The 72,089-nt window shown below is 43.1% G+C and overlaps 1 protein-coding gene across 1 annotated transcript; it reads left to right on the top strand.

The window, feature by feature from the left end:
- The first annotated feature begins 41,506 nt into the window (after positions 1-41,506).
- SLC34A2 (solute carrier family 34 member 2) lies at positions 41,507-55,565 on the top strand. The gene is made up of 12 exons (XM_068542264.1): positions 41,507-41,618; positions 41,726-41,860; positions 42,914-43,042; positions 44,524-44,667; positions 45,885-45,996; positions 48,732-48,927; positions 49,690-49,785; positions 50,216-50,336; positions 51,499-51,666; positions 53,052-53,168; positions 53,273-53,397; positions 54,960-55,565. The coding sequence occupies exons 1-12, from the start codon at positions 41,507-41,509 to the stop codon at positions 55,563-55,565; spliced, it is 2,061 nt and encodes a 686-aa protein (XP_068398365.1).
- Positions 55,566-72,089: the final 16,524 nt, after the last annotated feature.

The following is a 72,089-nucleotide window of genomic DNA, read 5'->3' as shown; positions in this document are numbered from 1 at the left end:
TATTGCCTTTCACCTCCTCTCTGCTCCCCCCAAGATGTAAACTCCTTGATAGCAGGAACTTTCTTTCCCTCATTCTCCCCAACATGTAGAACAGTGCCTGGCATGCAGTCGGTGCTTAATAAATGAGTGGAAGCAGGGCCTCCCTTCACAGGTTTCAAATCTGCAGAGGGAATGGTTTCCATCCTCCAGGAGCTTTGAGTATTTAAGGGCTGGAGGACACAGTAGCAGAAGGAGGACATGTGATTAAGTATTAGCTGAGTCATTCAAAGGAAAAGAGCGTCCCCGAGTAGGCTGAGTCCTGAAGGAAAATGCGATTTCCAGAGGCAAAGTTAAGGACACTCCAAGGGCATTCCCCACATGTGGAAGATGGAGGCGGGAACAGCTGCACACAGGAGTCTGCCCTTGGCTTGACTTTCAGAGTTTGCATAAAGTCACCAAATGCCTGGGTGATTAAATCTCTACTGGAGTAGCAGGTAGCCACAGAAAGCTCTAGAGCAATATACCTGAGAACTATTTTGGGGAAAGTCACTGGGGATGGCAGGGAGAATTATCGGTCTGCTGCAATACTGATGCTCCTGTGAGGACTGGGAGAAAGGAAAACGCAGGGAACACTCAGAGGGAAGAATCACTAGGGTTTTGGGGCAGTTTGGATCTTTGTGGCAAAGGGGAAATAAATAGCCAACCAATTACCTAATTCTATTTATTCGCAATAGAATCAATTGGAATTGATCAATAGATCAGGCAGCTGCAGAAATCAATAGGCTAGGGAAAGCCAATAGAGAGACCAATAGAATTAGGTAATTGGTTGGATTTTCTGGTAAAGAAGAGGGCCCCTGAAAGGTGACAGCGTCTGGGTTGCAGGGTAGAGAGGGATCTCTGTGGGAGGGACTGGTTTGGGAGGGTCTCTGATAAAATGGTTTTGCAGACTGTTGCATATGGGGTGCTGGTGGGATGTCCAGGTGATGCTTCAGGGCAGCCTTAGGACCCATGGGGCTGGGAAAAGAGATGTACAAGTCACTCCTTCCACAGGAAGAGATTCTTAAACTTTTGGGGTCAAGGACCCTGTGGATATGAAAAAAGATTGGATCCAGTCCCTAGAAAAACGCACAGATCCACATACTCTGGAAAAACTTGCATTCAAGTTCAACTCAGTTGTCAAATGAGTGTTTTTTGTTTGTTTATCTTTTGTGTGCCCTGGAGATTGGTTTTTGTGTATGGAAAGGATTATTCTGAAAAGATTTCAGTCTTTATTTTTATTTTATTTATTTATTTTTAATAAATTTATTCATTTATTTTTGGCTGCATTGAGTCTTCGTTGCTGCACGTGGGCTTTCTCTAGTTGCGGCGAGCGGGGGCTACTCTTTGTTGTGGTACATGGGCTTCTCGCTGTGGTGGCTTCTCTTGTTGCGGAGCATGGGCTCTAGGGCGTGTGGGCTTCCGTAGTGGCACACGGGCTCAGTAGTTGTGGCTCACAGGCTCTAGAATGCAGGCTCAGTAGTTGTGGTGCACGGGCTTAGTTGCTCCGTGGCATGTGGTATCTTCCCGGACCGGGGATCGAACCCGTGTCCCCTGCATTGGCAGGCAGATTCTCAACCACTGCATCACCAGGGAAGCCCGATTTCAGTTTTCAAAATCTCATTTTAAATTTGTTCAAGTTTCAAATTTTGAAAACTCTTCTTTTTGCTCATCTTAAATTCAGTTTATAAATATCTTTTTACTATTTATAAATCTACCAAAGTTTAAACAACTAATTTTAAAATCACTTTATTTACATTTTAAACTTCATTTATACTTTCAATATGTTTGGTTTCTTTAAGTTATTGCAATTGTCAAATATAACAAACCTTCCAAGATATTTACCTCATTTGTATAAATCTAACAAATTAAACCTTAAAGTGATGGATTTTAAGTACTCTTAAGTGTTCCAATATGATTTACAAACTGAATAAAATTTCAGTTTTAGGGACTTCCTTGGTGGCACAGTGGATAAATTCTGCACTCCCAATGCAAGGGGCCCGGATTTGATCCCTGGTCAGGGAATTAGATCCCACATGCCTGCCACAACTAAGAATTCGAATGCCACAACTAAGGAGCCCACGTGCTGCAACTAAGGAGCCCACCTGCTTCAACTGAGACCAGGTGCAATCAAAATAAATGAATAAATATTTTTAAAAATTATTTTTAAAAAAATTCAATTTAAATTCACAAGTCTAAATCAATTATGCAATTACCTATTTTAAATGAAAATCTCTGGGTTAACCTATTGTAAATACTAATATGCTAAATTGTATGTAACACTTCAAGATATTAAAAGAACAGATACGTACAGATTATTTCTAAATTTATCACAAAAATGTTGCTATTCTAGGTTTGATTTACTTTGCAGCTCTTCTTAATTCTAAACCTCTCCCAGGGTTAATTTTGTTTACCCATCAAGGGAAAAAAATTCATGTTACTCCAGTCCTGAGCTTTTTTTCATAGTCATTATCTTAAGGTCTCCAACAATCTAGAAGGAGTAATCCCAAGAATCTGTGTCTCCACCCATGTTGCTACATTTTAAGATTACATTTTTTTAAAAATCAGATTTGATTTCCTGAACTTCAGTTTTTTGTTCTCAGGATACTTAAATATCTTTTCTGTTTAACCACGAAGAAGACCTTGAACTTGATGGAATTCTTTCTTCTTTTATGTGGTCCACTCTGGTGGCACCCCACAGCTCACAGGTAGTACCAGAATGTCGGGTGGGATCCTCCAAGGCTCTGCTGAGTCCACAACAATCTTGGGCCACTCCCGTGACAGCAGCAAGGCTGTTAAGAGGCCCACGGACCCCAACTTAAGACCCCCAAGTGGGATTAACATTGAATTTAGAGAAAGAAGAGAAGAGAACTTGTTCAAAGGGGGTGAACGAGTCGTGGGGGGCAGGGGTCAACCATCAGAGGCAACACAAATTGAGCCAGAACAGTGCAATGTCATAGAAGCCACAGCCTCAAGAAAGGAGCATTTATCAGAAATGTCAATACAACTAGAAAGGTTGAGATGGATGAGGACTTAAGAACAGAAATCACTTGGATTATCAGAGCTTGGTTTCCAAAACTGACCATTAGCTGAAGCTTCTCTGGTCCTGGGCACAAAGGTCAGCAGCCTTGCAGGAGGATGTTTGGATATATTAGAATGCCTGGGTCCCCCATACTATATTATAGTCCAAGAGGCAGCCTGTATGTTTCCACACAGGCTCCACATTGTCATGTCAGGCATTTCAAATTTCTGTCAAACTCCCTTAATCTGTTATCCTGGGTTCTGGAAGAAGAAATCGATCGTTTGACCTTCCTTCAGGTCACTTTCCTATGTCTCTCTTTTTTTTAAAATAAATTTATTTATTTATTTACTTATTTTTGGCTGCATTGGGTCTTCGTTGCCACGCATGGGCTTTCTCTAGTTGCGGCGAGCGGGGGCTACTCTTCATTGCGGTGTGCGGGCTTCTCATTGCAGTGGCTTCTCTTGTTGCCGAGCGCGGTCTCTAGGCACTCGGGCTTCAGTAGTTGCAGCATGTGGGCTCAGTAGTTGTGGCTCGCGGGCTCTAGAGTGCAGGCTCAGTAGTTGTGGCACACGGGCTTTGTTGCTCCGGGGCACGTGGGATCTTCCTGGACCAGGGATCGAACCCCTGTCCCCTGCATTGGCAGGCGGATTCTTAACCACTACACCACCAGGGAAGTCCCTCCTATGTCTCTTGAAGAGAGCAATTAATTAATCTTTACACTGTGAGCCTCCTAAACAGGAGTAGAGACCAGTGCCACATAGTAGACGGAACAGAGAATTAGGGCATAAATGCAGAGTGGCAGTCTCCATTCATTTTGAAGAAAACAGAAACACTCTAGCTTGGGATTTGTCAACCTTGGCACTAATGACATTTGTGGCTGGATCATTCTTCGTGCGGGGCTGTGCAGTGCAGGCTGTTTAGCAGCAAACCTAGACTCTACCCACTCTGTGCCAGTAACATCCCCTCTTCCAGCTGTGTTTAGTGGGGGAGCTGGCATGAGTGGGGCTGTTGAACCCTGAGGTGGGAGCTGGGTGGAGTAGATTTAGAGAGGCTGAAGGTTAGGCTACATCTTGGCTTACCTGTGTAATGCCTAATATCTTCCTCTTTCTCAGGCGGCAGCAGTTTCCAGCTCTTTCCAATTGCATCCTTCCCTTTATGAAGACAGCTGTGGGGTCCCAGGGACCTAGAACCACAGTGTACTTGGTTTCCTTAAGTCCTGGGTGAACAGAGCTGGTCTCTGGGTCGGTGGAGGAGGGTGGGGTGTCAGGGGACCCCATGCTTGGCAGATAGTGATGAAGGAAGTCAGAGTGATCCAACAAGGAGGAAGTAGAGCAAAGGGGAGAGTCCCTGTGCCTAGAATAACAGTGGTGTTCTCGTCTGTCACTGAGCTTCTCACTGGGGGACAACTGTTCAAGAGCTTGTGTCCCATTGGAGCAGTAGTTAATCTGGGTTTGAATTCTGATTGGACCAGAAACTAACTTTGTAACTTTGGGCAAAATATGGAAGCCTCTCTGAGCCCAAGCTCTTCATCTGTAAGATGGAGATTAAATGACTGGACTGCTTAGGTTATGAAAGTTAAATGATGAGTCTTATGGTTTGTCACAAACTTTAGAGATGAAAAGCAATAGGTTTTGGTATCCTGGGTTCCTGTGCTTTGCCATTACTAGCTGTGTGATTTTAGGTACTCTGCAAAATGTGGATGGGATCAAGTTTATAAGTCAATTATGAAGATTAAATGAGATAAATCCAAACCCTGGGCCATCACACGTTACTCCACTCTTGGCAAATATGGTGATTTCAAGAGCCTCGGGGATATGCTATTTACTCAGCAGAAGCTCCAGCTCCACCTCCCCCAGGCAAAGTGTGGGCAGGGCCTTGTGTGAATTGGAGCCTTGGGGATGCCCCTGGCATTGCCTCCAGAATTACATGACCTCCTTACCTCCTTCCCCCACCCCACTTGCTCTTGGAGATTTAGGATAGGAGGGGAGGGTAGTCCTCCTTAGGGTGTTCAGGGCCACCCCATCCTTAGGGAAGCACTCACAAGACCCTATTAACGCGGGAGAGAACCACCTAGTTCCCCATACACAACTCTCTTTTTGCAAGATGCAGGACAGTCTGGAGAGGGAGGAGGAGCTCTCAGCAAGACTGGGAAGAGGCATCTGCTAGTTGTGGCCTCAACAATTTTCAAAGAAAATTTAATGACAAAGAAGAACACTCACAACATAATAAAGGGAAAAATAAGAAAATCAAAGCTTCTGTAGAGCGTGATAACTGTTCTACTAACATCTCTGTAGGCCATCTCATTTCCATGCCAATGGTGCCCAAGTAACCACATTTACATTTGTTTAATGAGGAAGGTCTCAAAGATCTTAAAGATCCCAACTCTAACATTCTCTGAGTTTTAAAGTTTAGCCCCTGCCCCTCCCTTGGTAGCCTGTTGAAGGATTCTGGTTTTGTCAGCACAGTGGCATTTTTTGTTAGATTAGCTTTGTTTTGCATGTAAGCTTTCTTTGCATGAATATTTTAGGGCAGGGCAAGCTCTAGCCATTGCGCCTGTAGCCCCACTACTCCCTATCATCCTGCAGCGGCCACTCCTACATTGACCTGCTTGGAATGGAGCCATTTGAATATCATTCCTTTCAAAAAAATTCATCAGATTCCTACTGGGTATTAGGAATTTACTAGACCCAGTGAACAAGATAAACCCTCCCTCATGGAACTTATGGTCTATAGACAATGGAAAAAGTAAAAAATATACAACAATGTTATGTGGTGATGAGCATGAAGAAAAGGAAAACAAGACAAAATAATGGGTTAAATAGCCCCCAAGTGGTCAGGGAAGGTTTTTCAGAGGAGATCATATTTGAGCAGAGATCTGAGTGAAGCAAGGAAGCAAGTTGTACAATACCCGTGCCATGCAGGAAGAGGGATCAGCAAGGTCAGTGGCCCTGGGATAGGAACATATCCAAGTTTACAAAACAGCAGGAGGGCTGATGTGGCTGGAGTGAAGGAAATGAGGTTAGACCAGCCATATGTGGAGGGCCTGGGAAGACTTTATTATTTATTTTATTTTTTTTTAACATCTTTATTAGAGTATAATTGCTTTACAATGGTGTGTCAGTTTCTGCTTTATAACAAAGTGAATCAGTTATACATATACATATGTCCCCATATCTCTTCCCTCTTGCGTCTCCCTCCCTCCCACCCTCCCTATCCCACCCCTCTAGGTGGTCACAAAGCACCGAGCTGATCTCCCTGTGCTATGCAGCTGCTTCCCACAAGCTATCTATTTTACATTTGGTAGTGTATATATGTCCATGTCACTCTCTCACTTTGTCCCAGCTTAACCTTCCCCCTCCGTGTGTCCTCAAGTCCATTCTCTAGTAGGTCTGCATCTTTATTCCCGTCTTGCCCCTAGGTTCTTCTGACCTTTTTTTTTTTTCTTAGATTCCATATATATGTGTTAGCATATGGTGTTTGTTTTTCTCTTTCTGACTTACTTCACTCTGGATGACAGTCTCTAGGTCCATCCACCTCGCTACAAATAACTGAGTTTCGTTCCTTTTAATGGCTGAGTAATATTCCATTGTATATATGTGCCACATCTTCTTTACCCATTCATCTGCTGATGGACACTTAGGTTGCTTTCATGTCCTGGCTATTGTAAATAGAGCTGCAATGAACATTGTGGTACATGTATCTTTTTGAATTATGGTTTTCTCAGGGTATATGCCCAGTAGTGGAATTGCTGGGTCGTATGCTAGTTCTATTTTTAGTTTTTTAAGGAACTTCCATACTGTTCTCCATAGTGGCTGTATCAGTGTACATTCCCACCAACGGTGCAAGAGGGTTCCCTTTTCTCCACACCCTCTCCAGCATTTATTGTTTGTAGATTTTTTTGATGATGGCCATTCTGACCGGTATGAGATGATATCTCATTGTAGTTTTGATTTGCATTTCTCTAATGATTAATGATGTTGAGCATTCTTTCATGTGTTTGTTGGCAATCTGTATATCTTCTCTGGAGAAATGTCTATTTAGGTCTTCTGCCCATTTTTGGATTAGGTTGTTCGTTTTTTTGTTATTGAGCTGCATGAGTTGCTTGTAAATCTTGGAGATTAATCCTTTGTCAGTTGCTTCATTTGCAAATATTTTCTCCCATTCTGATGGTTGTCTTTTGGTCTTGTTTATGGTTTCCTTTGCTGTGCAAAAGCTTTTAAGTTTCATTAGGTCCCATTTGTTTATTTTTGTTTTTATTTCCATTTCTCTAGGAGCTGGGTCAAAAAGAATCTTGCTGTGATTTATGTCATAGAGTGTTCTGCCTATGTTTTCCTCTAAGAGTTTGATAGTGTCTGGCCTTACACTTAGGTCTTTAATCCATTTTGAGTTTATTTTTGTGCATGGTGTCAGGGAGTGTTCTAATTTCATACTTTTACATGTATCTGTCCAATTTTCCCAGCACCACTTATTGAAGAGTCTGTCTTTTCTCCACTGTATATGCTTGCCTCCTTTATCAAAGATAAGGCGACCATATGTGCGTGGGTTTATCTCTGGGCTTTCTATCCTGTTCCATTGATCTATATTTCTGTTTTTGTGCCAGTACCATACTGTCTTGATTACTGTAGCTTTGTAGTATAGTATAAAGTCAGTGAGTCTGATTCTTCCAGCTCCTTTTTTCTTTCTCAACATTGCTTTGGCTATTTGGGGTCTTTTGTGTTTCCATACAAATTGTGAAATTTTTTGTTCTATTTCTGCAAAAAATGCCAGTGGTAGTTTGGTAAGGATTGCATTGAATCTGTAGATTGCTTTGGGTAGTAGAGTCATTTTCACAATGTTGATTCTTCCAATCCAAGAACATGGTATATCTTTCCATCTATTTGTACCATCTTTGATTTCTTTCATCAGTGTCTTATAATTTTCTGCATGCAGGTCTTTTGTCTCCTTAGGTAGGTTTATTCCTAGATATTTTATTCTTTTTGTTGCAGTGGTAAATGGGGGTGTTTTCTTAATTTCACTTTCAGATTTTTCATCATTAGTGTATAAGAATGCAAGAGATTTCTGTGCATCAATTTTGTATCCTGCTACTTTACCAAATTCATTGATTAGCTCTAGTAGTTTTCTGGTAGCATCTTTAGGATTCTCTATGTATAGTATCATGTCATCTGCAAACAGTACAGCTTTACTTCTTCTTTCCAATTTGGATTACTTTTATATCTTTTTCTTCTCTGATTGCTGTGGCTAAAACTTCCAAAACTATGTTGAATAATAGTGGTGAGAGTGGGCAACCTTGTCTTGTTCCTGATCTTAGTGGAAATGATTTCAGTTTTTCACCATTGAGGACGATGTTGGCTATGGGTTTGTCATATATGGCCTTTATTATGTTGAGGAAAGTTCCCTCTATGCCTACTTTCTGGAGGGTTTTTATCATAAATGGGTGTTGAATTTTGTCAAAAGCTTTCTCTGCATCTATTGAGATGATCATATGGTTTTTCTCCTTCAGTCTGTTAATATGGTGTATCATGTTGATTGATTTGCATATATTGAAGAATCCTTGCATTCCTGGGATCAACCCCGCTTGATCATAATGTATGATCCTTTTAATGTGCTGTTGGATTCTGTTTGCTAGTATTTTGTTGAGGATTTTTGCATCTATGTTCATCAGTGATATTGGCCTGTAGTTTTCTTTCTTTCTGGGAAGACTTTAGATTGTGTTGTAAGTGGGATGGGGAGACACGGGAAGGCTCGAGTAGGAAAGGACAAGATCTAGTTCATGTCAAATATTTCTTTGGCTGCTATATTGGAGAATAGACTGTAGAGGGATTGGAGCAGACCCAGAAAGCCCATTAAGACACTAGAAATAATCCAGTGAGAAAAGAAGATGGGCAGGCTAGCATGGTAACAGAGATGGTTAGAAGTGATTGCTTGGAGGTTTTCATTTTTTTTTTAATTTATTGTGCTGTATGAGTTCTTTATATATTTTGGGTATTATCCCCCTTATTGGACATGTCATTTGCCAATATCTTCTCCCATTCAGTGGATTGCCTTTTCATTTTATTGATGGTTTCCTTGCTGTGCAAAAAGCTTTTTAGTTTGATGTAGTCCAATTTGTTTATTTTTGCTTTTGTTGCCCTTGCCTGAGGAGACAGATCCAAAAAGATACAGCTAAGACCAGTGTCAAAGAGCTTACTGCCTATGTTGTCTTCTAAAGTTCTTATGGTTTCAGGTCTTAACATTTAAGTCTTTAATCCATTTTGAGTTTCTTTTTGTGTATGGTGTAAGAAGGTGGTCTAATTTCATTCTTTACATGTGACTGTCTAGTTTTCCCAGCATCATTTATTGAAGAGACTGTTTTTTTCCCCATTGTATATTCTTGGCTCCTTTGTCATAGATTAATTGACCATATAAGTGTAGCTTCACTTCTGGGCTCTCTATTCTGTTCCATTGATCTATGTGTCTATTTTTATGCCAGTACTATGATGTTTTGATTACTGTAACTTTGTAGTATAGTTTGGAATCAGGGGGTGTAATGGTTCCAGCTTTGTTATTCTTTTTCAAAATTGCTTTTGCTATTTGGGGTCTTTTGTGGTTACATACAAATTTTAGAATTATTTGATCTAGTTCTCTGGAAAATGCCATGGGTATTTTTATAGAGATTACTTTGAATCTGTAGATTATTTTGGGTAGTATAAACATTTTAACATGAGTATGGACTATCTTTTCATTTATTTGTGTTGTCTTCAATTTCTTTCATCAATGTCTTACAGTTTTTTTTTTTAATTAGTATTTATTAATTAATTAATTTATTTTTGGCTGTGTTGGGTCTTCGTTTCTGTGCGAGGGCTTTCTCTAGTTGCGGCGAGCGGGGGCCACTCTTCATCGCGGTGCGCGGGCCTCTCACTGTCGCGGCCTCTCTTGTTGCGGAGCACAGGCTCCAGACGCGCAGGCTCGGTAGTTGTGGCTCACGGGCCCAGCCGCTCCGCGGCATGTGGGATCTTCCCGGTACAGGGCTCGAACCCGTGTCCCCTGCATTGGCAGGCAGATTCTCAACCACTGCGCCACCAGGGAAGCCCTTACAGTTTTAAGAGTACAGGTCTTTTACTCCTTGGTTAAATTTATTCCTAGGTATTTTATTCTTTTTGATGCAATTGTAAATGCTATTGTTTTCTTAATTTCTCTTTCTGATAGTTTATTATCTGTGTATAGAAATGCAACATATTTCTGTATATTAATTTTAATTTAATTTAATTTTGGAGTATAGTTGATTAACAATGTTGTGTTAGTTTCAGATGTACAGCAAGGTGTGTATATTAATTTTGTATCCTGCAACTTTACTGAATTCACTTATTAGGTCTAATAGTTTTTTGGTGGAGTCTTTAGGGTTTTCTATATATAGTATCATATCATCTGCTAATAGTGATAGTTTTGCTTCTTCCCTTCCAATTTGAATGTCTTTTATTTATTTTTCTTGTTTGATTGCTGTAGCTAGGACTTCCAATACTATGTTGCATAAAAGTGGTGAGCTGGGCATCCTTGTATTGTTCCTGATCTCAGAAGAAAAGCTTCCAACTTTTCACCATTGAGTATGATGTTACCTGTGGGTTTGTCATAAATGGCCTTTATTATGTTGAGGTGTGTTCCCTCTATACTGACTTTATTGAAAGTTTTCATCATCAGTGGATGTTGAACTTTGTCAAATGCTTTTTCTGCATATATTGAGATGATAATATGATTTTTATCCTTTGTTTTGTTAATGTGATGTATCATGTTGATTTGTGAATATTGAATCATCCTTACACCCCTGGAATAAATCCCATGTGATCATGGTGTATAATCCTTTTAATGTGTTGTTGAATTCAGTTTGCTAATATTTTGTTGAGGATTTTTGCATCTATTTTTATCAGGGATATTGGCATGCAATTTTCTTTCTTTTTCTTTTTCTTTTTGTGGTGTCTGTCTAATTTTGGTATCAGGGTAATGCTGGCCTCATAGAATGAGTTTGGAAACATTCCTTCCTCTTCAGTTTTTAAAAATAATTTGGGAAAGATAGGTATTACATCGTTTTAAATTTTATTCTCTAAAGTTTTTGATCTGAGCAATTGAGTGACCCATTACTGAGATGAGGAAGCCTGGGGGAGTCAGGAGTGGAGTTTAGGTCAGGTCAAGTTTGAAAGCCTTGCGAGATATGCCTATAATGGGGACTGTTGAGAGGCAGTTGGAAATTCATGTCTGAAGCTCAGGTAGGTCCAGGGGGGAGATAATGTATCTGGGAGTTGTCAGCATAGAGATGGCATTTAAAGGCATTTAATGACAAGGGCATGACCCATGACCTAACGGTGGTCCTGACCAGCATTTTTAAGAAAAGAAAATAGATAATAAAAAATTTCACAGTTTGTTGTACATAGTAAGGTTGGTCATTGTTTTGTGAAATATTTTATTTCAGTTGTGTTTGTGTACATGCACAAACTGAGTCAGGATATAAAATGTATTTCTTACTGTGAGTCATGGTCAAAAGTTTGAAGGTCATTGATCTAAGGGCTGAGTGGAAGAGAACTGAGGACTGATCCCTGGGACACTTTGACATGTAAAGGTCAGGAAAGGACTCCAACAAGCAACTCACGAGAAGGAATGACTGGTCATGATGTAGGAGGAACATTAAGAAAGAAGCTAAGCAATCAAACATTCGAGTCAGAGACAGGGATCATGTGTCTCAAAAATGCTATCACAAGGTTAAGATGACCAAGCACTAAACATGGGATTAGCAACATGGAAGGTGATAGTGATCTTTTTTTTTTTTTAAATAAATAAATTTATTTATTTATTTATTTTTGGCTGCGTTGGGTCTTCGTTGCTGCACACGGGCTTTCTCTAGTTGCGGTGAGTGGGGGCTCCTCTTCGTTGTGGTGCACGGGCTTCTCATTGCGGTGGCTTCTCTTGTTGCGGAGCACGGGCTCTAGGTGCGCGGGCTTCAGTAGTTGCGGCATGTGGACTCAGTAGTTGTGGCTCGCGGGCTCTAGAGCACAGGCTCAGTAGTTGTGACGCACGGGGCTTAGTTGCTCTGCGGCATGTGGGATCTTCCCGGATCAGGGATTGAACCCGTGTCCCCTGCATTGGCAGGCGGATTCTTAACCACTGTGCCACCAGGGAAGCCCAGTGATGGTGATCTTGATAAAGCTCTTTTAGTGGCATACTGGGGGCCAAAGCCTCGTTAGAATGGGTTCAAGAGAGAATGGGATGGAAGAAAGAAGTAAAGACAGAATGTGGATGACTCAAGGAGTTTTGCTAAAAGAAGAGCAAGAGAAATGGGACGGTAGCTAAGAGGGGGATGTGAGGTCAAGGAGGAGGATGGTTTCGAAAGATGGCAGAAAACCCAGCAAGTTGTATGCCAGTGAGAAAGATTCCCACGTGTGTGCCAATGGGAAAAATCCCCACTGAGGAAAGAACTAAATGAGGCAGGTGGGGGTGGGCACACTTTCAGGAAAGTTGTCCTGGAGCAGGTGACGGGGGAGAGGATCTAGTAAAGGGTTGTCTGGGATAGGAGCCAGGAGAGCTCAGCCATGGACAAAGAGGGAGTGCAGAGTATATGGGTACAGATTCAGGGAGATGAGTTAATTTGGTGGAGGCACAGGAAGGTCTGCTCTGAGGGCTTCCATTTTCTCATCAAGATTAAAAACAGTATCATCAGCTGAGGGTGAGGTAGGGGATTAGGGATCCCTGCTCACTTGCTCAACAGAAAATGAGAAAGCCCTCTGGTGGTCTGCAGCCTGCCACTGGAACGCTGCCCACATTCCTCCCCCGACCTGTGGCTGAACGCTTAGATGTCCATGTGATGGCTTTAGCTCTGGTCTCACTTGGGGCTTAGTATCTGCTTTCCTACTAAAATCTCTCCCTAGGGCCCTGAATCTGCCACTTACACTCATCCGTGGTAAATAGTGAGGTCACCAAAAAGGGTGATTGTGGTTACAAACAGAATGAAGCCAGATCTGTGGAATGAGCCTGGCATGCCGGAGGTTTGTGGACCTCCAACACAGGCCCTAGTCCTGCCTCCCTTTTTTGTATGAATTGGGAAAAGGTGCCCTCAATCTGGTGGCACACAGCCCAAGGCAAAAAAGAAAAACAAACAAACAAACAAAAAACCCTCTGTGTGTAGGAAAATAAAAAAACTGGAAGGAAATGTACCCAAACTGTCATAGTGACTATTCATTGATAGTAACTTCCCTCCTTTTTTGGAAATTTCACAATTTTCACGCAACCGTAGGTTCCTTTTGTAATAGAAATCTTCAATAAATGTGTGTGTGTTTTTTCTTCTTTTTTTCTGAATGTGAGGACTGATTCAGGTTTTCAAACTGCAACTTGGAAATCCCAGGGGTTTCACAGAGCTCCCTCCCAAATGCACCCCTGTCCCCCCCTACCCCCCAGGTTATTAAGGCTGGAAGGGAGATTGGGAGGAGGAAAGAGCATGGGAGGCTGGGGGATCAGATCATGCAGTTCTGCTTTTATCTCTTTTATCTGTTTGCACAGAAAAAAAAAAAAAATCACTGGAATGGTTGATTTCTAAGGTTTGTTCCAACTTAAACATTCTGTGCTTCTGTGTTAGCTGTAAATTGTTGAGATGATTGCAGCACTGCAATTTTATCTGAACAAAGGTTTCCATGGAGTTATACACAGGATGGTGCCTTAAATTCCTGGGAGAGAGGAAAGTGCTTTGACAGGTTCCCTGTGAGAGGACTCAGTAGGTACCACAGTGCATGGATCAGAAGGGGTTACTTTGGAAGTTTCTGGAAAGAATTGAAATTTGGCCGGATTACCATTAAGGGCAGGGACTACGTGACTTGTGCAGTGACCCCAAATTAGAAGAGGCTCACTTCCTGAAACAAGATGAGACTAGATTTTGTTTGCTCCACTGTGGCTGCCTACAGCTTTTTTCTGAGTTACATTCAAGGGTCCCACCTCCAGCAGATCAGAAAGGATGAAATAACAGCCAATGGTAGCAGTTAAAAACGGCAAACCTCCTTGCCCTTTCTCAGGGGTTATAAAGCCTCTAGCAAGGGAGGGAAAAGATCTCAATTTTACTGAGTTCCTATAAGGACAAAGAGGCTTTATTATTCCTGGTAACTAGCAGCTGTTCCCAGGATAAAATCCTCTGGGATTTCCCGGTGCAAACATGGACACATCACAGGGGCAAGGAGCCCCTCCTCACCTTCTGCATTCTGTGATGGGAGAGAGCCAGAGGGGCAACCACTAATCGTCATCAGCAGTGGGAAGGCACTGGTGTTTTGGAGAGTCAGGGCAGGAATGTGATGTCTGCGATCAGGTGGGCTCTTGGGGGCCTTCCTTCCTGAGATGAGCCAGGTTCTGATAAAAGGGGAACTGGCACAGAGACAGGCCATGATATTGATGGCATAGGGCTGTCCTCTCTGTCATTCATTCATTCCACAAATGTCAATTTAGTTCTACTCTGAGCCAGGCACCCCTCCAGGTTTGGGGGGCACAGCAATGAGTAAGAGAAAAATATCTGCCTTCGTGCAGTGTATATTCTACTGTCATTAAGAACTTAAGTTCTAGAAAGAACTAAACAGTGACGCCAGGCAGAGGTAGTGAGCTAGCCTGCAGCTAGTATGCTGCATTTGGCCTGAGGTGTATTTTGTTTGGCTCCTCCAGTTGAGTTTTTGGAGGTTTTTGCTTTTTTTAAAATTTGAGCCAACCTCAAAAATTCTGAAATTTTAGCTGAAGGTCTTAGTTTCTGGTTTCTGAGACGTGAGAGACGTAGCAACACTGGTCCTCACTCCCAATAGCAACAATGAGCTGAAGCTGGGTAGTGGCTGCTGCTTTTAGGAGGAAATAAGTGGGTCAGTTCATTATTCTGAGACCTTCTGTTACATCTGAGCTTTTTCACTGAAGACTCACCTGGCCGTGGCACTGGCTATTGGCCAGAGTTTTGATTCGGGGAGTTGTTGCACTTCTATGGAAACTATACCCTGAGCCCCACTTTCTCATGTCTGCTTTGATTTTATTACTATTCAACAAATATTCACTGAGAACCAGATCCTATTCTAGGCACCAGGGACACAAAGACTAGTAAGGCACAGTGTTTGCCCATCCCTGGGAGAGCTTTCCAGAGGAGGTGACAAGGGGAGAAAAGAGATGAGGCTGGAGGTGTAGGCAGAGCCATGGAGGTTCTGCTACAGCAGACTTTGGGTTCTATCTTACAAGTTAGCAATTCTCCAAATTACGTGCATACCAGAATCACCTGTATGACTGTTGAGCCACATCTCTAGACTTTCCCATCAGAAAATCTGGGGTGGGGCTGAGAAGCTGCATTGCTGAAAAGGTCCCAGTGCTTCGGATGCTGCTAGTCTGGGAACCACACTTTAGGAACTACTGTTTAAATGATGAGGAGCTATTGTGAGTTCTCTGGTCTCTCCTGCCAGCTGGCCTGACTCTTGCTTTAATACCTTGGAAAGTATGAAACATCCTTGGCTGTTGGAGATGTGTCTGGTCCTGCTGTTAGACTGCTGCCCTGTGACTTAAATTCAAGTTAACCCAGTGCATGGAGCAGCCTTTCTCTTTAGAAACCACTGGCTCAGAGATTTGTGCTGCCAGAAAACCAGGTACGGATAGGCCTCCTTGCTATGGTTTTGGAGCAGGACAGAGGCCAACTCTGAGCTGGGTTGGGGCAAAGAAAAAAAAAGAAAAGAAGAGAAAAGGAAGAAGGAGAAAGGGGAAGGAGAAGGAGAAGAAGGAGGAGAAGGAGAAGAAGAAGGGGAAGAAGGGAAAGAGAAAGAAAGAAAGGAAGGAAGGAAGAAGGAAAGTAAGTCTAAGGTTAGAGAAAGAACATGTTAATTTCACAGAAAACCTCCAAGCTAGAATCTTACCAGGTGGAAGGCAATGCAGGTATCAGTAAACTTTTGGGGTCCTGGAGAGAATGGAAATGTCTGTACTTGAACATGAGCGTGAGTCCCTCCTTGAGTTTTGTACTTTAAGTGCTTCATGCTTCCCCCTGTGCCAGGCCCTGGACAGAAGCATAAGCTTTGGAGTTAGGCAAACTGGATTTTTCTTCTCCAGTGCATAAACAATTAATAATTGAGTCACTGTGAGTATGAAATGAGATAATGCATGAGGACTAGATTTGGGGCTTGGAACAAAGAGGCTCCCTACCCAGAACTAAAGATAAGAACCAAAATGGAGTCCTACTGTGTGCCAAGCTTTATATTTGGCACTGTACATGCATCAGTTAAATTAGTCTTCATGACAATCCACTGCTGTAAGCTCTATGAGCGCAGGGACTAGGCCTTCATATACAGCCTGACACATAGTAGGTGCTCCATAAAGGCTTCTTGACTGACTGCTGTGGGAGGGTCCCAGTCTCTCTGTTGGCCAGAGAGAAGTGTCAGAGGAGACCTCAAATTCCAGAGGAAAATAAAATGCAGAATAATTTGTCCCCCTAGGAGAGGTGGGAGGAGAAATTGGTTATGATAAATTAAATAGCAGTGAAACAAAAGAAGGTAGCAGGGAATTTTAAGGGAACATTTACAACTTAAAAAACGGATTCAAGGTAAAAAAAAAAAAAAAGAAAACTCAAGTTACTGAGGCCTGACTCATTAAATTGATAATTATATATTGTACCTACTGTGTGTTCAGAATGTGTGTATAGTGTGGTAAGAAGGGTTTGAGAGCAAGAGAGGCTAAGGTTTGAGATCTGGACTTTGCTTCTAGTTGTAACAGACCTTTAACAAGAAATAAATGGAATAATAGCTTTTCCCTGAGTCCCTACTATGTATTAGGCACTATGATAATACTTGATATTCATTAATTTACTAAACAACTTATAAAATATGCAAAGTTCTGCAAACTTTATTATTAGGACCTGTTAGTTATTACTCAAGCAAAGCATCCAAATCTCTTAGAAGTATTAATACTAACAATCATTACTGTGGTTGATATCCTGTGTGTCAGACATGCAAGGCACTTCACATTCACCAGTTTCATAAGGTGTGAGTCTGTTACATCTGTGACTATAACTCTCTAGGGCTTATTTGTTACTAGGCACCAGCACAGTATCTGACTATTGCAAGCACTTAATAAGTGGTGCCATTACCAATTCTGCAAGTCTTCTTGATTAATTTCACATCTTATTTGAATCTTATTGAACATCATTTTATTTGAATACTCAAAACCACCTTTGGAGTGGGTTGAGTAGACATTATCTTCCTGTTGAGAGGTGGAGTGACATTGCCCCAAATCTGAGAACTCAGGGATGGAGGCCTCAGGTCCAGCACCAATTTCTTTAAAAAGCATTTACTTTAAAAATCTCTGGTTACAAAAGGAAAATACGGTCTTGGAAACTATAGAAGGAAAGTCTTGCGCATCTAGTTTGCTTTTACCTGATGAATGCCATAGGTTTCTTTTTTTAAAATTAATTAATTAATTAATTAATTAATTAATTAATTTTTGGCTGTGTTGGGTCCTCGTTGCTGTGTGCGGGCTTTCTCTAGTTGTGGCGAGCAGGGGCTACTCTTCGTTGCGGTGCGCAGGCTTCTCATTGTGGTGGCTTCTCTTGTTGCGGAGCATGGACTCTAGGCACACAGGCTTCAGTAGTTGTGGCACGCAGGCTCAGTAGTTGTGGCACGCGGGCTCAGTACTTGTGGCTCGTGGGCTCTAGAGCACAGGCTCAGTAGTTGTGGTGCACGGGCTTAGTTGTTCCGTGGCATGTGGGATCTTCCCAGACCAGGGCTCAAACCTGTGTCTCCTGCATTGGCAGGCGGATTCTTACCCACTGCCCCACCAGGGAAGTCCCGCCATAGGTTTTTAACTAGTGTTCTTTTCCCCTTCTAGTTGGTGACTAGAAAACTAAGAGCCAAAGTTGCCTTAGCTCCAGCGAGTATAGATCTGCATTTTGTGTTAAGTTGAACCCCATGAGACTGGGGAAGATTTTTGATTTACAAAAATGGCAATTTCATATGGTTCCACTTAATCCATAGCACCTGCCTTTTTTCCTGCCTCAATCTTACTTCCCCACATTTCTCTTTGCCCCTTCTTTCTGAATCAATTTTCCTTTGTCTATTTGTAGGTTTCCTTAAATCCTTTTTGGAGCAGCATACAAATAGATAGAAAATAAACTCACTCATTCCCACTATCAGAGATAGCCACTCTGAACATTTTTGTGCATTGCTTTCCAGAATTCTTCTCTGCATATTTATACACATATTTAAGCAAAGTTGAGAACAGCCTATAGTTATGTCAGTCTGTCTTCTGTTCCTTTAACCATTCCCCATTTAAACCTGATTCTTTGAAGTCTAGTGCTTTCTCACAACTATGTAGCACATTCTTTGACATTTCCTGAATTCTGGCTGCATCGGAGGGGATAGATACCCTGTCAGTGGGCCTGGTTGAACAATTCTAAAATTATCAACACTGTCACAGGCCCTGAAGAAGCTCCTAATGGATGCAAAAGTTCTAAGTGGTTTTGTTCAGGTGTTATTTTTGGAGCCACTTTTTCAGGCTTTTATGGTACAATCCACTTTAGACCATTTTCTTGCAACCGCTGCGGCCAGGACAGCGCCAAGCTGCTTGTGTACTGCCCTCTAGGGTTGGTGCCCGAGCAGACAGGCTCAGAATGCAGCTGCCGTCTCTCCAGGCCCAGTTTGGACAGCTGCGAGTCAAACAGGCATATTTGCCATCCCCTTCTTTTCCTGTTTCAGTCACGGGCAGCTTCCTAATGCTGGGGAATTTGGGATGAACAGGGCAAGGCCAGGGGTTGGTTCTCCTATCAGTCTGAGCGCCTTGGTTTTCCCAGGCCTGGTGACTCAGAGGGCAGGGCACTGAGCCGAGGAAGAGAAATGAGAGTCTGGTTCCTGGGTGCCCATCTCTCATGGCACAGCTCTCTCCCGGGCAAGAGTGTCATTGTCTCCTCTCGGGAGCCTCTTTCTGCCACTTTCAAGAACACCAGCCCCACTGAGTGGATTAGGAAACCAGCAGGAAGAAACACCTGGGGGCCCAGAAGACAAGCCATATATGTGACTGGTGGAAAGGGCACTGGGCCAAGGTCTGAACACCTGAGAACATATTCTGGCATCAGGATGAAAATTGAATTGGCAGTCCATAGACCTGCTTTGTTTGGCCTGCCCAATTTTATTATTATTATCTTTTTTATTTTTAGTGGTAAATTTCACATGAAAAATTGGCTTCTCCAGGAAAGTCCAAAGATCTGGCAGTACCAGTGCCTGTCTCTCATGCAGCATCTGGAGCGGAGCCCCAGCCTGGGCGTTCCCTGTCCAGACTATCACAGAACACACCTGTCTTATCCCTGCCTGGGGCCTGCCCCTGGGAGTGACTCCTGTCCCACTCTGTGCTCAGGCACTTTATCTGTGTCCTTAACAGCTAAGCAGGACTGATGATGACCTCTAAAAACAGCAGCACTGTTTAAAGATAAGATGTCTTACCCCTGGTGTGTCTTCCTCCTCCAAAGGCAGGGACATTGGGTGGGAGGGGTTTGCTGGAAAGCAGGGACATTTGGGGAGGCTGCTGGATTTCTAGGAAATAAATCTTTCAAGAAGGAAACAGTGGGAGAGGACACTACTTATGGGCAAAAAAGTCTGAAAGCCTTTGTTAGCTGGTAAAGTGTGAGGTGGGTAACAGGGTGGGTGAAAGCAGGATGCATTTCAGAAGGAAGAGATAGGACAGCATCATTTCGGCACAGGCCAGGCTTCCCCTTAACATAACCTCGGGTTGGGTTGTTATATGCATGAGAATAGGAGCCCAAAGGGCTAGAGTTTGTGTTATTATAATTTATTATGCATTTCAGCAGCTTTTCAGGTAAAGCCAAGGGCATGTAACTGATAAAAATGTTCCAAATGCACTTCCAATCCTTGTCAATGCACAAGTACATGTTTGGTAGAGGTTACTGGGGATGTAGAGGGACTCCCCTGTTTTCTACCTATTGAACATAACAATATTTGTGTATGTGTATATGATGTTGAAACAGTCCAACTATCATACATTTGTGTAACTCTTTACAGTTACAAAGCCCTTTCCTTATGTTATCTTACTAAATTTTCATCATCTATGAGTTAGGTAAGGCAGGTCTAAATGTTGCCCCCGTTTAACAGGTCAATGAGTGACAGAATAAATGGATGGATGATGGATAAAAATTAAACTTTTATTTCTAATTTCAAAATTAGTATATATGGATATATATATCCATAAGAAAAAATTATTAAATCCTCAGATTATCTCTGCTAAAGCTGGTATATGTCTTGCAATCTTCTTCTCTCTGTAGCTATTCTCTGCTTTTTCAGTAGTACCCCAATGGCTCACAGTTGGCTGGATATAAAGATTTTGTTATGTATGAAAATACAGTGTCTAGACTATATTACAGCATTATAATAGATGTCGATGTGAAAAAGGTTGTGAAGTTTGAAGTCATTATACATTCATTTAAATGGTTTCCAATTATTTGTCACCGTTAAGTATTGCCTTTAGGAACATCTAAATACATAATGCTTTGGGGAAAGGTCATGAGGCCTAGGAGCTAAAGCAGAGTAGGAGACCATTTTTTAAAAATTAATTAATTAATTAATTTTTGGCTGTGCCACACAGCTTGCGGGTCCAGGGATTGAACCCATGCTCCCTGCAGTGGAAGCATGGAGTCCTAACCACTGGGCCACCAAGGGATACCTAGAAGACCATTTTTTAAATTTTTTTTATTTATTTATTTATTTATTTATTTATTTATTTATTTATTTATTTATTTTTGGCTGTGTTGGGTCTTCGTTGCTGTGCACAGGCTTTCTCTAGTTGCGGCAAGCGGGGGCTACTCTTTGTTACGGTGTGTGGGCTTTAGTAGTTGTGGCACATGGGCTCAGTAGTTGTGGTTCGCGGGCTCTAGAGCACAGGCTCAGTAGTTGTGGCGCACGGGCTTAGTTGCTCCGCAGCATGTGGGATCTTCCCGGAGCAGGGCTCGAACCCATGTCCCCTGCGTTGGCAGGCAGATTCTTAACCACTGTGACATCAGGGAAGTCCCGAAGACCATTTTTAAGCACTACTGTCACACTGTCAGCATTGTCTCCTGAGATAATACATATGCCCCCTTTTTTTTTTTCCATAGCTCCACCCACATTGGGTTCTATACCTTTCATTTTCTGAAGGGTGTAGTTACACATGATGGGAATATGAGATGCCCTAAAGACCTGTTAGGAGATCTTTCTGTGTGGGTGGGGTGCTTGGGAATCACTCACATCTCTTCCTTTGGCATCTCCAACCAGGCCTCTTGGACCCAGAATCAACGGAGAATAGAAGGGAGATGCAAGCCTTCCGGATGGCGTTCAGGCTAAAGTTCAAATGTGATCAAAGTTATATATTCTAAACTCTTTTTTTTGGCCATGCCACGTGGCTTGCGGGATCTTAGTTCCCCGACCAGGGATTGAACCCGGCCACTGGCATTGAAAGCACTGAGTCCTAACTACTGGACCAAGGAATTCCCTATTCTAAACTTTAAATCCTCTTGGTTAAAAAATGTTTAAGTCAAAAGTGAAATATTTAGGGAGCAATTTGGACCCCAATTCCAATCCCTCAGCCCAGGAAGAAGCCATCTCTTTGGAGGTCTACTGTTGAAAAAAGAAGCCATACAATAATTTGTGAAGGAAATAAAAATAGAGTGACAATGGTTGTGGACCAAGGAAATGCTCATAGAAAGAGAAAAGGTCTCTGAGACCTGAATGATAAGGTGGTGTGTCCTTGCAAAAAACTGGGAGAATGTTCCCAGCAGAGGGGATGGCAAGAGCAAAGGCCCTGGGGTAGGAATGAGTGATGGAAGCAGAAAGAAGGCCAGAATGGCAGGAAAGCCACCTCTTTCTCCACAATAGTCTCCTGGCCACCACCCAGGCTGTGAGGCTAAGAGTGTGTGTGTGTATGTGTGTGTGTTTGTGTGTGTGTGTATATATATATATACATATATAAAAATATACACACACATATATACTTGTCCAGATTGGCACCAACTTGTTAGACTTATTCCTGATATAGTACGTCCTTTTAAAATGGGAGTTTAGTCCCCAAAGTTAGCAGAAGGAAAGAAATCATAAAGATCAGATCAGAAATAAATGAAAAAGAAATGAAGGAAACGATAGCAAAGATCAATAAAACTAAAAGCTGGTTCTTTGAGAAGATAAACAAAATTGATAAACCATTAGCCAGACTCATCAAGAAAAAAAGGGAGAAGACTCAAATCAATAGAACTAGAAATGAAAATGGAGAAGTAACAACTGACACTGCAGAAATACAAAGGATCATGAGAGATTACTACAAGCAACTATATGCCAATAAAATGGACAACCTGGAAGAAAGGGACAAATTCTTAGAAATGCACAACCTTCTGAGACTGAACCAGGAAGAAATAGAAAATATGAACAGACCAATCACAAGCACTGAAATTGAAACTGTGACTAAAAATCTTCCAACAAACAAAAGCCCACGACCAGATGGCTTCACAGGCGAATTCTATCAAACATTTAGAGAAGAGCTAACACCTATCCTTCTCAAACTCTTCCAAAATATTGCAGAGGGAGGAACACTCCCAAACTCATTCTATGAGGCCACCACCACCCTGATACCAAAACCAGACAAAGATGTCACAAAGAAAGAAAACTACAGGCCAATATCACTGATGAACATAGATGCAAAAATCCTCAACAAAATACTAGCAAACAGAATCCAACAACACATTAGAAGGATCATACACCATGATCAAGTGGGGTTTATCCCAGGAATGCAAGGATTCTTCAATATATGCAAATCAATCAATGTGATACACCATATTAACAAATTGAAGGAGAAAAACCGTATGATCATCTCCATAGATGCAGAGAAAGCTTTCGACAAAATTCAACACCCATTTATGATAAAAACCCTCCAGAAAGTAGGCATAGAGGGAACTTACCTCAACATAATAAAGGCCATATATGAAAAACCCACAGCCAACATCGTTCTCAATGGTGAAAAACTGAAACCATTTCCACTAAGATCAGGAACAAGACAAAGTTACCCACTCTCACCACTATTATTCAACATAGTTTTGGAAGTTTTAGCCACAGCAATCAGAGAAGAAAAAGAAATAAGAGGAATCCAAATCGGAAAAGAAGAAGTAAAGCTGTCACTGTTTGCAGATGACATGATACTATATAGAGAGAATCCTAAAGATGCTACCAGAAAACTACTAGAGCTAATTAATGAATCTGGTAAAGTAGCAGGATACAAAATTAATGCACAGAAATCTCTTGCATTCCTATACACTAATGATGAAAAATCTGAAAGTGAAATTAAGAAAACACCCCCATTTACCATTGCAACAAAAAGAATAAAATATCTAGGAATAAACCTACCTAAGGAGACAAAAGACCTGTATGCAGAAAATTATAAGACACTGATGAAAGAAATTAAAGATGATACAAATAGGTGGAGAGATATACCATGTTCTTGGATTGGAAGAATCAACATTGTGAAAATGACTATAGTACCCAAAACAATCTACAGATTCAATGCAATCCCTATCAAACTACCGCTGGCATTTTTCGCAGAATTAGAACAAAAAATTTCACAATTTGTATGGAAACACAGAAGACCCCGAATAGTCAAAGCAATCTTGAGAAAGAAAAACAGAGCTGGAGGAATCAGGTTCCCTGACTTCATACTATACTACAAAGCTACAGTAATCAAGACAGTATGGTACTGGCACAAAAACAGAATTATATATCAATGGAACAGGATAGAAAGCCCAGAGATAAACCCACGCACATATGGTCACCTTATCTTTGATAAAGGAGGCAAGAATATACAATGGAGAAAAGACAGCCTCTTCAAAAAGTGGTGCTGGGAAAACTGGATAGCTACATGTAAAAGAATGAAATTAGAACACTCCCTAACACCATACACAAAAATAAACTCAAAATGGATTAAAGACCTAAGTGTAAGGCCAGACACTATCAAACTCTTAGAGGAAAACATAGGCAGATCACTCTATGACATAAAACGAAACAAGATCCTTTTTGACCCACCTCCTAGAGAAATGGAAATAAAAACAAAAATAAACAAATGGGACCTAATGAAACTGAAAAGCTTTTGCACAGCAAAGGAAACCATAAGCAAGATGAAAAGACAACCCTCAGAATGGAAGAAAATATTTGCAAATGAAGCAACTGACAAAGGATTGATCTCCAAAATTTATAAGCAGCGCATGCAGCTCAATATCAACAAAACAAACAACCCAATCCAAAAATGGACAGAAGACCTAAATAGACATTTCTCCAAAGAAGATATACAGATTGCCAACAAACACATGAAAGAATGCTCAACATCACCAATCATTAGAGAAATGCAAATCAAAACTACAATGAGGTATCACCTCACATCAGTCAGAATGGCCATCATCAAAAAATCTAGAAACAATAAATGCTGGAGAGGGTGTGGAGAAAAGGGAACACTCTTGCACTGTTGGTGAGAATGTACATTGATACAGCCACTATGGAGAACAGTATGGAGGTTCCTTAAAAAACTAAAAATAGAACTACCATATGACCCAGCAGTCACACTACTGGGCATACACCCTGAGAAAACCATAATTCAAAAAGAGTCATGGGGCTTCCCTGGTGGCGCAGTGGTTGAGGGTCTGCCTGCCAATGCAGGGGACACGGGTTCGAGCCCTGGTCTGGGAGGATCCCGCATGCCGCGGAGCCGCTGGGCCCATGAGCCACAATTGCTGAGCCTGCGCGTCTGGAGCCTGTGCTCCACGGCAAGGGGGGCCGCGATGGTGGGAGGCCCGTGCACCGTGATGAAGAGTGGCCCCCGCTTGCCACGGCTGGAGAAAGCCCTCGCACAGAAACGAAGACCCAACACAGCCATAAATAAATAAATAAATAAATAAATAATTTAAAAAAAAAAAAAAAAAAAAGAGTCATGTACCAAAATGTTCATTGCAGCTCTATTTACAATAGCCAGGACATGGAAGCAACCTAAGTGTCCATCAACAGATGAATGGATAAGGAAGATGTGGCACATATATACAATGGAATATTACTCAGCCATAAAAAGGAATGAAACTGAGTTATTTGTAGTGAGGCGTATGGACTTAGAGTCTGTCATACAGAGTGAAGTAAGTCAGAAAGAGAAAAACAAATACCGTATGCTAACACATATATATGGAATCTTTAAAACAAAAAATGGTTCTGATGAACCTAGGGGCAGGACAGGAATAAAGACGCAGATGTAGAGAATGGACTTGAGGACATGGGGTGGGGGGAAGGGTAAGCTGGGACAAAGTGAGAGAGTGGCATGGACATATATACACTACCAAATGTAAAATAGATAGCTAGTGGGAAGCAGCCGCATAGCACAGGGAGGTTAGCTCGGTGCTTTGTGACCACCTAGAGGGGTGGGATAGGGAGGGTGGGAGGGAGGGAGATGCAAGAGGGAAGAGATATGGGAACATATGTATATGTATAACTGATTCACTTTTTTATAAAGCAGAAACTAACACACCATTGTAAAGCAATTATACTCCAATAAAGATGTTAAAAAATAAATAAATAAAATAAAATAAAATGGGAGTTTAGTGCCAATGGCCTCAACTATTTATTTATTTATTTATTTTTTGGCCTCAACTATTTAGAACCCGGCCCAGTAAGTATCAATACGTAAGGGAAAGTTTTCTGATTATCCTAAGTAAATGTTATTAAATCTAGGTAGCAAAAGATGAATATGAATAGAACTTTCAGGCTTCCCCACTCTTGCTTGACACACGGTTTCAATGACTGTTAGTGGAACAGATAAATAGATGAGGTGAGCTATTTTCTTAATCCACAACAGGTTAGAAATAGCAATATAATAATGTTGGATGATGATGATGATAAAGTAGGGAGGTTACTGGTACATGTAGTTATAGCGATAACTCAGAAAGTGCCTGTGAATGGCCTAATTGCCAACACCACGCTGCAAAGGAAGAAGCAGAAAAATTACCAAAAACATATATATAGGGACTTGCCTGGTGGCACAGTGGTTAAGAATCCGCCTGCCAATGCAGGGGACATGGTCCGGGAAGATCCCACATGCTGCGGAGCAACTAAGCCCGTGCGCCGCATCTACTGAGCCTATGCTCTAGAACCTGCAAGCCACAACTACTGAGCCCATGTGCCACAACTAAGGACGCCCGCGTACCTAGAGCCTGTGCTCCTCAATAAGAGGAGCTGCCGTAACTAGAGAAAGCCCGTGCACAGCAACGAAGACCCAACGCAGCCAAAAATGAAAAGAGAAGTAAATAAATAAATTTATAAAAAATTTTTTAAAATGTATATATATATGTGTGTGTATATATATATACACACACATATACATACAGATATATACACACAGATACACATATGCACACAGGAAAAATTTTAAAGCGCAGTAGCAGTCTGGACCTATTTAGGATATAAAAACAGCTCTGAAGCGCTTAAGGAGTTATGGGATTGTCATTGGATTTCGTAAAATGGTCATAAGTCAATAAGCCATGAGGAGGTTGTTATATTCAGTTTGCTCCCGGCAGGAAAGTCTGTGTGTTCTGTTTTAAAAGTTTATCACATAATTGGTGTTAGAGGAGGTAATAGAGAGGACGTGACCGCCATTTGACCCACGAGCTGGACCCAGGCAACTGGGGGCTCCTCACCCCTTCCCCTGTCCTTGGAATGTACATTCTGCCAACTGTTCCCACGGTGGGAACAGTTTCAAGGACACAGCCTGGGAGAGTAAACCGTTGTTGAGACCATCTGGGTGGTATATGGGACTGAGTCCATTTAAGGCTTCCATATAAACTTGTAAGATTCTGGCGGGTGGCTGCAGAAATCTACTTGTCCTGCAGCTGCCCAAGACAAGCCTCATGTGTGAGTTCCCTAGCTTATTAAACCTGCCACCTATCAATCTGAAGTGGCTGCCTCTTTGGTCCCTCCCTGCCCTCTGTGTATGGGGCCAATTGACGAACCAACAATTGGTTAAGCATCCTGGACAGAGCAAGCCACATAAAAGTACTAGCTCTGCTGATGATTAAACATTTATGTGACATAGCCAGTAAGTGGCTCAAACTTACTGGCTTTAAAAGGATTCAACTCAGTGACATAACTCAGAACGTACCCTCTTCCCTGCTTTCCTCCCTAATACCAATGAAATTTTTAATTGTGACATATTCATAGAAAAAAATACACAAGATTAGTATAACTCAAGGATTTATCACAGAACAAACAGCTACAACCAAGAAGGAGATTGTCAACACCTCAGAACTCCCCTAATATCCCTTCACTCTTACTCCCTCCTTCCCACCAAAGTGACCTTTACCTGACTTCTTTTTTTGGCAGTGCTGCGCAGCTTGTGGGATCTTAGTTCCCTGACCAGGGATCAAACCCATGCCCCCTGCAGTGGAAGGACCAAGTCCTAACCACTGGACCGCCAGGGAATTCCCAGTTTTTGCTTCTTTTCTTCAGAGTTTTACCACTTATGCATGCATTATTGAACACTAAGATTTAGTTTTGACTGGTTTGGGACTTTTCTATAAGTAGAATCAAACAGTATGAACCTTTAGTTCTTTTTTTTTTTTTTTAATAAATTTATTTATTTATGGCTGCTTTGGGTCTTCGTTTCTGCGCGCGGGGGCTACTCTTCGTTGCGGTGCGCAGGCTTCTCATTGCGGTGGCTTCTCTTGTTGTGGCGCACGGGCTTAGTTGCTGTGCGGCATGTAGGGATCTTCCCCAGACCAGGGATCGAACCTGTGTCCCCTGCATTGGCAGGAGGATTCTTAACCACTGAGCCACCAGGGAAGTCCCGAACCTTTAGTTCTTTAACTTAACATTATGTTTGTGAGATGAGACTTATCCATTTAGTTCCATGGAACAATAAATAAATTGTTCATTTTCATTGATGCATATTATTTGACAACTTTTGACTACAAAGAATGGCAATTTCATAATAGTATTTCATTGTAGGAGTGTTTCACAGTTAATATTCCATTCTATGAATGGAAATGGACATCCAAGCCATTTTGTGGGCTATTTTGTGTATGCCTTTTGGTGAACATAGGTGCACCTTTCTCTTGGGCAGAGGCCTGGGAGTGGACGTATATACACTGGGTTTAAATCTCACCGTGGTTCAATTTGCATTCCCCTCAATTATGATAAATAAACCTTTAATGTGTTTATTAACTATCTTCATTTGTGAAGTCCCTGTTCTAGTCTTGACCATTTTTCTTTTTTTTTTTTTTGGCTGTGCCGCGCGGCTTGCAGGATCTGAGTTCCCTGACCAGGGATCGAACCTGCGCCCCCTGCAGTGGACGCATGGAGTCCTAACCACTGGACCTCCAGGGAATTCCTGATCATTTTTCAATTGTATTCTTTTTTCTTGATATACAGGCATTCTTTACATATTTTGGAATAAGCTTTTAGTCAATTATATGTGTTCCAAATCTTTCCCTTGACTCTGGTTGGCCTTTTCACTCTCTCAAAATATCTTTTTCTTTATGGTTAATGCATCCTGTATTCTATTGAAGAAGTCTTTGCCTACCTTGAGTTCATGACTATTTGCCTATTTTGTCTTCTAGAAGTCCTATTGTTTTGCGTTTTACCTCTAGATAAATTCTTGTGTGGCGGAGGCAGAGTGTGGGTGTATAGGTGGAGAGTATTACATTTGCTCCCATTTGGATATCCATTTATTGCAGATTTTCTTTACCCTACTGCTCTACAGTGATATTGTTGTAAAGCAAGTATCCATATGTGTTTCTGAGTTCTCTGTCTTATTTCATCCCTTTCATCACACAAGTCCTCTGGGCAACCAAATATCTGTATAAGGAAAATGAGGTAAGAAAGTAGCAAAAAACTTTGCTGATTCTGTGGTTGAAATTTGTTAACTGGGTTAAGATCTTAATTCTGCCACCTACTAGTCCTATAACATTAGGGTAAGTTGTTTGACTTCTCTGGGGCCCCGTTTCCTGGCCTTTATATCTAGCTCATGATATTATAAGGATTAATGACTTTGTATATGTAAAATGTTTACAAAAGTAATTGCACACAGTAAGCACTCAATAAAGGACCTTAAAAGTCCTCATCATAAGAAAAAAATCTTGTAACTTTGTATGGGGATGGATGTTAGCCAGACTTATTGTAGTGATCATTTCACTGTATATGCAAATAGTGAATCATTGTGTTGTACACCTGAAACTAATATAATGTTATATGTCAATTATACCTCAATTTAAATAGTAAAAAAGCTACTAATACACACCTCATTAGGCTGAATGAATCAAGTCTTTCACAAGATAGCACATATTCTACAATTCCCTTTTTTTGGAGTTTGAGAACAGAAAAAACTAATCTCTGGTGGAAAACAGTTGTAAGCATCATGTCTTTTGGGGAGGGAAAGTTTAGATTTATTGGGAAGAGGTATGAGGGGATTTCTCAGGATGGTAGAAATACTCTATATCTTGATAGGAGTTTGAGTTTCACAAGCATACGTACTTGTCAAAATGTACAATTCACATTCATTTACATAAATTTTACCTAGAAAATAAACCAGAAAGAAATATTGAACTCTGGTTGATAATATGTATGCTGAAGAATTTATAGCTGAAGTGAACTGATGAAAAATTAAGCAAAAATAGTGGACTAATAGAAGAATTGATAGATGGATAGATATGTAATGAAAGCAAGTAGTATAGTAAAATATTTGTTACTAAATCTAGGTAGTATGTATATAGGTGTTCAGTGTAAAAATATTTCCACTTTTCTGCATGTTTAAAAATGCTTATGGGGAATTCCCTCTTGGTCCACTGGTTAGGACTCCATGTTTCCCCTGCAGGGGGCACGGGTTTGAACCCTGGTCGGGGAACTGAGATCCTGCAAACCGTGCGGTGCAACCAAAAAAATAAAAAATTTTAAAAAAATTAAAATGTTTATAATAAAAGTATAGATAAATGGAACACATGTATAGATACTGTAAATTACCCTACATATGTAAAATATTATAAATAAATGTAAAATACTTGGCTGTGGCCAAAAGAAAAAAAAAAAGCAGTCATGATCTCTAATCTGCAATTTAAAAACTCATTTAATGCCCTAGCCTGATGTATAAAATCAAATTTATTCCACTTACTACCAATATTTATACATTATTACAGTAAAAATATCAACAAGTTTGATTACAGGATGCTGCCCAGGTCCCATTAGAGTATCTGCATCTTTCTAAAAATGTAAATTCCTAAATTCTGTAATACATCTGGCCCCAGAGACTCAGTAAGGGATGTGGACATATATTAGCTCAGAGTGTTGTACCTTTGGGCAAGACACTATGTGGTTTCTAAGTGGGCCTCAGATCCACCTTAATAATATCATCTAATTCAGTCAGTTCTACTTTATAGGACAACAGCAGGCAAACAATGTATGCTGAAGGAAAGTAGTTTAGAAGTTTACGGGTAAACATAGGCTGTACTTTAAAATGCTAAATGGTGATAGTATCAGATTTGGAATGAAGATAGGAAAATACGTTCCGCTAAAGGGACAGATTCTAGAGTTATATGCACACACACCATCCACCCTTTCTCTTCACTGTACAAAGTAATACAAAAACCCTACAATCCCAAACTAGAATCAAACAGATATCATCCCTGATCTATAAATGAAATCCCTTCCCATTAAAAAAAAAAAAAAAAAAAAAGCCTCCTGATTGAAACAGCATTTTGCCTTTTCAACTGGAACATAAAAGGGAGACCTGAGACCTTCTCCAAGTTTTTGAAATTCCCGTCTGTCAGCTCCTTGTTGGGCGTGATATGAAGGCAATGTGAACACAGTTAGATCCATACCCCATATAAAGCCCACAGTTACTGGGGGAGGCTCAGCGGGATGAATGTCCAATTAAGGCCTGCCCTAATTGGGAAGGGAATTAAGGGAACCCCCCCCCACCCCCCCGAGATGAATCTGCAGGCTGCCTAGGGCTGGAGGCGGAGCTGAGCCCAGGAAGCACCTGCCAGTGGATGCCTATCACTGGCGGACTCTGCTTTAGAAGTCACTCCCTGGAAAGGTGCTGCTTGCCCACTGTCTCCCAGGGCCGGCTTTTAAGACCAGCGCCCACTGGCAAAATCATTATCCCTCTAATAAGAACAGGCTGACCTGATTTGATTTCTAGTGCCCACTCTCCAAGCAATATGTCTCAGCCCTTGGACTGATGTGACCAGCATTTGAGTCTGTGGAGAATGACCTCAGAGTCCCAAGGTTCCAGATGAGTCTAATCAAAGCTTCCCACTCATCTCCCAACACGAGAGGCTCCCAGCGAAACTTTTAACAGTTAACATGTACTGAGGACTCTTCATATGCCAGGTACTGTTCTATATGCTATAAATATTTTAGCTCACTTTCACAGAGAGCGTTCATTATTTTCATTTTATAGACAAGCAAATGAAGGCAGGGAAAAAGCAAGGGGCAGAACAGGAAACTGGTCTCAGGCAGTTTGACCCCAGAGTTAGTGTGTGTAACCACTGACTTCTCAGCCCCAGGGAGAGCCTCGCTCTGTGGATTCCTGGAAGCAGCACTCCTGACTTCTTCCCCCTTATGGTGGAGAGAACTCTTGGTTTGGGAATGAAACCAACCTAGTTCCAATGGGGCACTTCCTCTATTAGTTGTGGGCTACTGGGCAACTCGTAAACTTGCTAAGCCTCCCTTTCCTCAGATGTAAAACCAGGACCGGTTGGCAGCGGGAAAGTGCCTGGCTATTGGAATAAAACCCAAGTTTGATCCCGGCTCAGCAAATCCTGAGTAATCCTATGTCATGCTCGCTAACCCCTCTAACCTCAGCTGGAAAGGGAGCCACTCTTACCCCAAGGAAGGCATTGTGTGGGCCCTGGAGGAAGTGTTTGCTCCGCACATAAATGAGCTGCTGCTTTGATGTGTCATGATGGGCTCTCCCTGGGACAGGTCTTCTCAAAGCCAGGATGGAGAAACTGTGGTCACACAGGGAATACAGGGCAGAGAGGAAGGTGAAATAAGGGCCACGGTTTGCCAAAGCCGGGACAGGCAGGCAGGACGTTCTGGCAGTGAGATCAGCCCTCCTCGCCTTTCTCAGCCTGGCTAAGCCAGCACCGACCTGTCGCAGACCCAGGGATCCAGCTGGCCAAGTGTCTGACTACTGACCCCAAGCTACTAGGGCAGAAAGCATCCCGGAGCCTGATAAGGCGAACAATCCTGGCTTTGTTTTGGAAAGATTTGTCCCTGAGTTTCCAGTTGGCTTCTATCTATGTCTCAATGTCTCTGACCTCTTCAGCCTTAGAGGAGCTAAACTAGAAGGTTCAGGTTCTTGGGGAGGAGGAAGCTGGGGACAGGGAGCCCCCGTAGCCCGCCTTGTCTGGGATCTCGGGCGGCCTGCGACGGGGCGGCGCGGGCGTGCAGCAGCCGGGGGCTCTGGGCGCGGGGACATTCGCCGCCTTTCGGGAGCGGGGGGCCGTCTGAAGTTTCTCCCCGCCGCCCGGCCGCCTCTTTCCTCGGCGCAGCGGGCGAGGTCACGATGGGCTCATTAAGCCGGCGGGTAAGTAGTGCCCCGGCGGCGGCCGCAGGCGGTCCTGGAATGTGCGAGGGGCGTGATGACTGCAGCTGCCGCCGGCCTTTTTGCGCAACACCTTCCCGATATATATCAGCGCGCCGCGCTCTACCTGGGTGCCTGCTCCGGTCCATTACCTGCGCAGAGAGTGCCGGTGAGTACCGCCGCTGGGGTCAGGGCGCTTCCTCCTCCCTTCTGGCCCTTGAAAGAACCTTAATTCACTTTTAATTTACTTAATTCTTTTAGATCTCCCTCTATCCTGACCTCAAGGAACTTGGCTGGCTTTGGGCTTGGAAGAGAAAAACATAATCTCCCCCAAATGTTCAGATTTTTCTTTTTCTTCTTACTGTTTCTACTTACTGTTGCTGCTGTTATTATTTCAACGCCTATGACTACACCCTTAGTAGTGGCATACTTGGGGATTCTAAAATAATAGATGTTTGGGGATTCCTACCCCGTACGAAGAAGATTGGAAGTGCACATTAACTAGCTGTGTGATCTGAGGCAGGTCCCTGTGTGCCCCTGGGCCGCAGTTTCTCCCTCTTTACAAGAAGGGGAACAGAATGGTCTGTCTTTTCTGCTGTCTTTCCTTCGCTGAAAATTCCAGGTTTGGGTGGCTGTCTGGTGATGCCGTGCCTCCCCCAGTGTGACTTCCACGCGCTACTGTTCTAGTTTTCAGGGTTATTTATCTAAAGTGACTTGCAAGATACAGTCCTGGTTTGCTGGTCCCATCAGGGCAGGCAGCATCAGACAGCCTTCCGCTTGTCTTTGGAAAACAGAGCCCACAATTTTTCAGTGTTTTCGGAGTCAAGGTACCAGGCTGGTGGGCTGGGCAGATGTGTGCAAGGTTGTGTTGGGGAGCTCAAGCATCTCCAGGTCAGAAAGGGAGGCATGTGGAGTGGAGTTAATTCAGTCTTCAGATTCCCTGGGTAGCTGGTACTGAGGTGAAGAAAGTCTCTCCTTTTCCCTTAGTGAGGAGGCAACTTTCTCAAACTTGTTGATTTCACAGAGGTGGCTTGTGGATTTCATCACTTAGAATCCCCTCTTCCTGCCTGTTTAGGTTCACCAAGAGATTTGTGTTAGCTCTGCTTGCTCCAGCCCTGTTTGACTTCTTCCTTTCCTGGCTCCTGTGCTGGAATTCTTTAACCTGTTCTCTGTTGAGTGTTCTTGAAAAAGTTGTGCCTCATGGCAGTAACCATTGTTTCAGATTGTTAAGTGTGTTTGAATCTCTCACCCCTGCCAGCCAACTAGCTGATAATGATCTCTTCTCTATTTTTTGTAACTTTGGGAGCTGCATGCTTTGTAAAGGTTTGGGTGTTAAACTGCCCCCTCCAAAATCCACCCTAAGTCACTCAACTGTTTCACTGAAACAAGTCCCCAGTGGTGGGAGGATGGATGTCTGCGTTATTGCTGTTAGACACGAATCGGACATAAATGTAGCCTGAATTCACTTTAATGAAGAAAACATCTTCTCGGGATCAGTGATTTAGAATAAAATTTTAATTTTTAGCTACCTTCCACCCCGCCTTCCTCCCGCCTTCCCCCCCAACTCCACCCTGGGGACAGAAAGGCAGTATCAGCTGGGAGTAGTCAGGGCATCCCAGAGAATTAATTCATCCCAGTGAATTTAAAAATGCAAAACAGTACAGAAAGAAGGCTGCAAAAAGATTGCAAGACGTTTATAGATGCTTATCTTTTATAAATTAGCCTTTTAAACCTCTGCCCCCCAAAATTACAAAATAATTGATATGGTTATATGTTAATTGCAGGATTTATTCTAAAATATAAATACAGATTGGAAGTGCACTATGAGGGAGGGTGTGGTTTGGTCAGAGGGCCTTAGTTTAAAGCAGTAGGGTAAACATCTTTTTAAAATCCTATTAGTGCATATCTTCGAAAGTCTAAAGCCATTCATCAAGGTAAAACTGAGCCAATTGATTCTGTGTCTCACATGCCTCCCTCCTCCACCACCGTGTTCTCTGGGGATTATTTTGCTTTATGATGGCTAGAGGAAGCGGAAGGAAAGTAACCACTGCCTTCTTGGGAATTTTTGAAGTCTTGGTCATTCTTTCAAAGTATAAGATAATATTTCTTGAGCATATTGAGAACATTGGAGTCAGAATACCCATGCTTGAGTTGTCTCTGAAGGCTTAGTGCGATTTGAAGCAATTCATTTCTTTGTGCCTCGGTTTGCTTTTCTGTAGAATGGGGATAACATTGGTACTAAGGTATAAATACTTCAAGCAAATTGACAGGAATATATCAAGTGCTTGTGAGATTAAACAGGTTAATTTGTGAACAGGGCTTACTGCAGTGCCTGGCACAAATCACTCAGTAAGTATTTGGCTGGCAGACACTGTCTACACTGTCCTGCGTGCTGGGAGCTCAAGGTCATTCTCCCTGTGCTTGTGGAGGCCACAGCCCGGTGGGAAAATGCCTGCGTATTGAGGTCTCTCAGCAGGACGATGCCCCGTGCCTCCTTCCTCCTCTCCCCACTTCTTCAGATGGCCTTGAGCTGCTGCTATTCTGATCGCAGGTGTCCCCAGAACAGGTCCTGGTTGGAGAGGCTCAAACAATGCAGAGCATAGCGGTTGGGTGACTTCCAGGTGCCCTACATTTCCCTCCTGCCCAGGTCTGAGAAGGCTGAGCAGTTTATTTTCCTTGGCCTACAAGAGTTCCTCTTGGCATTGGGTACACATGTGGATGCAGGAAATTGAGCCAAAAGAGTTATCAATACAGCCAGCTCAGTTATAAGGGAGGAGCTTGGGGCGGGGGCAAGGGAGCAGATGTGCAGTCATAGTCACTAATCTTGTGCCTGGGCAATAAAAAACACTTTTCTGGGTATTAGTACCAAACTGCCAAAAGGGATGACTTTACCCTTCTCTGCTTTTGGCAGGTAGCAGGAGGGTGCTAGAGTACAACCTTGGGGGAAGTCGCAGAGAGGGAACAGCTGAATCAGAGGAATAAGGATGGGAGAAGGCCTTTGGAGGGGAACACAGGCTCCAAGGACCCCTCGGGCCCCCAGATCCCTTCCCAAGGGAATCGGGTTCCAGACAGGCTAGTGTCTGCCACACCCCTGGGAGTAGTGGCCTCAGATTCAGGCTACATCTTCTGTCTGGCCAGTGCCTACTAAAAGTCTTGGCATATGCCGAATCCAGGCCTCTGGTATGCCTGAGCCTTTGTAGGGAATCAGCAGCCTGCTGTTAGAGCATCTTAGCTGGCATTTCCAGCTGTCTGAATGACTAGGCAGGAGTGACCCCTGCAGAGGTGCGAGCCCAGCCAGCTATCTCAGACACCTTCAGAGCCCCCATTGAGCCTGGACCTGAGGCGCCTTGCCGCTTTGATGCGGCCCAGAGCGTAACTATTCCTTCCTGTCTTGGCACCTGGCTGAGAGCTCTATTGAAAGCCTCTCCGGCTTTGGAACCAGCAGTCCTGGGTTGAAATCCTGACTAGCCCTAGGTAGCTGTGGACTTTTTTTTTTTTTTCGGCCGCACCGTGGGGCATGTGAGTCCTTAGTTCCCTCAGCAGGGGTCGAACCCACACCCCCTTCATTGGGAGCGCGGAGTCTTAACCACTGGACCACTAGGGAAGTCTCACTGTGGGACTTTTAAAATTTCTCTGTGCCTCAGTTTCTTTGTAAACTGGAAAGAAGACTTCCTTATTATAAGATTTAATGAGGTCACAGATCACATAGGACACTCCCCATGGCAAAACAAACGTTAGATCCTTTTTTCTTAGGTGCTTTGGATTCATTTGTCGTGCAAATATTTACCGAGGTCCACTCAGCTGTGCACTGAGATGAAGAGCTTATGCTCTGGGGCAAAGTGGAGTTGAGGCCCTTCATTGTTTGTGATGCAATTCATTTCACAAAGTTCTGAGTGTTCACTCTGCCAGGCACTCTGCTCGGGGCCTCACCTACACTCATTAGTCAAGTAGTCTCACAACAGCTCAGTGAGTACTGTCCCCATTTTTGAGATGATGAAACCGAGGCTCAGGCTCACACACAGTGAGTGGCAGGGCTCTGCAAGGCCCTCACCTACTGCATGGCTCTCTCTCTCCCGGTGCCATGTGACAAGCGCTAGGGTATCAGCTTACTGAGCAGCTGCCTAGTCTCGGGACTAATCATGGACTGTTTGCTCCAAGTCCTCCTTTACTCCAAATCTGCGGGGGGAGCCTATTTGGAGCGCTGGGGCTTTGCTGGCTGGGGAGCCCGGGGCAATGGGGCTCCGCAGCCATGCTGCCTAGTGCAATGGTTGGGTGCCAGGTGGCCTGCATTTCACCACTTTCCAGGTCCTGAGAAGAGCAACTTGAGCCGGGGGGGGTGGGGGGGTGGGGGGGGGGGAGGGCTGGGGGCCGGCGAGGCGGGGGCAGCTGCCTCAGAATGTCCTGGGCTGGGTTTGATGACTCCTGGCTGCCTGCCCCTCTGGGAGGCAGTGCTTCGGTGTGTGGACCTGCACCTCCTCTCCTTACCTGCAGGCGACTAGCACAGTGAACGCCCAGTGAGTGATGGTGGAGTAGATGAATGTACCAGGAAATGAAGAACAGTGGTCCCTCGGTGTCTGCGGGAATTGATTCCAGGACTTTCCCAGAGTCCCGTGTATAAAATGGTGTAATATTCGCACATAACCAATGCGATCCTCCCATGTACTTTAACTCATCTCTAGACAGATTATTTATGATACCTAATACAGTGTAAATGCTGTGTAAATAGTTGTAAATACAACGTAAACACTATGGAAATAGTTGCCTGTGTGCTGGAAATTTAGCTCTTGCTTTTTGGAACTTTCTGGAATATGTTTTTTTCCCTGAATGTTTTCCATCTGTGGTTGGTTGAATCCGTAGATGCAGAAGTCAAGGATAAGGAGGGCCTACTGAACTGGATGAGGAGAAATGATTGCTTCATCAGGGAAAATTTGTAAAGGGGATTTGGGCTTCTGACAAATGGCTGAACTTGGAGTAGGGGAAGCAAGATTTCCAGGAAGGAAGAGTAGAGAATTTCATTAGAAAGTTGCCTTTGCTTCTTGGTGATGCTGATTAATAGTAAATGAGGACCCAGGACCTGGAAGGGAAGGAAGCCAGCACAGGCCTCACACAGAGGAAGTATTCAAGGTACCCTAGCTTGTGGGATCTCTTACAGCCATATTCTACTCCTTTCTGTCCAGTTCAGTGGAAATGAGTGTCTGCCCATTCTGTTGCTTGTATTATTGTGAATTACTTGGATGTCAGACCATAGACGTGTCTGTTTCTGAGTTCGCTAGATGCTTTGTTCACTTCTTGAAAGAAAGTGATTCTGATCAGTCAGAAATCCAGTCACCGGAAACAGTTTAAATAATAACACCTTACTGCTGATGAGAATTTCCCAAATGGCACTGCTGTGACATCCCGGTTGCAGCTTCTTGGTTGCAGCTTCTTGATACCGTTGCTCCACCCAGCAGATCTTGGCCAACCCAACTTGCATATGGTGATGAGGAACAAGCACTCATCAGTAAGATTCAGGCTTGATTTGTTTCCTGGTCATGATCAGTGTGGATCTAGGACACAGCAAACCTTCTAGGGTTTCCCCCAGCAAACCCTGTATGACTCCTCCATTTGCAAATGTACAGTACCTACTATGTGTGGTCTACTGAACGCTGGGAGGAAAATCCTAACAGGGTTTCTGCCCTCTAAAACTTAAATTCTAGTTGAGAAGGCAGTATAAGTGTGCATAAATGATAGGAGAACAACTCTAGGGTGAACTAAGATTATAAGAGAGAGAAAGATGGTAGAAGGTCGCAATTTCCAAATTTTTCCTTCAGAATGCCCCCAAGAGCAGAGAGGCAGATATTTAAATCCTTGGAGGTCTGTGAGTGAGCCCAGAACAGCCAGTTGCAAGCTCAAAGCAGTTTTTTGTGTTCTGTTTTCTTTCCTTTAATTTTTAATTATACATCTTGCATTTTGTACTATAATATGTCCATGCTCATTTTAGTATGATCCTTGATAATCACACAAGGTTTACAATATGTCAGTCACTGTTCTGAGAGCTTTTAAAACATGACACACTTGATCATCACAATAACCCTTCATAGGATTAGTCAAATGTAAATCATCCACTGGTCACATTATTTAACATTCCCTTGCCCCAACTGTGTGGGTTAAAACAGTGCTCCAGGAAGATATGTCTGTCACAGCCAAGGATACTGGGGATATGGGCCATAGCCTCACTGACAGGTGGAGCTGTGTTTAAAAACTGGCTCTGTCACTCACCTACTGGGTGACTTTGAACAAGTTGCTTAAATGTCTTGGAGCTCCAGTTTTTTTCCCATTTGTAAATGGCGATGCTCATGACCCCTTTCTTGCTTAAAGACTAAATGACATAATATGTGTCAAGCACCAGCACAGCCCCTGGCACCTCTTTGGTACTCATTAAAATGATAGTTGTTGTTATCAGAAATCAATTAAAAGGTATTGCAGTAATGTGTGATGGAGTGCCAGATGAGTCACACCAGTAGGACACATGTTGAGTGGGTGTAGGAGACTCTGGATTCAAACTGACCTGTGTCCAAGGCTCTGCCATGTGGGACCTTGGGCAAGTTATGTCTCCTTGTGCTTGAGTTTCTTCATCTGTATAATGGGAGAATAAAAACACCTCCCCGAATGGGTGGTAGTGAGGTAGAGCACAGCCTGGCTCAATAAATATTGGCTTTTGCTGGCGAGGCAGGTCCCAGCATCCTGCTCAGAAAGCACACGAGGCCTGTTGGGTGTCAGGCCCTGTGCTGGGTGCTTCTTAAGCTGGAAGGAAAGACCTGGCCTATGCCTTCCTGGAAGCCAATGACTGCAGGATGTTCCCTGTGATCGCAGAAGTCTGTGCCATGCTCTGCAGTTGCATGAGGAAAGTCAAAAAGTTCCCTGGGCCAAACAAATTCATGAAATCCTCTCATGATGGGGCACACAGAATCAGCTTCTTTTAACTTCTAGCTTTGTCAGTATGAGTGACAGTAATAATACAGGTGTCCTGAACCATTTTACCTTTGTGGGTTTGGGGGTTGGGCTGCATCTCTTAAAAGAATATGGACATTTTAGATAGAAGAAAATAATCACAGACAATCCTATCACCCACTCTGAACCCCATTGAACATTTCTGGTTCCTTACTGAGATCATACTGTGAATGGGACATAAATGTGCCTTTTATTTACAATTCATCTAAAGCATTTTCCTGGGTTTTTTTTTTTTTTTTTTTTTGGTTTGTTTTGCTGGTTCTTTGTAACATTTTTAATGGCATGCTATTATGCTGCATGGATGTACCATAGTTAATACAATAGTTTCCTGTTTTTATTTTTCACTCTGTAAATTATAGTGCATTTTGGCCTGCATCACATTCATTCATCAACCAATATTTATTGGGCACTGTCAATGTCCCAGGCAGAGCTGTAGACGCTGAGGATGCAGATATGAGTAAGACAGAGCCCCCTTTCTTGGTAGGGCTTACATTCTGGTAGGCAGGAAATAGATCTATTGAAGAAAAATAGGAAAGGAAACGAATAGACAAAGGTTCTGGGAAACGCTCTCCAAAGAGGTGATCAGAGCAAGGCAGGTAGTTTTGATTTTCTGAGGGAAAAAAAATGTTCCTAGATTCCTTTTTTTTTTTTTTTTAATTTTATTTATTTTTTTATACAGCAGGTTTTTATTAGTTATCCATTGTTCCTAGATTCTTAATTCCTAGCAGTGAAATTATCGGGTCAGAGATGTTTGAAAAATGTAGGACATTTGAGGCATTTCGGCAACTGCTTTCCAGAGCTTCAGCAGTGCTTATTTCACTGCATCTTCTCCAGAGTGACATATTATACTCAAATTTTTATTTATTTTTTGCTAATTTGATAGTTGAAAGTTATCTCACTGTTTTGGTTTGCATATCTTGGGTGGCTGATGAGGCTGAACTCCTATTTTGTAATAAGTATTTTAGCCCCTTGTACTTCCTCTTCTGTGAATTGTTCGTTCCAGTCCTTTGGGCCGCATTGTCTGATGTGTGTCAGGACAAGGAATGCTAGTAGTGGACGTCCTGGCTTGTCGGGAGCCAGGCTTCCTCTCCATGGAACCGAGAGAGGCTTTGTTGAGAAAATGGGTTATGAGGAAGTCTTTATCAAAGGCTGGGAACAATGTGGTTCTGACAAAGGGTCGTTAATCCAGGCAGCATGGCATAGTAATCATTGCTACTATTTACCGGGCACTTTCTAGGCATCACCATTAATCTCATAACCCTGCAAAGCATGAAGAATTGTCCCCATTTTATAGATGGCTCAGAGGCATAAAGGGACTTGCCTAAACACACACCCACTGAAAAGTGGCTCCTGTGGGATTTGAACCAGATCTAATGTGTCATGCTTCTCATAGAAGACCCAGCAGCAGGTAAAGCAGGTAGAATGTGTATGAGCGTATACATAGACGTTAAGTCCACTGGATGAGGTTTGGCGCAGATCTGCACTTGAACTTGTCCCTTTATGAGCAGCAGGTGGGGAGCCCACTGGAGGGTTGTGAGGACTTGGTGGTATCACAAGTTGCTGAAGATGAATGGGTTCGTGTTCCCTTTCCGCCTAAAGGAGAGAGTCAAGACAGAGGCCAAGACAGATGTTAGAGCAATCAAAGGAGGCTCAACTGATGTATAGATTTGTGGCTTTGGAAAAATTGGAAACAGTGGTTTGACTTAGTGACAGCCTGGGTGAGTGATTGAGGGAGGCCTACAGAGGTGTGAAATATGGTGCTTAAGGGTCCATACTTAGAAGGTATAAGGACGAAATCCCTTACCTCCCCCAAATCTTTGCAACCACTGGCCCTTCTTGTCACAGAAACTGAGTGTGCCTCCTTTCAGTGGCTACTTCTGTAAGCTGTTTTCCCATCCACAGACCATGGCTCCTTGGCCTGAGTTGGAAAATGCCCAGCCTAACTCGGATAAATACATCGAAGGGGCCGCCGGTCAGCAGTCCACCACACCCGCAAAAGGCAAGGAGACCGGCAAAAGTAAGTGCCACCCCTCCAGCCCTGGGCTGGCCCCCTGGGAGGACACCCAGGAGGAGACCCAGGCATGGTTCCTCGTTCCTCATGGTCTTCACTGCTTGTTTGGACAGATGACACCGACACTTCTGTCACCAAGATTGAACTTCTGCCCTCTTATTCCACCATGGCACTGATAGAGGAGCCCACGGCGGGGGAAGACCCCTGGAACCTGCCCGAGCTTCAGGACACGGGCATCAAGTGGTCAGGTAAACGAGGCCAGCCGGGGCAGGCGGGAGGGGACTGCCCGTCGGCAAGGGATTGAGGTTACTAGCTTCACAGCGTTACCTCCTTCGTGCCAGCCTCTCCCTTCCATTGTTTGAGCAAAGGTCCTGGCTAGGGGATGCCACCCAGCTTAAGAGTCAAGCATCCTGTGATGACTGGGGCATGTTTTTGTTCTTTCATTCATTCATTCAACAAATGTGGGCCGGCATCGGGGTTATAACCAGGCCAGACCCTGCGCTGCTCCTTATAATCCGTTTTGTGCTGAACCAGGTCCCAGGTACTGTCCAGTGCTGCAGATGCAGCAGTAAATAGATGAGGCCCTGTCTCTGAGAGCCCCGGCGGTTGGGGGAGAGGAGTCCCCTCACCTAAATGTGGGCATCAGGGAAGGCTTGCAGAAGGCAGACTATACAGACAGAACAGCTGGGGTGCAAGCAAATGCTGTACTTCTTTTCCAGGCAGGGTGTGAGGTCTGTGCGGATCAGACAGCTGGGAGGGTAAAGGAGCTGGGAGGGAGGAAGTGAGAACCACTTTAAAAGTGAGTGTCGAAAGCAGCCACCAAGGAGGTAGCCTTCCAGGATGTATGAGGGCCCAAGCCCTTCCAGGTGGGGGCTGTGACGGCTGCCTTGCGGCCACTTTGTAGACAGTATTCCGTGCGGTTCTGAAGGTGCTTAGGACAGCCATTATCTCTGACCCCACGCTTAGCAAGGGGCGAGTGCTCTTAACGGCTCAACAGTGACCCTGGTTCAGCCCAGCACAAGCATGTGCCCTGCTTGGCCTGTGTGTGCCCCAGGGCCCACTGACCCCTCCTCCCAGAGACAAATGCTTTAGAGACATTTCACCACAGGTTTCAATGAAATGGAGTACAGTGGTAATTGCTTTGAAAACTGCAGCTGTGGACACATCCCATCTCTAGGTCCTGTGATCCATAAGATTACAGCTGCTTGGCTGGGAGGGGAGGTGGGGGAGTTCCGAGCTCATTGTCAAACTTCTCAGTGTTTTGGACACTAAAAGCCTCCATGCCTTTTCCCCTCCCCCAGAGAGAGACACCAAAGGGAAGATTCTCTGTGTCTTCCAAGGGATTGGGAAATTTATTTTACTTCTGGTATTTCTCTACTTCTTCGTGTGCTCCTTGGATGTCCTCAGCAGTGCCTTCCAGCTGGTTGGAGGTATGGATGGAAGAGGTCAAAGGTCTGGGTTGGGGGCGGTGTTCTCATTGAATTTGGTTTGGAAATTTACAACTCAGCAGGCCCTCTCCAGCTGCAGCCTCCTGGAGTATTTTAGGACTGGAGGCCACCTCAGATCATCTTGTGAAGTCATGCCCCCATTTTACAGAAAGGAAAACTGAGGCCCACGAAAGAGCTATGACTAGCTGGCTGAAGTGGCTTAGGCCAGAGCCAGGGCTAGAGCCAAGGCCAAGTGATCAGCTCCATGTGTTTGTCTATGAACACTGGACAGGAACCTGTTTGACCTAAAGGTTTATCTGAGGGATCCCTGCTGTCTTTGGGCTTCCCCACCTGAGGGGATTATTGAATAAGAGTGTTCTTAGGCTAAAGCCACTGCTAAAAATCAAAGCTGGCCCTTTTTTGAAGAAGGATAGGGGTCCTGTGCTAGGGGATCTGCATTCAGAGCAGTTGCCTAAACATCTCCCACCACTGAGTGTGGCTATGGAGAGTGAAGGGACCTGGAAGTGTAATCACCACACACTTGGTCACCTGTGTATCCCTGATGGGCGACAACAGTAAGAGCCAACACTTTGAATGCCTACTGATGTAGGCATTTCCAGGGGCATTGTCTTAAACATTCCATCCCAAAAGTCCTTCCCACTTACACAGGAATAGGCCAAGGCTCAAGAAGGTCACCACCCTGCACTGAGTTTCACAACCATCATTGGCATAGTGGGATTTAAACTCAGATCCGGTGACGTGGAAGACCATAGGTTTCTGCACCATTTGGTGCCTTTCTTGAGAACTCATCTTTGTGACCTGGGAGAACTGGGAAAGTGTGAGGAGCAGACTGACGTGCTGGATGCCACTCTGGTCCCCCTGGTCCAAGGCAGCATCAGTAAGGGGCCTTGCACTCTATCTCAGACAAGTCATTCCACTCTCCATTCTCTGGGCCTCAGTCTTTTTTAAAAAATGTATCGGAGGGTGGATTGATGGTCTCAGAGGCACATTCTCAAAAATGACACTCCCAGAATTCAATTATAGGCTGGGCTTAGGGGCTGGGGTCTAAGGGGGTAAATAGAAAAGAATGAGAAGATCCACTTGGGTAAATCTTCTGAATTGGGAATACATCCCAGGGACAAGAATGAGGGCATCAGGAGATGCACTGGCACTCATCGGGCCAAGTACAGAGTTGAGGCCAGGTTCATGAAAAGAGAAGACTAGAGGAGGACTTGCTGATGAAAGTGGTTGAAGGATGGGAGGGTGTAGGGTGAAGGGACAAGAGGAACAGGGGTGGATGGGGAACTAGGTCACAGAGGCAGAGTCAGGGCATCAGAGAAGCACTGGGGAGAAGCCCGAGGAAGCAAGATGCCCAAGATGAAAGTCTGGAGGCTGGTACCTATGGCCAGCTGGTCTTGACTGGAGACTTCTGTTACTCAGCACCCACCTAACCCCCATCACGTGGCCATGGGTTTGTTTTTCAGGAAAGGTGGCCGGGCAGTTCTTCAGCAACAACTCCATCATGTCCAACCCTGTGGCGGGGCTGGTGATCGGGGTGCTAGTGACTGTCCTGGTGCAGAGTTCCAGTACCTCCTCATCCATTGTCGTCAGCATGGTGGCCTCCTCATGTGAGTCCAAGAACCCATGAGCCCAGATAACATTTCAGGCATTTCCCTGTTCAGCTGGGGAGGCTGGGATTTACTCTGAATGTGTCCGGGCTTATCACCATTACTTTCTTGTCTTGTCTAATTATGATGTGTTCTGCTTAGATCATAGGCAGTCTCTTGTTTCCCTTCCCATGGCTGAGTCTGAAAATTGGCCCCAAAGCTTGAAGACTCAATTCTGAATTCTCTAGAACTGTGTTATCCTGTCCAGCAGCCACTAGCTACATGTGGCTATTTCATTTTATTTAACCTTAAATTCAGCTGCTCAGTTGCAAGAGCTATATTTGAAGGGATCGGTAGTCATATGTGGCTAGTGGCTGCCCTATTGGACCACATAGATTTAGAACATTTCCATCACCGCTGTCAGGGCTAAGAATAAAGCCGTGTAATCACATCACACACTGGCTTTGGGACAACTGAGCTTGGGGAGCTGACGTTCCAAACTTGAACCTGTTCAACATTTGCTCTGGCTAAGTTGAGACAGACCCTCTGGGGTGGACCAGTTTGAACTTGTTAATTTTCAGCCCAAACCAGCATTTTAGCTAAAATTACCTAGAACTTTTGGGGGCCAAATTAGAAAAAGTTATTCATTACTTCTCCAAAATACTTTCATATGTTAGAACATGTGGCAATATATTAATTTTGTTAGAAAAAGAAATTATACTGCCATAAATTTGCCATAATAAATACACAAGTCCTTACACATTGTTTGTTGGTCTCTTTTAAGCTACGCTTGCATCTGTAATAGGGAGGACAGAGGAATTTAGAAAGGAATTTAGAAACTTTTAAACTGGGGTCCACAAAAGGGCTTTATGGAGACTCTGAATTCCCTGTAATTAAGTGCTGAAAATTTTTTTTATTTCACACTGTTTGATTTTATTTTTAATCCATAGGAATTAGAAATTGAAACTGAACAATATTTTACAGAAAGTAAAATTTCTTACTTATTTTTTTTATTTTTTATTTTTATTTTTTTGGTACACGTGCATATTTCTATAGTGAGCTGTCCAAGCTTTTGTCAGATTCACAGCGAGGTGCAGACCCTAAAGAGGTTAAGAACTGACGCTTTAGGGGATTGCCAGCCTGAATGTGATCAGCTTGCCTTGGGCCACACCGGGAACATGGCCAAGCTGCCTTCCTCAACTTACTAACTTGATAACTTACTCTTTTCCACCCTCCAGTGCTGAATGTGCAGGCTGCCGTCCCCATTATCATGGGGGCCAACATTGGGACCTCCATCACCAACACCATTGTGGCGCTCATGCAGGCAGGAGACCGGAGTGAGTTCAGAAGGTAGGAGGCTCAGTATCAGCCTTTGCCACCAGCCATTGGGGTTGACCAGGTTGTCCTAACTACTATTAATATTAGAGCATGTTTGTTATCCCTAGACCTCTTTAGAAATAGACACAGTGGAGTATGGCTGGCGTTGGGATCACATACTTATCAGTTGATTAAACTCAGCTCCCTGATATGCAGGGCTGGGATAATAGTATCTATCACTGCCACATTGTCTAAAGGAGTTAACACTATCATGCAGATAAATGCTTATCAAGGTGCCTGGCACACAGTCAGGGCTGCCTGAATACAAGTCCTAGCTAGAAGCTTGACCTGTGGTGTAAAACAAGGCCAGTTAGAATAGGGTTTACTGTCTCACCTAGAAATAATTATTACCTCCTAAAGGTTCCATTTTTGGCCAGCTCAACCCATGCCACTTTTTCTTCTTCACTCACATGCCAATAAAAGGCAACATACAGCCTTTGTGAATGTGTAAGATCTAAAAATGGGGCAGGATAAATACAGGCAAAGGAAACCCTTTTCTTCCAAAAGTTTCATGTGAAAATTAAGCACATTTCCCAGCCTCTCTTCTAACTGGTGATGGGCTTCTTCCACAGCTTGTTAAAATAGAGAAGCAGTCCCCATCCAAAAAAACCGAACACTCTAAATTGAAAAAATACATGCCCCACAATGGTCATAGCATCATTATTTACCAAGATACGGAAGCAACCTAAGTGTCCATCAAGAGGTGAATGGAAGAGTGATGCATACACGCACACGCGCGCGCACACACACACACACACACACAATGGAATACTACTCAGCCACAAAAAAAAAAGAGATTTTGTCATTTGCAGCAACATGGATGGACTTGGAGGGCATTTTTCTAAGTGAAATAAGTCAGACAAAGAAAGACAAATACTATATGATATCACTTATATGTGAAATCTAAAAAATAACAAACTAGTGAGACTAGTTTGTTAAAAGAAGCAGACTCACAGATATGAGAACAAACTAGTGGTTACCAGTGGGGAAAGGGAAGGGGGAGGGGCAAGATAGGAGTAGGGGAGTAAGAGGTACAAACTATTAGATATAAAATAAGCTGCAAGGATGTATTGTGGGGAATATAGCCAATATTTTATAAGAGCTATAAATGGAGTATAACCTTTAAAAATTGTGAATCACTGTATTGAACACCTGTAGCTAATATAATATTGTACACCAACTATACTTCAACTGTGGCATCAGACATCATCAGACATCTGTGGCATCAGACAGATGACTGGCTGGCTGGGGGTCAGCTAACACCATCCCTCATCCATGGGTGGCAGTGGATGTCCTCAGAGACATTCATTTTCCCTCAACCATGGCTAAAGTCTGGACCCTGATGAAATGTTCTGAGGTCTAAATAATAATACACATTACCCAGGGTGTTTGCTAATTTGATCTTCTCAAGAAGCTAAGCAGACTTTTCTATGCTCCATTTTATTAATATAGGAACACAAAGAGGTTAAGTAACTTCACTGAGGGGCATAGCTGGGACTCGATCCAGGTTTTCTTATTGGAAATTTTGGGTTCTTTTCACTGTTACACTAATTTTTACCCCTGGATGTATAAATATACGATCTATGAAAGTGCCTGCACATAGGAATATAATTGGCCTAGCTCACCCCCTGTTTGGGATATTTAAATAGATTGCTTTCAGTAACATCTTTGGAGATGTGTATTATTCTTTCCTGGTAATTTTTTCCTGGATAGATTACTGTATCAAACACACCTATAAGACTCTTTAAACATTTTGCCAAACTACAAAGAAATATTTGTATCACTTTGCATCAGCAGTGTATGAAAATGTCTTAAATCACCCTCTTCAGGAAGAATAAGTTAACTTTGTAAAATATTGTAAAATATTAGTTAAAATGGTACGTGAAAATTTGTACTTGCAAATAAATAAATTGGAAATTTCTTTTATTACTGGTGAAGTTAAGCATTTCCCCCTACGTGTTTAATAGCTTCTGTCCCTTCATGTCCCATCTTCTATTTGTTTTGGGTATTTCTTGACATGCAGATTTTTTTTAAAGGAGCATTTTTTCACTGAGGGAAAAAAACTATAGAGTTTTTTAAAATCTGGAGATAGGTAAGATGGAATTCAGGGGGAATCAGTGAACCTTCTCCGGTAGATGCAAATTGTGGTATATATTAGCTTTTTTTCCTGTAGAGACTGTTCAAATATTTGATCAAAGTCTCAAGATCTTACAGTTAAGAATTCAATTGTGTAGAAGGCTCTGATGGTAACCTTCATACTGGCCCCTGCCTTTCCAAAAGGAAGGTCGTCTTCCATATGCATGATTTGAAAGTGGTCTTGATGAAGTTTTCTCAAACAGTGCTCCCTGAACTAATAATTGCAGCCACAACACATCTAGTTCCCTTTTCCCCAAGCAGAGCAAACTGTGTACTGTCTGATCTGGTGGGAAAGGTTCTGCTGGACAGTGGGAGACAAAGGTCCTGGACCCAGTGCTCCTGCAGTGGTCTTCAATTCCTCTGTGCTCGCTGGCCTTTAGTTTCCTCATCTGTTGAATGGGGATCTTCATACCACTCACTTTGGGGATTGCTGTGAGAACAAAAGTGAGATTGTACACCTCTATGCACTCAGAAAGGTGGCACCTGGCCGGTGATACAAGTGATGACCTGCCTAGATGGTGCCCAGTCCCTTGTTGACTAATCTGGCTCGGGACGGGGTTCCCCTCCTGCAGGGCCTTTGCAGGGGCCACGGTCCATGACTTCTTCAACTGGCTCTCTGTGTTGGTGCTCCTGCCTCTGGAGGCTGCCACCCATTACCTGGAGCGCCTGACCAGCCTGGTAGTGGAGACCTTCAACTTCAGGAATGGAGAGGATGCCCCGGAGCTTCTGAAAGTTATCACAGATCCCTTCACGAAGCTCATTATACAGGTAACCCGCCTTCCTGCAGAGAGGGAAAGGCCCCAACCCCCTCCCCTGCTCCCCTCTCACCGGGCTGGGACGGAAGAGATGGATGAGGGTCTGTAAAAACTGCCCTTTGGCTGCTATGAAAAAAGCCAAGGGAGGCAGAACTTCAGGGACACCCGATGAGATGGAGTAATTGGCCTTTATTATCTCCTTGATTTCAACAAGTGTATCATCTTTATTAGGATGGGGGCAAGTGGCGGGGGTGAGCGCTTCTCTAGACTCAAGGACTCCCTACTGGACACTTGGACGCTTTGTTCCCACTACTGGCCTCAGCACCCGTGGGCTCACTGATTAAAGTAGCACCCTGCTCCCAGCCAAAGAGGAAGAGTTTACTGCCTTTCCTTCCATCTCACCCCTCTGCTCACTAGGGTCTGCCCATATTATTGAAATAAATGAAAGAAGGCTTTGTGGATGCTGCCTTGGGGAGAAGGGGCCAGTTTGGACCTTGCCCTTTCACTCTTACCTTCTGTTTTTTTTTCTGTCATTCAGTCATCTGATGAATATCTACTGCATGCTTCTTAGATACAGGTTCATTGTTCATACAATCTTTATTGAGCACGCACTGACATCTGGGTGCTGTGCTCTGCCCTGAGAGTGCAGATAGAGTGAGTCCCAGCTCACCCCTTCAGTGCGGTTCACATCCTCAGCCCCTTTTAACAGCTTAACATCTGTCCCACATCAGTTCTGAGAACGTGCTGACTCTCTTCTGTCCATTGCCTTCCTCAGCTGGATAAAAAAGTTATCAACCAAATTGCAATGAATGATGAAACAGCCAAAAACAAGAGTATGATCAAGATTTGGTGTAAAACTTTTACCAACGTGGTAAGTTTCTGAGAATATTGCTGGGTGGGTCAACTCTTGTGTCTATACTTGATAAAGCAAGATCTTGCATTTAGATTGGGCATATAAAAGGTAAGGGGAAAGAAAAATCAGGGATTCCTGAAAAATCAAAACTAGCCAGTGAGAATCCTTAAGTCCTTGAATGCTAGATGGACAGACATTATACAGTAGGACAGACAGAACCAGCCCACATCATGGACCCATTATTCCTGGCTTGTTATTTTCATGTCTCCTGGCTTACCTCTGGCTGCCTCCTTGCTTCCATTTATGGAGGGACCCATGGAAGCAGTGCATCATGCTTACGGTGCACGAATTGATATGGGTCTCCCCTGACGCCTCGCATTTCCTGCCATTGCCCACCAGAAATGAGTGTTATGGACTATACATAGCATTTCTCATGTTTGCCACCCAGACTGAGAGGAATGTCACCGTCCCCTCTCCTGACAACTGCACCTCTCCTTCCCTCTGTTGGACGGATGGTTTGCACACCTGGACCATCAAGAACGTGACCCACCAGGAGAACATTGCCAAGTGTGAGTGAAACTCACAGAGCATCAGCCACCAGGACAGGCTGTCTGGGGTGACGATGGGTGTTTCCTATCTGTGTGGAGCCCCAGTAAGTGAAGGAAAGAAGGGCAGTGAGATTCACTGAACACCAATCCTACTCTGACCAACGAGCTGTGAGCTTTCACAGTAGAGGAGACTAAGGCTTAGGGACAGGGGACAGGCCCAAGGTCCCCCCGTAAGGGGCAGAACTAGGACTTGATATTCAGCTCCTCTGGCAGTTCCAGACGGATTCAGAACTCATCAACAGATACCAGAGTGCTCCTTCTGTGTGCTTCAGTATCTCTTTGGCAGTAACTCTAGGGAGATGACAGCCTGATTTGAAGGAGATGTGGGGCACACACAGAACACATTCACCCTCAAGTCATGAGTCCCTATGGTACAGCAGGCCCCATATAGCAAGGCTATAGCACTGAACAAAGCAGTGAGCCTGCATGATGCTCCAGTTCTTTAAGAAGCTATACTGTTGCCTCTGGACTCTTTTACGGCCCTGACGTTAGTTCTTCTAATTATTTATTCCTTATATACCCATTTGCATATCTCTGCTTCTCCTCCTCTCAGTGCACCCCACATTAATTCTGAGCCATATACCTTAATACTCCAGTTGTGCTTTACCTCACAGAATCAAGTGAATGTATCACCTCCTGTGTTCTAGGTGCTATACATCCATTGATATAACCATGTTTTTCTGGAATCATCATGGGGACACACAGGGATTTTTAAAAAACACAAGGAGTTTTATAATTAATAATAGCTCCCACTCTGACTTGCCCATCCTACCCCACCTTGCTCCTCAAATACTTTGTTGTAGGTATCCTCATTATCATGAGTAAAACACAACATGGGATTTAGAGGCAGAAGAATGGGGCTGGAAGCCTGGGTCTGCCCCTGGATTTCACTACATCTTCACCCTCATGAGATCCCATTGGCCAGAACATAGCCTCAGGGCTACACTTAGCTGCAAGGGAGGCTGGAAAGTGTGGTCTTTATTCTGGGCTGCCTTGCTCTGTGTCAAGCTGACAACCAAGATTCTGTTACTCTGAGACAGAAGGACACTGGGGAATAAGTAACACTCTGTGGCTGTCAAGGGTTCCATGCCCTCCTAACGAGGGCTTTGTATGGTCTCTCCAGGCCAGCACATCTTCGTGAATTTCAACCTCCCGGATGTTGTTGTGGGCACCATTCTGCTGGTAGTCTCCCTGCTGGTCCTCTGTAGCTGCCTGATCCTAATTGTCAAGCTCTTGGGCTCTGTGCTCAGGGGGCAGGTAGCTGTTGTCATCAAGAAGACCATCAACACTGGTAAGCACACTGTCCCCCGTTCTGGACCTTCTAGGGGATAGTGTCACTGTGGTCCCTCCAGGGGCGCTCCTTCTGATTCTCCTCTAGCAGTGGCCTCTGCATGGAGTTTCTCTCTGGGCTCTGATAAGTTGCGGAAGTTAAGATGCCATTCACCCTTGAAATCTTCCTTAGGGTCTTGGGTGGAGCCTGGGGAGAAGGCGCAAGCTTCCATCAGATGTTTGCAAGGTCCTGAGAAAGCGCCAGTTCAAATCCAGAGAGCTGTGAGATAGGCCTTCCTTCCTGGCAGGTTCCCCGTTTGCCCAGGACTTTACTGGGTCTGTCAGGATACCTTAGGGGAAGGTTAACAGAAGTCCACCATGGTCCCTACTTCCCTTCGACTCTTGGGAAGAAAATGTGGTTCTGGATAAATACGTCAGCATCTTGAGGCAGCCAGTCAGATTCCATTGCTGAGAATGGCGTCCTGGCCAATGAAAATATACCCCGTAAACTCTCCCTGTGAAAAGGGGCCGAGGATATCTACCTCTCAGGGTTGTCATGAGGGTGAGCTGAGTACCCGTGCCCTGGATGCTTGCTGGCCGTGCAGGGCCTGATCCTGTGCTGGTGGTGCCGAGGGCAGGGTCTATAGGGCTTCCAAGCTGCTTCATATCCTCACTGCTCTTTTAAGTGGAAACAAGGGTGGAGGGTATGCAGCGTTGGGAGACCAGGACAGGAGGAAAGATAGAGGTCTGAATGCTCCAAGTGCTTTGTCGTCACTCAGCTGCTGTAGTAAATTCTTGTAGGCTGGGTGGCTTAAACAACAGAGATTTGTTTCTCACAGTCCTGGAGACTGGGAGGTCCATGGTCAGGGTGCCAGCACAGTTGGGTTCTGGTGAGGACCCACTTCCTGGTTTACAGATGGCCGCCTTCTCACTGTGTCCTCGCATGGAAGAGAGAGTGGAGAGGAAGCAAGCTCTCCCTTCTATAAGGATACTAATCTACTCATGAGGACTCCAACCTCATGACTTAATCACCTCCCAAAGGCCTCACTTCCTAATACAATCACATTAGGGGGTCAGGGTTTCAACATATGAATTGGGGGAGGGGGGAACGACACAAACATTCTGTCCATAACAGATGGGATCAGCATTTAGAACTCCAGTGAAATGTATTTTTGTCTTCATAACACGTACCCACATCCTTGGCTCCACCATCTGAATATGCAAAGTGAAAGGATGCTGAAAATCCAATTTGCAATTTCAGACTTGGTATGGGGTGGGGAGGAGTTTACACAACCTCAACCTCTGGCCCAGCCGTGCCCCCTGGGTCCTGTGGAGATGCCAGCTGGGCCTCCAACCCATGCCTTCCCCAGAAGGATTGTGACGCATCTCTTATCCTCTGCGTTCCAGATTTCCCTTTCCCCTTTGCCTGGGTGACTGGCTACCTGGCCATCCTTGTGGGGGCGGGGATGACCTTCATCGTTCAGAGCAGCTCTGTGTTCACGTCTGCTATGACGCCTCTGATCGGTGAGTTTCTCCCTGGGTCTCCCTCTGGCCGACATTACCATCTTCTGTCATCCTCTGGGGCTGATGCTATGGGCTTTGTATTTTCACCCCCCACCCCCCGCCAGGTATCGGTGTGATATCCATTGAGAGGGCGTATCCACTCACGCTGGGCGCCAACATCGGTACCACCACCACCGCCATCTTGGCCGCCTTAGCTAGCCCAGGCAGTACTTTGAAGAGCTCGCTCCAGGTCAGGAAATGCTGCATGGGGCAGGGGCTCTGTGGGTGGGATCCAACCCTATCCATGGTCTTGTAAGCAGATGGTTTTTAACCAAGAAACCAAGCCAAGCTTTTCTCTATGTCCAAAACTGTGATGTGGAGAAGCCACGGAGAGACAGATTTGAGAACAAAGCCATCTACTCCTTAGAGCGGTAGTCAAGACTCCCATCACCCGTGGCTGTTTAAACAAAGGTGGGGTGGCCATTTTACTAGAGGTGGAAAGGGTATCCAGGAAACGTAGATACCACTGCCCGTCTCCTTGCCCTCCTCTTGGTGAACTCTGCCTGGGCACTGGGAGGTCACCTGTGTCTTGAGCCTGGCATTGAGAAGAATCAGGGGGACCTGCCTTGCCTGGATCAACTAGGTGACCTTGGGCAAGATGACCTTTGGTGTTGTTTGAATCACTGTGCCACCATTTACACAGGAAGTGCCCTTAGGTGACCTAACCTTTGAGCATCAATTCCCTCATCTGAAAAATGGGAACCATAATCCCTATGTCATTAGGATTATTATAAGGATCTGATGAGGCACTGTCTAAAGCCATGCTGTTGATAGAAATATAGAGTGAGTGTAGAATATGTGAACCACCCATGAAATCTGAAATTTTTTAGTAGCCACAGTTTCAAAAGGTAAAAAAAGGAACAGGGAGATTAATTTTAATAATGTGTTTGATTGAACCCATTATCATTTCAACATGTAATTGATCTAAAAATATGGTGATATTTTACATTCCTTTTTGGACTGAGTCTTTGAAATCCAGTGTGTATTTTATGCTTATGCCACATCTCAATAGATAGTGGCTAATGTATCGGACAGGGCTGGTCCAAAGCCCTTAGCATCATGCTTGGTACCTGGTGGGCACACCTAGCAAAGTGTGTGGCCTCTGGAGACAGGCTACCTGGGTTTGAATCTCATCTCCCACCTGTGTGACTCTAGGAAAATAGCTTCACCTCGTGGTGCCTCAGTTTCCTCCTGCATGAAATGGAGATAATGTTGCCAACTCAGGATATTTTTTGAGGATTGAAGTAATCCATAAAAGTGCTTGAAATTGTTGCCTCCCCCATAGTAAGCGCTCTATAAACATCAGCTGCTGCTGCTATTATCTTTATTAACTGTAACCATCTTTCCTTGTCTCTCCCCTTCCTGAAATAGGGCCACTGAGCCAAGAAAGCCAGCTATCTTGCACACCTTTCCTTCTGCCCCACCAGCTCTTAACTGCTCAGCTGGAAGCGGCAGGGTCAAGGCACTGGGTGGCAGTGGGCACATTCATGAAGTTCATTGTTAGATTTGGCCTAAAGGACTTCAGGCCCTGAAAACTGAGCTGTGATTCAGCCAGTCACCTCCCTTGCCCTCCCTCGCCCTCCCTCCCTTACCCCCCAGACACATAGTAGGACCTCAGGTAATACGGGTCCCACTCTGGGCTGAGCTGTGAAGACGAGGAAGACTCAGGCCTCCGCTACGAGACGACGCCCTCTTCTCCCCGACCCCACCGTGCAGCAGACCCGTTCACCTGTCCAACCTCTTGCGTTTCAGATTGCCCTGTGCCACTTTTTCTTCAACATCTCAGGCATCTTGCTGTGGTACCCAATCCCGTTCACCCGCCTGCCCATCCGCCTGGCCAAGGGGCTGGGCAGCATCTCAGCTGAGTACCGCTGGTTTGCCGTCTTCTACCTGGTCATCTTCTTCTTCCTGATCCCTCTGTCTGTGTTTGGCCTCTCGCTGGTCGGCTGGCCAGTGCTGGTGGGTGTGGGGGCGCCCATCATCTTTGTGGTCTTCCTGGTGGTGGTCCTCAGGCTCCTGCAGTCCCACTGCCCGCACGTCCTGCCCCACAAGCTCCAGAACTGGAACTTCCTGCCGCCGTGGATGCACTCGCTGAAGCCCTGGGACAAACTCATCAGCGCGTCCACCAGCTGCTGCCGGAGGCTCTGCTGCCGTACCTGCTGTCTGCTGTGTGGTTGCCCCAAGTGCTGCCGCTGCAGCAAGTGCTGTGAAGACCTGCAGGAGGAGCAGGGCGTCCCCGTTAAGTCCCCCGAGGCTTTTGCTAACATGGCCATGGACAAAGAGGCCCAGGACGGGGTCCCCAAGTCCGAGGTGGATGCCTCGGGCACAAAAACCATTTCCAGCATCACAGCCTTGTAGGTAGGAGCTGCCTGGAGGTGGGAGGAGGGCCCTACTGCCCACAGGGCTCCCGCTCCCTCCTGGTTCTTCCTCCACCTCGGGAGGGTTTGTTCCCCGTTGAGAAATGACATCCCTCCCGACTCTCATTCCCTGGCCCAGCGTATCAGCCCGCACAGTAGTTTCATCTCAGCCCCATGCTCCCTGGGTCTTCCAGGCCCGGGAAGGCGCAGAACAACACTGAAAGAGAATTAGATAGTGAAACCCGGCCAGAGAGGTGATCACACCCGCTCCCACACACAGCGGGGTTGGTCAGTAGGACTTTTTTTCAGACCATCCCCTTGCAAAGGAAAAGCCCCAAGGGAGGAATTTATGGCAGGTTCATTGTCAAAGGTGCATATCCACATACACTTTTCTTTATTATGATCCAGCTCAGACTTCTCTCTTTTACCAAAGACCAACTTCAACCAAGAGCAGCTGCCCCCATGTGTCCCAGAGCAGCCCAATTCAGGGCAAATGGTGTCATTGTTGGGGACTTGGGCGAAGACCATAGATGTGGGCCTTTCCCCCTTCTCAGTGCTCCCCACGTCCCCTGTCAGGGTTTTCTCACCTGGGCAGGGAGGGTTAGTCCCAGTAGTTTACCTGCTGTGCCCTCAAGTTTCCAGGATGGGAGCCACATCTGAGCTACAGAGAGGGTTTCAGAGAGCTTTGGCTCACCCGGCGCTCCAGTCTTCATAAGAAGAGAGTGGTCCTATCCCTGAGCTGACAGATGGAGGAAGAGAGCTGGGAAACGGGGAACATTTGGGGGAGATGTTTCAGCAGCCACCAAGGCCTCGGGTGCTTCTTACCCTGGCTCATTTAGAAGCCAAATTGGCAGACATTCTGGCTAAAGCTTAGTGCTGATAAAAATCATCCCTGCTGAGTCTTTTGGAATAAGATACACAGTTTCTGAGTCCCCTCCACTGTGCCACCTTGAATCATAGGAAGCACCTGAGCATGGGCCAGCTCTGTGCCTCTGTCTGTCCTGTGCAAGATGACTATCTGGGTCAGCTTTCGGTGGTCAACTTCTGTCCATACATCCACCCACCCGTCCATCCATCTAAGCCGGAACCTCTTTCCCAGCATTCTCCCATACTCCCATAGATAGAAGAACTTTGACTTTCTGCCCGCTCTCCATGCCTGCAAAGCTCAAAACTGAGGGCAGAAACCAGGGCATGTCATCAAGTGGCAGTGGGGTCCATGTGTGTCTGTGGGACCGAGAAGTGTGCTCTTTCTTGTCCCAGATGCCTTCTCTGTGCCTTCAAGAGCCCCCTGTGGTATGTACACCTCCTCTTTCCCTTGCTTCTCATCCTCAACAACCCCAGGTCTCCCCAGAGAGTGAGTGAGCTTCAACCGAGTCTGGGAAAAGGGGTCAGTGCAGACGTGCCTCCAGACCCTGCCCTCCCCCATCCTAGCTTCTCCATCACTTTCATAGGTTGTAGTACCAAAATGAGCCTTCCCCTGACCTTCCCTGTGTAGATACGGATTCCCAAACAGAGCCATTGATACTCTATATTTATACTCATGCAATGTACAGCATTTTTCGTAAGTTATATAGTAAATAGTTCTGTGATTTGTGTCATGAAGTGCTCTCATGTGGAAACAAGGCTGGCTTCTACTAAGAAAGACCACCTTTGTATATTTTGTAATCCTGCCTTTTAAACTGCTTCTGCAGCCACACCCGTGTCACACACCCTGTAAATATGTAAGTTAAACCTGGGCAGGACTGTGGCCTTCTTTGTACTGTGATGATTTTTAAAAATTGGATCCTTGTACCTGCGTTGATTTTTTTTTTTTACTGGTTGTGGGAAATGAAAAAATAAAAAAAGATAATCAAACCCAAAAGGAGCAGGTTGCTTTCAATTACAGGGAAATGAGGGCCTCCTGGATCTATTTCCTAAAAATTTGAGGTCTTTCTCATTTCATATCACTACTGACCAACAGCACCAGCTATATAATTTGTGGAGCCCCTCGTTCAAAAAGTGGGAAAAGTGCCATAAGTACTAAAAATACCAAGCTTTCCTTTCTTCCACGGTTTCTCTCTTGACTTGTCTTTTTTAAAAATTGCTATTTAATGCTATTCTAAGTTGAAATTTAGAAATTATTAGCATGAATTATTTTTCTTTAACATCTTTATTGGAGTATAATTGCTTTACAATGTTGTGTTAGTTTCTGCTGTATATCAAAGTGAATCAGCTATGCGTATACATATATCCCCATATCCTCTCCCTCTTGCATCTCCCTCCCTCCTTCCCTATCCCACCCCTCTAGGTGGTCACAAAGCACCGAACTGATCTCCCTGTGCTATGCGGCTGCTTCCCACTAGCTATCTATTTTACATTTGGTAGTGTAGATATGTCCATACCACTCTCTCATCATGTCGTCCCAGCTTTCCCTTCCCCCTCCCTGTGTCCTCAAGTCCATTCTCTACATCTGCGTCCTTTTTACTGTCCTGCCCCTAGGTCCATCAGGACCATTTTTTCTTTTTTCTTTTTAGATTCCATATATATGTGTTAGCATACGGTATTTGTTTTTCTCTTTCTGACTTACTTCACTCTGTATGACAGACTCTAAGTCGATATGCCTCACTACAAATAACTCAATTTCGTTCCTTTTCATAGCTGAGTAATATTCCATTGTATATATGTGCCACATCTTCTTTATCCATTCATCTGTCGATGGACACTTAGGTTGCTTCCATGTCCTGGCTACTGTAAATAGAGCTGCAATGAACATTGTGGTACATGACTCTTTCTGAATTACGGTTTTCTCAGGGTATATGCCCAGTAGTGGGATTGCTGGGTCATATGGTAGTTCTATTTTTAGTTTTTTAAGGAACCTCCATACTGTTCTCCATAGTGGCTGTATCAATGTACATTCCCACCAATGGTGCAAGAGGGTTCCCTTTTCTCCACACCCTCTCCAGCATTTATTGTTTGTAGATTTTTTGATGATGGCCATTCTGACTGGTGTGAGGTGATACCTCATTGTAGCTTTGATTTGCATTTCTCTAATGATTGGTGATGTTGAGCATTCTTTCATGTGTTTGTTGGCAATCTGTATACCTTCTTTGGAGAAATCTCTATTTAGATCTTCTGCCCATTTTTGGATTGGGTTGTTTGTTTCTTTGATATTGAGCTGCATGAGCTGCTTGTATATTTTGGAGATTAATCCTTTGTCAGTTGCTTCATTTGCAAATATTTTCTTCCATTCTGAGCGTTGTCTTTTCATCATGTTTATGGTTTCCTTTGCTGTGCAAAAGCTTTTAAGTTTCATTAGGTCCCATTTGTTTATTTTTATTTTTATTTCCATTTCTTTAGGGGGTGGGTCAAAAAGGGTCTTACTGTGATTTATGTCATAGAGTGTTCTGCTTATGTTATCCTCTAAGAGTTTTATAGTGTCTGGCCTTAAATTTAGGTCTTTAATCCATTTTGAGTTTATTTTTGTGTATGGTGTTAGGGAGTGTTCTAATTTCATTCTTTTACATGTAGCTGTCCAGTTTTCCCAGCATCACTTATTGAAGAGGCTGTCTTTTCTCCATTGTATATGCTTGCCTCCTTTATCAAAGATAAGGTGACCATATGTACGTGGGTTTATCTCTGGGCTTTCTATCCTGTTCCATTTATCTATATTTCTATTTCTGTTTTTGTGCCAGTACCATACTGTCTTGATTACTGTAGCTTTGTAGTATGGTATGAAGTCAGGGAACCTGATTCCTCCAGCTCTGTTTTTCTTTCTCAAGATTGCTTTGGCTATTCAGGGTCTTTTGTGTTTCTATACAAATTGTGAAATTTTTTGTTCTAGTTCTGTGAAAAATGCCAGTGGTAGTTTGATAAGGATTGCATTGAATCTGTAGATTGCTTTGGGTACTATAGTCATTTTCACAATGTTGATTCTTCCAATCCAAGAACATGGTATATCTCTCCATCTGTTTGTATCATCTTTCATCTCTTTCATCAGTGTCTTATACTTTTCTGCATACAGGTCTTTTGTCTCCTTAGGTAGGTTTATTACTAGGTATTTTATTCTTTTTGTTGCAATGGTAAATGGGAGTGTTTCCTTAATTTCTCTTTCAGATTTTTCATCATTAGTGTTTAGGAATGCAAGAGCTTTCTGTGCATTAATTTTGTATCCTGCTACTTTACCAGATTCATTAATTAGCTCTAGTAGTTTTCTGGTAGCATCTTTAGGATTCTCTCTATATAGTATCATGTCATCTGCAAACAGTGACAGCTTTACTTCTTCTTTTCCAATTTGGATTCCTCTTATTTCTTTTTCTTCTCTGATTGCTGTGGCTAAAACTTCCAAAACTATGTTGAATAATAGTGGTGAGAGTGGGGATCCTTGTCTTGTTCCTGATTTTAGAGGAAATGATTTCAGTTTTTCACCGTTGAGAACGATGTTGGCTGTGGGTTTGTCATATATGGCCTTTATTATGTTGAGGTAAGTTCCATCTATGCCTACTTTCTGGAGAGTTTTTATCATAAATGGGTGTTGAATTTTGTCGAAAGCCTTTTCTGCATCTACTGAGATTGTCATATGGTTTTTATCCTTCAGTTTGTCACATTGATTTATTTGCGTATATTGAAGAATCCTTGCATCCTGGGATAAACCCCACTTGATCATGGTGTATGATCCTTCTAATGTGCTATTGGATTCTGTTTGCTAGCATTTTGTTGAGGATTTTTGCATCTATGTTCATCAGTGATATTGGTCTGTAGTTTTCTTTTTTTGTGACATCTTTGTCTGGTTTTGGTATCAGGGTAATGGTGGCCTCATAGAATGAATTTGGGAGTGTTTCTCCCTCTGCTATATTTTGGAAGAGTTTGTGAAGGATAGGTGTTAGCTCGTCTCTAAATGTTTGATAGAATTCGCCTGTGAAGCCATCTGGTCCTGGGCTCTTGTTTGTTGGAAGATTTTTGATCACAGTTTCAATTTCAGTGCTTGTTCTTGGTCTGTTTATATTTTCCATTTCTTCCTGGTTCAGTCTCAGAAGGTTGTGCTTTTCTGAGAATTTGTCCATTTCTTCCAGATTGTCCATTTTATTGGCATACAGTTGCTTGTAGTAATCCCTCATGATTCTTTGTATTTCTGCAGTGTCAGTTGTTACTTCTCCTTTTTCATTTCTAATTCTGTTGATTTGAGTCTTCTCCCTTTTTTTCTTGATGACTCTGGCTAATGGTTTATCAATTTTGTTTATCTTCTCAAAGAACCAGCTTTTAGTTTTATTGATCTTTGCTATTGTTTCCTTCATTTCGTTTTCATTTATTTCTGATCGTAGCATGAATTTTTATGGTTCCTCTTTATATTGTGTGGTGCCAGATTTAAATACAAGCAAGAACTTTTTAGTTCAAATGCAGTATTGCTGGAAGTACACAACTCATATGTTGTGGCTCATTCACGTATTTTGCTCCCAGCAGCAGGGACACTGCACAAAACTCACTCAATTGTTTTAATTTCTTTTCTTGTTTGTGCACATTCTACTGACATTCCTTACCTTCCTGGTGAGTAAGGAAGCAATGGAAGGGAGAAGAACTCCCGGCTCTCCTTTGCTTCTGCATCAGCATTTTCAGCCTTGAGTGGATTGCTAATGCAGGGAAGTAACACGAGTGAGGAAGGATGTGATAGGGCTTCTTAGTTATTTCTTTTGTTATATTTGGACAAAATTTTGGTTTGAATGGAAAGCATGGTCTCTTGGGGGCCCCTGCTTGATCGGTTTTAGATGTAACACACCTGTAGTTTGAGTCTCGCTGTACTCCCACTTGTTGTGGGTCTACTGGAGTTCTGTACTCATGAGGCATTGCAAATGCTCTATGCAAATGAGTGGGGTGGCAAAGAACTGTGGGTGCACACCATGCCCATTTGCCTCTGTTCACACGCATGCTCCATTGCCCTATTGGACTTAACTTGCAAAACTAAGTTAAAAGATAATATTGTCAAGAATTTCAGGACCCCAACAGCAGAGCATTTCAGCCAGGAATGAGGCCCTTCTGTGTGACTGCATGCTCAAGAAGCTGGCCCTGCCCACCACCCCATGCCAATCAAAGTGTTAAGGAAAAGTTGACTTAAATTAAGGAATGTGAGCAAGAAGACTCTAAATTGGTAGCAACTCTCTAGGGCAGCTGAAGCACGTGCAGAGGGCTGGGTCAGCACCACAGAATGATGCTAAATTGGAGGTTGGGATCATTTGAAGAGCTGTGTTCCATCTCTGGTTGTGTCACTTACTAGCAAACCTAATAGACTTTCTCAATGTCAATTTCTTCTTCTGGAATATGGGACAGAAACCCTTGGCTTCCCAAGGTTATTAAAATGAGGCAATTTATATAAACGTTTAGCCCTGGGGTTGGTTTACTCCAAGTGCTTGGCATATAGTTATGCCTCAAAAGTGTACTGGACTAACATGCATGGCAGTTGTACAAGACACACTTCCCACACTTGTTTGCATTTTGCTTGAGTATTTCCAAAGTGTCATACCAAGTTAAGAAATTTACTATCAAACCCAAGCCACAGAGGCCAGAACTGGCCTTGGATTCATTATTAGGATGAGCTAGACTAGTGTCGTGTGATGAGTCTCCAAATGGACCTGGGTCAGTTGAGGGACAGGGCTACAAGCAGGTGGGGGGAGGGGGGAGACAGGATGCAAAGAACCCTTAGCCTTTAGGAAACTGTTGTATTGTCTTCTGAGTGACTCACTTTCTAGTCCCCGTCAAGGACGTGGTAGTGGGCATTGTTTTACAAGGATTTTTACATTATTTTTGTTAAAAATCCAATAGTTGGAGAGAGTTTATAACTGTCGACATTGTCATTTGCCCCATCCTTCCACATATTCCTGTTTGGTTCCCCAGAGGCAACCCTTTCCAATTCTTATAGTGCTTTCTTCTGGAATATTGCTCCATAACCATCATATGATTATAATGGCTTTTTCTGAATGCATCTATTCCTGTTTTTTGGTATATGAGATTTAGTTTTCACACCATCCCTCCACTGCTGCTCATTTTCCAAACCAATAATCAATATTTATATTACTGTGATTATATGATGATGATAAATTGCAGAACTAAATAGTGAACCAACATTATCTTCTTTCTTGATTTGAAAATAATTCAATAACACATCAGTGCTGTCATATCTGTAAATATTTTTTTCTTTATTGTTCCAAAGTTTCTGATTACATTTTGGTTTCTCTCTTTTTCTTTTTCTTTTTTAAAAACTCTTATCCTCTTGACTCAGTCTGGAATAGTGGTTCTGTCTGCCTTTCAAACAACTGTCATCTTGGGCTTTGCCACTCTCCTAGGATGGCTACCCTGTTTTCTTGAGTTCATATTTGATATTTTTACTCTCTAGTTTGCTTGGATTACCCAAGACAGGGTACAAAAGAAAGAAAAAAATTGAGTCCATACTTACATGAAAATTTATTTTGTCTTCGCAGCCCAAAAAGCCCATCCCAAATTGCTGACCTATAATGTGGGCAAATAAGATCATGATTTTTTTTTTTTTTAATTTCCTTCTTTTTTTTTTTTAAAGTATTTATTTTATTATTTATTTAGGTTGCAACAGGCCTTAGTTGCGGCATGCAGGCTTCTTAGTTGCAGCATGTGGAATCTAGTTCCCCAACCAGGGATTGAACCTGGGCCCCCTGCACTGGGACCATGGAGTCTTACCCACTGGAGCACAAGGGAAGTCCCATGATTGTTTTTGAAGCACTAAGTTTTGGAGTTGTTTGTTACACAGCATTAGATAACTGATACAGAACCCAACGCCAAAGCAGAGACTTTTCCTATAGTCCAGTGCTTTTCCTGCACTTCATTTTCAAGCACCTCTTCTTAGTATGGCTGCTTTGGTTTAATTCCTTCAGAGAATGTCTCCTATCTCCTGCCTGGAGTGGTAGAGCAGAACTACAGGTCCACCAACAGTGCATTATTTATTAGCTTCAGCTCAATGTTATTGGTGTGCCATATTAGAATAAATCATCCTCCTCAGGTACAGGCTACCGTATTGGCTGTGAATAGAGGATAAATTATGCTGCCATGATATAAAATTATGCTTCCCCAGGAAACTCCCTGGCGGTCCAGTGGTTAGGACTCAGTGCTGGGGCCCAGGTTCGATCCCTGGTCAGGGAACTAAGATCCTGCAAGCCACTTGGCACAGCCAAAAAATAAATAAAATAAAATAAAATTATGCTTCCTTATTTGGTCCAAGTTCCTTACATAGGATCCAAAGGGGTTCTGAGATCTGCCTGTTAGTGCTGAGGTTTTAGTTTTACATTCCTCACTGGAGTCTTAGGAGTCAGTAAATAATGTCCCTTCCTTCCCTTACAGGATTTGAAATCAATTGAAAAATAAGACAGAAGATAGACTTATGGAGATGAAAGTATCCATTTTATTACTAAAATGGAAATTTTAGTAATTTTATTACTAAAATGGAAAATAAATGGAAGCTGAGTGTACGACGTGACTTTTAGCTCTGCAAAGGGGGAAAAATCTTGCTAACATTCCACCCTGGAATTAAACCAATTTATTAACCCAGTTACAGGCAGATATAAATGCCACAGGTGTCCCCCATGGGGCATTATCAAACTCCCAAGGCCAGCTCCTTAGTCCTCACAGGTGCCCTGATCCTCAAGTGAAGTATCTGTGGGACACATCATGAGTCAAGGCGGCAAGTCGCTCCCCAAACACCCAGGGCTGAGGCGAAAAGGAAAGCATGTTTCTTCCCCCTGGAGTTTTAGTCCCAATTAGCCAAGAGGAAAGCTTTTCTCAGGGAATGTGTACATCCCTTGCCTTGATCCTACCCCTGGCTCTCCTCATTCTGTCTGAAAACAGTAAAGGAATCTTATTCCTTCTTCGTTCTTATCACTCTCATTTTTACTCCTCAAGATAACTTCCTTGAGGAAGGAAGGTATTAAGAATCTAGGTGTAGTAGAGGGAAAATATTATCAGGAGACTTTTTTTAGATAGAGCAGGAAGTTACAGTAGAAGCAGGTCTAGTAGCTGGTGGCCCAGGTGGAAGCTGAGGAGTGTTGGCTGTGACCATTAACTCCTGCTCCCCACGCCCTCACATGTTTCTGTCTGAACGCTAGTCCGGACTGGCTTGCTTCCTCTCTCACTCAGGTCTGGTGAGGTGACTTCAATGGAACCCTCAGAGAGTGAGCTAGGAGTGTCCCACAATTGAGGACGCGTCTTATGTCAGAAAAAGTAGCTGGTGGCAGCAGAGAAAAAGGCTGTGTCTGAGAAATAACTGCAGTCCCCTCTGACAGACAGTTGAATGATGTCCAAGATGGCTCACTCACATAGCTGCTGGCTGCCAGTCTAGCTGGGACTGTCAACCAGAGTGCCATAGTTCTCTTTCATGTGACCTCTCCATGTGGCTTGGGCTTCACAAAACATGATGACTGGTTCAAAAAGGGAATGTACCAAGACTGGGGAAAAAGAAGCTCTGGATCTCTTACATAGGGCCTTGCTTCAGAAGTTATATAGCATCACTTCTGCCACATTCTGTTGCTCAAAGCAATGCCAGTCCCAATTCAAGGGGAGAGGAATAGACTCCACCATTGCATAGGAAGAATTGCAAAGAATTTGCAGCCATCTTTAATCCACCATGTTAGTTTTGTGACTTAAGTGATCTTAAGACTTTTTTATTTGTTTATTTATTCTAATTTTATTTTATTTCTAGTTATGCAAACATTTTCATTGTAGCGTTTATCCAAATCTGGCAGCCTTTATTCATTTGTTCATTCTTTGAATGTCTACAGCACTGAAGGTGGGCACTGCGCAGAAAGGTTATTTTTTGTCTCATTGCATTCTCTAATTTTTTATGCGTTTTTAGACTTTTCATCTCCATGATAAACCTCTAGAGACCAAGGACAATATTCGAGGCGCTGCTTTGGGTTCCTCCTGGGACTGAGAGGAATGCTAACTAGTGGATCGGTTACATGATGAAATTGCACTAATAGGGGATCTTTTGATTGGACGTTTCTAATCTCAATATTCAGAACACTTCAAGCAAATTTTTAGGTATAGTTTAGGCAGCAGTGAAGTTCACCTTTGTTTGAAAGTCCCTCCTTCTTAATACAGGTTAATCATTTCAACAACATCACAGGGAAGAATGTTCAGTACCTGAGGACAAAGCAAGTGAGCTCAAGAACTTCACAAGTTCTCATTTGTTTCACGGTTGACAGGTCACCACGGCTCACTTAAAAGGGGAGGAAAAGACCCGTAGTTTTTTCTGACAAAAATTTTTGGAACACTTTGAGGCCTTCCTCTTTTGAGTGCTTTTGATAAAAAATACCTTATTGAATTTTCCATTTATCTACAAAAGCAATATAGAGTCAGTGCCCTCAAGCAAACAACACAGAGACATTAAAGGAAAAACCGAAGAAAAGAACTCATTCCTGCCCTTTCCTAGATAACTGGTGCCAACATTTTGAAGTATACTTTTTTTTTTTTTGATGCTCAAACATATCAAAACATGTTTATTCACATATAGTTTTTTTTTTTAAATTTAATTAATTAATTAATTTATCTATGGCTGTGTTGGGTCTTCGTTTCTGTGCGAGGGCTTTCTCTATTTGCAGCAAGCAGGGGCCTTCTCCAGTTGCGGCAAGCGGGGGCCACTCTTCATCGCGGTGCGCGGGCCTCTCACTATCGTGGCCTCTCTTGTTGCAGAGCACAGGCTCCAGACGCGCAGGCTCAGTAATCGTGGCTCACGGGCCCAGTTGCTCCGCGGCATGTGGGATCTTCCCAGACCAGGGCTCGAACCCGTGTCCCCTGAATTAGCAGGCAGATTCTCAACCACTGCGCCACCAGGGAAGCCCCACATATAATTTTGCTTTCTGTTTTGTTTTTGTTTTCTTTTTTTATCATTTAATGATTAATTTAATTTTTTTCCTCTTTTTTTAATTAATTAATTTTTTTATATTACTATATATAATACTGTCCTTGTTGGTTATCTGTTTTAAATATAGCAGTGTGTACATGTCAATCCCAAACTCCCAGTCTATCCCTCCCCCCCGCCCTTCCCCCCAGGTAACCATAAGTTCATTCTCTAAGCTAAGACTTTTTTTAAAAAAATCGAAGTACTGTTGATTTACAATGTTGTGTTAGTGTCTGGTGTACAGCAAAGTGATTTCAGTTGTATATATTCTTTTTCATATTCTCTTCCATTATGGTTTATCACAAGATATTGAATATAGTTCCCTGTGCTATACTGTAGGACCTTGTTGCTTATCCATTCTATATACAATAGTTTGCATCCGCTAGTCCCAAACTCTCAGTCCATCCCTCCGTGGACCTCCCTCCCACTTGGCAACCATAAGTCTGTTCTCTATGTCTGTGAGTCTGTTTCTGTTTCATAGATAAAGTAGATAGGTTCATTTGTGCCATATTTTAGATTCCACATATAAGTGATATCATATGGTATTTGTCTTTCTCTTTCTGACTTACTTCACTTAGTATGGTAATCTCTAGGTCCATCCATGTAGCTGCCAATGGCATTATTTCATTCTTTTATATGGCTGAGTAATATTCCATTATATATATATACCACAACTTTCTCCATTCATCTCTCAATGGACATTTAGGTTGTTTTCATGTTAAGACTTTTTTCTTAACCTAACAAGGACTAGAAAAATTGTGGGGTTTTAGGAGGAAGCAAAGAAAGAACTTTCCATTGAACAAGTTTTAAAGATCAGTGGGAGAAAAAAAGTAAAGTTACATTCTGATTGTATATTTCTCATTATATTTATTTAATTTCTCAATTATGATCATAAAAATAAACAGAAAATAATATAGCCTTGAAATACATAAAGCAAAATATAGGAAACTTTTGATAGAAAAATTTCATAAAGGGAAAATATTTAATCCAAAATGTTTTTAAAAATTTCTTTTATAATGAAAATTCTCAATCACTTAAAAAAGTAAACAGAAAATTATAATGAATTCCAACATGCCTTTCACTATGCTTAAACAATTATCAGCTCAGAGCCAGTATTTTTTCACCTATACCCCAACCCACTTCTTCCCTTCCCACATTGTTTCAAAACCAAGCTCAAAGATCATATAATTTCATTCATAAACATTTCAACATGCATTTCTAAAAGATAAGATAATTTTATTCATAAACATTTCAACATGCATTTCTAAAAGATAAGAATGCTTAAAAAATATACACAATGATGGATGTTAACTAGACATTGTGGTGATCATTTTGTAATATATACATATAATGAATCATTATGTTGTACATGAAACTAATAGAATGTTATATATCAATTGTATCTCAATAAAAAATTTTTAAAAATACAATACCATTAGCACATCTAAAAAAATTAACAAAAATTTCTTAAAAGTAGTTGAACATTTTAATACACCTCTGTTTAATAGATCTAGCAGTCAAAAATAAATAAAATAAAGGATATAGTCCTGCACTGGCCAGTACAGCAAGTACCAGCCACAAGTATTGGGCACTTGTGCTTACTGTAACTGGGAAACTAATTCTTTAAATTTTATTTAATTTTAATTAATTCATATATAATTTTTAAAATGATACTTGATTCAGTATTGATGATTTTTAAAGAATGTTTAGATCAACTTGAATGTGTGAATCTACTTTTTCAACTGTAAATTTTATGGAATCTAAATATAGAGCAATTACTGATGACAGTTTAGCATCTGAATTGAGACATGCTGTAAATGTAAAACACACCTTGGATTTTAAAGACCTAGTATGAAAAAAAATGTAAAATATCTCAATATATTTTATACTGACTACATATTAAAATATTTTAGAGGTAGTAAGCTAAATAAAATATGCTAATTAATATTAATTTATCCTATTTTTCTTAACTTTTTTATCATGGCTACTAGAAAATTTAAATCACATATGTTGCTCACAGTATATTTCTATTGGCCAGTGCTGATATAAAAAGTCTGAATGGTATGATCAATAAGATCAATTTAATAGATAAATATTGGACTTCCTTTTTCTGCAAACATTAGCTCTTCTATTACTCACAGATTATTTTGAAATTAATTATGTATGTTCAACAAAAAAAATTTTAATAAATTCCCCAAAGCACAAATTATTCAGAGCACTCTCTAACCAATATTAATAGCACAACTGGAATCAACAGAAAGACCCAACCTTACAAAAATATACAAATTCTCTCCTAAGTAATTGTTTTGTCAAATATGAAACCAAAATGCAACTGTAAGATATTTAGAAACCAGCAGGAATGAGCATAGTATGCAGCAACCCTATAGGGCCTGACAAAGCTGTAATTAGAAGCAAATTCAAAGTAGCATATGCTTTCATTATTAAACAGCAAGAATGACAGTAACAGAATGAAGCAGTAAATTCAAAAAGTTAGAAAGCAAAGTAGCTTGAAGGAAACCCAGAGAAAAGAAATACAAAGATAAAACAGAAAGAAATTGAATTAGAAAAAAGAAAGGATAAGTAAACAGTCTTAGATTTTAAAAAAACAACAATAAAATAGATAACATTTCATATAAGGCTTATTAAAAAGGCCTTATAATAAAAAAGTGAAAACTCAAATACTCAATATTAGATGCATAAAATAGCCCACATTTACCAACTATTTCCCATGTACCAGGCACTAGCTAAGCACTTTACCTGCTCCAGTTCACCTCCCAGCATCCTTATGAAAGACAGAATACTAATAGCTCTATTTTTCATTTTCTACATTTCAAGAGCCAGGATCAAAGAAGTCAAAGTAACTTATCTAACTAAGCTCATCATAAGAATAAGAAATAGAATGGACACTTAAAACCAGGACCTCTAAACCTTAGGTCCTGCCATTTTAAATCTCTACACGATACTGAGTAGTGGATAAAATTTCAGATACAGACAATTTTATATTCTGGATGCAACTCAGTGCTAATACATTTGAAAATCCTTATGAAGGGTATGATTCCAGAGTAAAATGTAAATTACCAAACTTGACTCAAGAAATAGATAACCTAAACAAAGCAATAACCATGAAAGAAAAGTTGATTGCCTCCACAAAAAAATGCTGGGCTAAATAATTATAAAAGAACATTCTTTTAAAAAAGACATTTGAGGGTTTCCCTGGTGGCGCAGTGGTTGAGAATCTGCCTGCTAATGCAGGGAACACGGGTTCGAGCCCTGGTCTGGGAAGATCCCACATGCTGCGGAGCAACTGGGCCCGTGAGCCACAAATACTGAGCCTGAGCGTCTGGAGCCTGTGCCCCGCGACGGGAGAGGCCGTGACAGTGAGAGGCCCGCGCACCGTGATGAAGAGTGGCCCCCGCTTGCCACAACTAGAGAAAGCCCTCACACGAGGCGGGGACCCAACAGAGCCAAAAATAAATAAATAAATAAATAAATAAATAAAATAGCTATAAGCTGTATATTAAAAAAAAGACATTTGAGGAATAAATAATTCCCATGATAAAGAAATTGTTCTAGGACAAGGAACAGAGGAAACTATGGGTTGTGTCATAATTCAGTTTTAAAGCAATTCAGACAAAAAGTTAAAAAAAATAGATAATGTTTTCTTACATAGAGACAAAAATTTTAAACAAAGCTCCAATAAAGAAGCCAAGCAGTATATAAAATGCCAAATGATGTTATGTCAGAAATGTAAGGAAGGTTTAATATAAAACTTCTCATAAAATTCACACCAATATCTGTCCTCTCGACAGACAGTTTTGAAAAAATTTAATAAACTCCAATATCCATTTCTGATTTATTTAAAAATAAAGTTTGATTTAGAAAACATACTTTCTTTTCATGATATAGAACATCTGTCTCAACATCCAACATCTAACAGGTATAAATAAGAATTAATATCATGCTTAAAAGTTAAACACCAAAAGCATTCCCATTAAAATCAGAAACAAGACAAAGATTCAGGTTGCCACCACAATTATTTACCATGATTCCAAAAGTTTTAGCCATTTCTAAATAAAGTGCAAAGAAATATCATTCACAATAGCAACAATGCCATTAGCTACCCAGAAATAAGCCTAGAAAGATATGTGGAAAAAGGGGGAATCAAAATTATATGTAATGTAACCTTTATTAAAGAAAAAAGTGCATAGATAACATGCAACTTTTTTATTAAACCTTCCTAAACTTTCCATTTAGCATAAGCATAAACTGTATGGTCATAAAAAGATAAACCACAACAAGAAAATTTAAAAATCCCTAGAATTGGAGTTGAAAATATGATGAGTTTGCAATGTCAGGAGAGAGGGGCAAGTTGGGAAAGGGATAGAGTGGGGACCAAGGTGCATACCCTCCTCTCCCCAAGACTCTTTAGGAAATACTACTTCCTGGAATATGTCTCTGTTCATCCAGACCTGAGTGTGACATTCAGAGCTGCATGATTGGGGTTCAAATTCCTGTGAGTCAAGCTGAAACTTGCTGGCAATTAGATGGCTGTAAAAGACACCAGAGGGCAAGCAGGCTGTGTGATAAAATTTTTCCACCTGATTAAAGTCCTCTAATCCCAGATAGTGTGCAGACTGGACTTCTGGGGCCCTAGGGCTTCTAATGGCCCAACTATTCTCGATGAGTGCCTGGTCCCAGCCTAGGGTAGGAATGAGTTTTTGCTGGCCAACTTTACTTTTCACCTCCTCTTTCCTAGGGCCCTCCTGGAGAGAGGGAGAAGTAAGCTGTGTGTGTGTGTGTGTGTGTGTGTGTGTGTGTTGGGGGTGTGTGTGTTGATACACAGGTGTCACTATATTCTCCAGACATTTCCTTTAAAATTCACCCTCAGTCCAGGATAACAGGAATTCTGTTTCATTCCTGTTAAGTTCTGTGGATCGCCAGGAGTGCTTACACCTTTGGTTGTGACTGCTCACCTTTCCTTCCAAATTGCACCTTCTGTCTCCTGCCCATAGCTCCAGGTCATGCTACTACTTCTTTACTTGGTGTCACTTTACCCTTTCCTTCCTGCTCCCAAAGCACCAAGACTGTGTTAAAGTCACAGGCTTTCCTAAAACCTTGAAAATGTCACAGTGCGCACAACGCAAAAAGGAAAACTTTCATCTCAACTCAGTCTGTGAGCCTCATTTGGTCACCTGTCTGGCTTGTTCCCTGGCCTACCTCCCTGGTGCTCGTCAAGCTCCTTCCTCTCAGATCGCAGCCTCCTTTCAATTTCCCCTCCTCTGTCCAGGCCCAGGGACCTCCAAACTCCCTGCACCTCGGGTGTCCACAGAGGAAGCCCCAAATCAATGAGCATCCAGGCAAGCCAAGGCAGGCACAGTGACCCTGGGCTCTGCAGGACGGTGGGGCTCTTCCTTCAAAAATGCAGATGTCCAGGCCAGGCTCTGACGTGAGCACTGGAGAGGTTCTCTTCCACCTAAAGCAGCCCCTCCATCGTCCCGTCTCCAGGATGACTCCTCTGGGCCACTTGTTCCTGGAGTGCTCGCAACTTCACAGAACCTGTTAAAATGCAGAACCCCAGGCCCCATCCCAGACACTGCAGCTCAGGAGATGGAGGGCCAGGAGTCTGCATTTCGAGAA

The sequence above is a fragment of the Eschrichtius robustus genome, chromosome 4 (genome assembly GCF_028021215.1).
Source record: "Eschrichtius robustus isolate mEscRob2 chromosome 4, mEscRob2.pri, whole genome shotgun sequence".
NCBI classification, from domain to species: Eukaryota; Metazoa; Chordata; class Mammalia; order Artiodactyla; family Eschrichtiidae; genus Eschrichtius; species Eschrichtius robustus.
The sequence above is the reverse complement of the archived record's forward strand: the minus strand, read 5'-3'. Positions and strand labels throughout refer to the sequence as shown.

Bases quoted from the DNA above. Each gene is read 5' to 3' on its own strand.
- SLC34A2 (XM_068542264.1), top strand. From the start codon at position 41,507: ATGGCTCCTTGGCCTGAGTTGGAAAATGCCCAGCCTAACTCGGATAAA. The intron at 51,667-53,051 runs GTAAGCACACTG...TCTGCGTTCCAG, and splicing joins CAAGAAGACCATCAACACTG to ATTTCCCTTTCCCCTTTGCC. The intron at 53,398-54,959 runs GTCAGGAAATGC...CTTGCGTTTCAG, and splicing joins CTTTGAAGAGCTCGCTCCAG to ATTGCCCTGTGCCACTTTTT.